This window comes from Ahaetulla prasina, chromosome 1 (assembly GCF_028640845.1).
Source record: "Ahaetulla prasina isolate Xishuangbanna chromosome 1, ASM2864084v1, whole genome shotgun sequence".
Classification (NCBI taxonomy): domain Eukaryota; kingdom Metazoa; phylum Chordata; class Lepidosauria; order Squamata; family Colubridae; genus Ahaetulla; species Ahaetulla prasina.
In genome coordinates, this window is record NC_080539.1 from 181,692,498 (window position 1) to 181,764,586 (window position 72,089).

Genomic DNA, 72,089 nt, shown 5'->3' on the forward strand with positions numbered 1-72,089 from the left:
ATTCAATATCTGTCCATGTGGGTGAGGCAGCAATTAAACAGTAAGTTTTCAGACTTGAGATTAATGGATGCTCAGTATTTCTTGCAAAATCCATGCCAACATGTTCTAACAGTGATAAGACAATTTTATGAGCTTTCCTTTGGAACTGAAAAATACTATTTCAGGATTTATTCCTCCATTAAGAGGTTTAAATGAAATGTTGCTGCTAAACATTACATTTCAGTCTAGAAGCATAGTTTGGGGTAGTCATTGTTTCAGTGTATGAGTGTTGATCAGTAGAAAGCCCATTGTCACTCTGGCTTTCTAATTAAAGTTATACATTAGCTATGTTGTATAGATAGCCGATTCAGATTAATATTTATTAATAAATTACTTTTTCCAGAAAAATCAAAATAAATGAGGCAGAATATTTTTAACTGGTCCTTCGAGTACATAGTCATGCTCTTAATGCTTTTATGTCATCGATTTAAGCAATAAAAATTTCACATCTATTAGTTCATCAAATTTTACATTACCAATAGATCTGGTGTTAATGACCAGATTCATATGCCATATTATAGGAACTAGATTTTTAAAAAAATATTATTTCAGGAAATAATGTATTTATTCATTTTACAGAACAAATGCACAACTCTGAGAAATATTTAACAAATTGAATATTACCTATGATTATGAATCAACCATGCATGTGGTTCCTTTTCATACAGTACAGTAAAAACTCAAGTTTAACAACGATTACTGCATGTCTGATCTAGAAAAATGCAATTGCCTACCGTATACAACTGCACTAAGTCTTCACTCACATAACAAATTTAAATTAAATAAATTTAAGATTGCAATTCAATAAACGCTTTCAGATTCTTCCTTCCTTCTCAGGTCCAGAGGTTAGTTGATAACATCACTAGTGAAAATAAAATCCACATGTCTTGCCAATTTGACAGATTTCCAGATTGGGAGGAGACATTCCATGATTATGTCCAGGAAAGATTGATAAAGGGCTTCAGTTTGGTTGGCTTCTCAATCCATGGGCATATTTCAGAGTTGGAGAAAACATATCCCACTCCCCCAAAGTTAAACATAGTTTAACTCCTGCTAAAATCTATGGTAGGAAAATGGTAAAAGAAACGAGGGAACAAAACCTGAAGCAAAAGTAGGAAGAATATTTCTTCTATTCTGTCAGTCATGAGCCATGTATTCAGTCTTAAATAGGATTATTAAATTAAAAATAGAGGAGATAAATACATATTTTGTTTTATTATTTTCCTAGCAATATCTGTTACTAGTTTGGGCCAATGTCATTTTGAGTCACCCAACATAGGTGAGTTTGTTCAGGAAAAAAGATGACCTGTTTGGATTCTTAAGAAAAACAATCTCCTAGAAAAAGATCGTTCTCTCATTGTAATGTTAAATTCAACATCTTGGTGCCAAGTTGGCATTTTTCTCCTCCCTATTAAAAGAGGTTCCAAATTTATTAGTATGAGTTTCTGGAGCATGGAATAGTGTTAACTCCCATTGATTAGGACAACACTTGAAAACATTGCTATGGCGAGAGTTTATGTTGCACTAACAGGCAACCCACAGACTTTTTTTTCCTTTCTAAATGTTTTTGAAAACAGAATCATTCCTTGACGATGTGAATGGTTTTTCTAGTACAGGGGTGTCAAACTCACGCAATGTCCATGCCCACGCCCGGTTTAGCGAAAGAGGGAAAAGTTGCAATATGTCACGTGATGACATTTGACACCCATTCTAGTAATTAAATATAAACAGGAAACTTAATAAGCCCATTTTTGTTCTAACAGTAGTGCTATCTGGCTAAAGGATATGCCTGTGCTGCTGTGATAACTACTGATGACATATGCATAACTAAACATTCAAAAATATTTAGAAATCAAATAGTCTGTCTCAGTCCAACCCATCCCACAAGGTGGGGAAAATAAGAAGAGGAAGCAGTACTATGTATGTTCACTGCCTTGAATGATTAATAAAAAGAGAGGGAGAGAAAATTCCTCAAGATATAAAAAGCAGAAATGTCTACAAAATCCATGTTCACCATCAGACTTACTTTATATCCATAATATACTTAATAAAGTATTAAATACAACAATAACAACTGCTAAAAAGTTAAGTTTAAAGCAGGGGTGAAATGCTCCCGGTTCGGACCGGCTTGCACGATCCGGTAGCAATGGTGGCTGCTGGTTCGGAGGACCAGTAGCAAAAATCCCTGGCCCCGCCCCACCTGCCTCTGCTGAGCCGCACCATCAGCAGAGGGTTTTTTAAACTTTTAAAAGCTGGTTTTTCTTCAGCAGAAACATGCATTTAAAAGTAAAAAAAAGCCTTTGAGGATCCCGCCCCTCAGCTGAAAAAATTAAAGTCTCCTCCTGCGTCTCACCTGTTCCTCATCAGCAGAACCTTACTTGTGCTCTTACTTGTAGAAAGCATGTTTTCTACAAGTAAGAGTAGAAATTCTAAGGCACTTACCTGATTACTGATGAACGCATGGCTTTTTTTCCAACCCAAAAGCCCCAGTTTCACTTTCAGCCAGACAGAATCAATTGCTTAGCTAATCTATTTCCTCGGTGATCAACTAATGCTGGCTGGCTTTGCTGGCTGAGGAACTCTGGGATTTGAAGTCCACAATAAAATAAAATAAAATAAAATAATAAAATAAAATATTTGTGCAGCTTTCTGAGATTTGGTGTGTTTCACTCTAACTACACAAACACACAAAATCTCAGAAAGCTGTATGTGGCATTTTGTGTGTGTGTGTGTGTGTGTGTGTGTGTGAGTTGTGTGTGTGTAAAGTGTGAAAGTTGGTTTTTGAGATTTTTGTGGCTGTGTGAAGTGTGAAGTGCAGCTGCTTTTACATTATGTGTGAGTCAGTTGTGTTGTGTGTGTGTGTAAAATGTGAAAGTTGGTTTTTGGTACCTCTTATTGTTTTTTATACTTTGTTTATTATTTTTATTATTTATTGTTATTGGCAACGCCCACCCAGTCATCTGACCACCAAGCCATGCCCACCAATTAAGCCATGCCCACAGAACCGATAGGGAAAATTTTTAGATTTCACCCCTGGTTTAAAGGATATGGGTTGACATCCTTTTGTAAGCAGCCAGTGTGGACAATTTCAGTTTCAGAAGAGAATTCATTTCACCACTTGGGAGAAATTCTGGAAAAGAATCTTTTCCACATACAGTATCTGATTAAAGCTGTATTTCTGTATATTCATGGTTCATGGGTTGTTTTTTACATTTCTCTTCCTCACCATCCTCAAGTATCAAATGGATGTATAATCCCCTCTCAGGATATTACTGTCCATTTCAACACTGTATGAGATAAAGAGGAAAAATGGGATCTTAATCTAAAGCCTGTGATGACTGCATTCAAAGATTTAGTAAAGATAAGGGCAAAAAGATAGCTTGTGAGTTACTACTTAATTGCCAAGTGTCAATAAAGTTCTCTGGAGCTGGCCCAGCCTTGAGTAGAATCATTTTAACTACCGAAGATTCTAGAACAGCGCTTCTCAAACTCAGCAACTTTAGTTATGTGGACTACAACTCCCGGAATTCCCAGCTAGCCATGCTGATTCAAGATTAATATACACAGATTGAAATGACCTCAGACCAGTGCTGCATTTCTCTCTTATTTGTTGATAAATAAACAGAACTAATAAAGTAGAAAGAATGAATGAATATTCACTATCATCAGTTCCTCTTCTTGCCAAGCAGTGGCCAGTGTTTGTCAGATGCAATGAAGCTAATGAGTTTAGCATCATTAGGCAAGTTAGACTATTTTGCATAGTTCAGGTTATTTTTCAACATTTAACAACCCAAATGTAAAAATTAGAAACATTTTAATTCTTGGAGATAGCTAATTAACTGCCCTGCCTTCCATGCTGTATTCATTTAGTTTGCAGTTCCACATTTCCTCCAATTTAGAAGCCAAATATTCTGTCGATTAAAGTACAACAGCTTTAGAAGAAGTTATTAACAATTTAGAAGTATACTGAACACCTGCAATGTAGAAAATAGCAATTTGTGTGATGCATTCTAGAATAATTATTCTGGGAATTCTCATCATTTAATACGAGAGCCACATCTTCAGCAAAAAGAGAATGACTAAATGGCAGCAGAGTGGGTTGAATATAATCTGTAGCATGTCCTGAGAATTCAACATAAAGTACACTCTTTGAAACCAAATTGAACAGAAACTCTAGAGAAGAAAATGAATAGAGCATACCAAATCACTTGATTTAGTCTCCTGACTTAATCCAGTAGAGTTCCAGCAAGTATGTGTTAATGCCAGTTCCCCCACCCAGTCTTCAGGACAGCAATAGAAGGGCTGGACTGGGGCTATTGATTCCCAGGAATTATTATCACTTTAAAAAGCTGATGCAGTTAAAACTGCCATATTTCAGTAATATACAATATGATCTGTGACCCCTGTGGTAATAGAGGACTTTCAACATCTGTTATGAATTTCATTCTCACCTGATTTTTAGTGAGGGATATAAAAGCAGTTCATAACAAGCCAATAAATATTTACAGATTAATTGTGCTTAATCATTTTGATTCAGGAACATTTTCTCTAAAGCATGCGTGAATGCTACACAAAGGACTGCGCGGTCCTTTGTGCAGGCACAAAAGCCTGTTAAGCTTACATCATGGAAGGAGAGAAAGTACAGTGTCCATTCATCCATTTTAATGATGGCAAACATTATGGTGCCCGAGTCTTAGATCTATATGGGCACCACCAGGGTGACAAAATAGTAACTTTCAAATCTAAGAGATACAGTACAGATGTTATTCAGTAGGACAAAGATTTTATCTACAGATATGGCCATTTCATTTATATTAATATCAGTGCTGGGGGGGAAAAACGGAGAAGCAGATGTCTTACAATCCTGAATTATCTAACCAAGGAGAAAATGTCAGTGTCTCCTATTCTTCTTTAAAATAATATGAAGTCACCAGTGTCTGGGTGGTGGTTGATGATGAAAAAAATGATAGTAGTCAAAACTTTGCATGGTAATTATGGTAATCATGGTAATGAATGCCACCACGTGTTTACTGGACCCGTGCCCCTCCTGGCTGGTGCTGGCCACTCAGGAGGTGACACGAGGCTGGCTCCAGGCGATTACGATCGCTTCTTTGGTGGAGGGTGTCTTTCCGGCCGCCTTGAAAGAGGCGGTGGTGAGACCCCTCCTTAAGAAGCCTTCCCTGGACCCGGCTGTTTTAGGTAATTATCGTCCAGTCTCCAACCCTACCCTCGCGGCGAAGGTTGTAGAGAGTATGGTGGCATATCAGTTTCCCCTGCACCTGGATGAAACCGTCTATCTAGACCCGTTCCAGTCCGGTTTCCGGCCCGGTTACAGCACAGAGACGGCTTTGGTCGCGTTGGTGGATGATCTCTGGAGGGCCAGGGATAGGGGTTGTTCCTCTGCCCTGGTCCTATTAGACCTCTCAGCGGCTTTCGATACCATCGACCATGGTATCCTGCTGCGCCGGCTGGAGGATTGGGAGTGGAGGCACCGCTTATCGGTGGTTCTCCTCCTATCTCTCCGACCGGTCGCAGTCGGTGTTGACAGGGGCAGAGGCCCACCCCGAGGCGCCTCACTTGTGGGGTGCCGCAGGGGTCGATCCTCTCGCCCCTTCTGTTTAACATCTACATGAAGCCGCTGGGTGAGATCATCAGTGGTTTCGGCGTGAGGTATCAGCTGTATGCGGATGACACCCAGCTGTACCTTTCCATGCCGGACCACCCCAACGGTTATCAAGTGCTGTCCCGGTGTCTGGAGGCTGTACGGGTCTGGATGGGGAGAAACAGGCTCAAGCTCAATCCCTCCAAGACAGAGTGGCTGTGGATGCCGGCATCCCGGTACAGTCAGCTAAATCCGCGGCTGACCATCGGTGGCGAGTCATTGGCCCCGATGGAGGGTGCGCAACTTAGCGTCCTCCTGGATGAACGGCTGTCTTTGGAAGATCATTTGACGGCCGTCTCCAGGAGAGCGTTTACCAGGTTCTCCTGGTGCGCCAGTTGCGCCTTTCTGGACCGGGATGCCCTGTGCACAGTCACCCACGCACTCGTGACGTCTCGCCTGGATTACTGCAATGCTCTCTACATGGGGCTCCCCTTGAAGGGCATCCGGAGGCTGCAGTTAGTCCAGAATGCGGCTGCGCGGGTGATAGAGGGAGCCCTCGTGGCTCCCGTATAACACCATCCTCGCAGACTGCACTGGCTGCCTGTGGCCTTCCGGGTGCGCTTCAAGGTTTTGGTGACCACCTTTAAAGCGCTCCATGGCATAGGGCCGGGTTATCTACGGGACCGCCTGCTGCTACCGAATACCTCTCACCGACCCGTGCGCTCTCACAGAGAGGGACTCCTCAGGGTGCCGTCAGCGAGGCAATGTCGTCTGGCGACGCCCAGGGGAAGGGCCTTCTCTGTGGGGGGTCCCACCCTCTGGGATGAACTGCCAGGACTTCGTCAGCTCTCGGACCTTCGGACCTTCCGCCGCGAGCTTAAAACATATCTATTTAATTGCGCAGGACTGAGTTAGATTTTAGTTTATGGGTTTTATCTTGGGTTTTAATTTTTATATTTTTAATTAAGGCTTTTGAATAAGTTTTTTAATTGTTTTTAGAATTGTATTTATTGTATTTCTTGCTTTTAAATGCCTGTAAACCGCCCTGAGTCCTTTGGGAGATAGGGCGGTATATAAATATAAACAATAAATAAATAAATAAATAAAATCAGCCTAAGATTACTAGAGAAAATTTATACAGTCATTTCTTTAAAAATACAAAAGATTTGATTTCGTTATCTCAGTGACTTGAGCGGCCATGTGCTTTTATCAGCATATATTAAATTATTAAATTATAGCTATTACACATTTTGCTGCTTTTGTGGTGGAGAAAAAAAACATTTTTGTTTCACTATGTTTTACCAAAAGCAGAAATGTAATTCCATGCTTTTCTAGAGTGGACAGACACCTCAAAGTTAGGTTGTGAAAACAAAGGGTGTTGCCACAAAGTTTAGCCATCAGATAACTCTAGGTAATCAAAATTTGAGAACCAAAGAAATTCCTGAATATCTATTCATTGAGTACCTATTTTACATAATTAAGTGATTATTTCTGCTACTATCTAAGAAAAAAAATACAAGGCGTCTCCAAATGCAACCACAAATGCAAGGCATGAAACAACTTCCATTTTATAAACTCAGCAGTTGATACTTGGTTTTATACTTCTGTATACTTCACATACGTGAAAATAATAATAATAATGTAATATATAATAATATACGTGAATACGTGAAAATAAGTTGATACTTGGTTTTATACTTCTGTATACTTCACATACGTGAAAATAATAATAATAATGTAATATATAATAATATACGTGAATACGTGAAAATAAGTTGATACTTGGTTTTATACTTCTGTATACTTCACATACGTGAAAATAATAATAATAATGTAATATATAATAATATACGTGAATACGTGAAAATAAGTTGATACTTGGTTTTATACTTCTGTATACTTCACATACGTGAAAATAATCCTCTAGAACAGAACAGTAGAGCCCCACCACCACCAAAGTCTGACAATCCAACCAGCAAAATGAGTTGAACCCAAATCCCTGCTAGAATGATAACATCTTTGAACACATCAAAGGGAAATGAATTGCAGGCACCCAAGATACTTTCTCTTGTGTCCTGCCATTTTTTCATTTCTCATTTGTGAATTTCTATGAGAATCTTCTTGGAAGAACAATTTCATAAGCATACTTTGAGACATGGCAGGTTTAGGATATTTTTAGCGCTTTTACTCTACATGTTTACTTTTAGATGTGATACTTTTATAGGGATATGATCCAGTGAAATAAATAGATTAATACATCATCTTAAAAAAAGAAACATATAATAATGTGTTATTCCTTAACCATTATATTTACTACCCCTAAATTCTGCTGAAGCTTTTTCTAAAAATCAGATTTGAGTAACATAGCCAGGTAATGGCAATCACACTGCAGCCATACAAGTAGTTGCATTTCTCCTTCCTTGCAGCTGTGCTGGATTACAGAATCAATCTGACAATTTTAATAATATTCTGAATGTTATGAAATCAGGCACCTTCAGCTTTTTACTTCTGCTTTTCCTTTTTTTACACCTATGTGTACCTTTAAATTACCAGGGAAATTTATTGCATATACTATGTTGGTAGGACCAGAATGACAAGATATGATTTTTTTATTTGGTTAGATAGAGGTCTGAATTGCAAACAGAAAGAATTGTTTAATATGCTGCCATAAAGTTAATTATGTGTCATAACTAATTCCTAAGATGGTGCCGACGAAGGCTGCCTCGGTGAAATGCTCTCTAATTGTTTCTTTATTTCTAATTGTTCTCTGTGACTCACTACGGATTTCCTACACACGAGACCATCTGCTAAAAATTAAGGAACATTTCTTTAAGGAGCAGCTTTCTTTAATCTCTCCCCCGCCTGTCTTTACAAACACGGAGGAGATTCTAACACAGGAGGAGGCAATTCCCACGGAGCCATGGATTACTAAAAAAACCAAACGACGGAAACGAAGGAAATGAGGTAAACGATCTGGGATCTTAATCAAGCTAAGAACTCGCACTAAAACTCCTCTGCCTTCAATTTTCCTAACAAATATATGCTCACTTGCAAATAAGATGGATGAAATACTCCTCTTAAACAAATACTATTCTGATTTTCGCAATTCAGCAGTCCTATGCTTCTCTGAAACCTGGTTAAATGAATCAATTGAAAATAGCAGCCTGAACATTCCAGGATTTCAAATTGAACGATCAGACAGGATTCCAGAAACATCTGGTAAAAAGAAAGGAGGAGGCTTATGCCTATATATTAATTCAACCTGGTGTCAAGATTTTAACATAATTTACAAATTCTGTGACAACAATTTAGAGACTCTAATTATCAACTGCAAACCTTACTATTCGCCTCGTGAATTTTCCTCATTTCTTCTAATTGCTGTTTATGTCCCACCACAAGCCTGTGTAAACGAGGCATTACGAACTCTAGCTGACCAAATCATGGAGGCTGAAGCCAAACACCCTGATTCACTGGCCATTGTTTTGGGAGATCTAAACAAGGCAAACTTAAGGAAAGAACTACCAAAATACTTTCAGCATGTCAATTGTCCCACCAGAGGCAAGAATACTCTAGACCACTGCTACACAACACTAAAAGATGCCTATCGGTCTTTACCACGTGCAGCTGTAGGACACTCTGATCATTGCATGATTCACCTTGTACCTGCTTACAGGCAAAGACTTAAAGCCATAAAACCAATAATTAAATCAGTGAAAACCTGGACGGAGGAATCAGAATTAAAGCTACAGGCATGTTTTGACTGCACTGATTGGAATATTTTAAAGATACCTCTGCAGACCTGGATGAACTCACAGATACTGTAACATCATATGTCAGCTTCTGTGAAGACCTATGTGTACCTACAAGGAACTTGCGAATACACAGTAATAACAAACCTTGGTTTACACCTAAACTTAAGCAGCTACGACATTCCAAAGAGGAAGCCTACAGAAAAGGTGATAAAATGCTGTACAATCAGGCCAGAAATGCACTAACAAGGGAGATAAGAGCAGCAAAAGAAGCTACTCTGAAAAGCTAAAGAATCAATTTTCAGCAAATGAACCAGCAAACATGTGGAAAACTCTTAAAAATATCACCGGCTATGGCAAACCTCCTTCCCAGGCTGAAGGTAATCAACAACTGGCAGATGACCTGAATGAGTTTTACTGCAGGTTTGAAAGGAAACTACAGCCACCTATCTCCCCATCTCAGACACACCAACAACAGCCAAGCCTCCTACAACTGACCCCATTTCATTGGGTTCACAACCCCTAGTGATCACAGAAAAGGAAGTGCAGGACCTATTTCACAGACAAAAGCCAGGAAAAGCTCCAGGCCCAGACAAGATAACTCCTTCTTGCTTAAAAGTCTGTGCTGACCAATTGGCCCCCATCTTCACCCATATTTTCAATAAATCACTAGAGATGTGCTATGTTCCTTCTTGCTTCAAACGCTCTACCATCATCCCAGTGCCGAAGAAGCCCACCATCAAGGAACTGAATGACTACAGACCAGTTGCTCTAACATCTGTAGTCATGAAAACCTTTGAAAGGCTAGTGCTTTCCTACCTGAAAACCATCACGAATCTGCTCTTAGACCCCTTGCAATTTGCATACCGAGCAAATAGATCAACAGATGATGCTGTTAATATGGCTCTGCACTACATCCTACAACATCTTGAGTCTCCAAAGACCTATGCAAGGGTCCTTTTTGTAGACTTTAGTTCAGCATTCAATACCATCATTCCAGACATTCTTCTAACTAAGCTAAACCAGCTACAGGTACCGGAACAGACTTGTAAGTGGATCACAAGCTTCCTAACAAACAGGAAGCAGCAGGTGAAGCTAAGCAAGATCACATCAAATACCTGTACAATTAGCACAGGGGCCCCCAAGGCTGTGTGCTCTCCCCACTTCTCTTCTCTCTGTATACCAATGACTGCATCTCCAATGATCCATTTGTTAAGCTACTGAAGTTCGCAGATGACACAACAGTGATTGGTCTCATTCGAGACAATGACGAATCCGCATATAGACGAGAGGTCGAACGACTAGCCTTGTGGTGCAACCAAAACAATCTGGAACTGAACACACTCAAAACCGTAGAAATGGTGGTAGACTTTAGGAAAAACCCTTCCATACTTCCACCTCTCACAATACTTGACAACACAGTATCAACAGTAGAAACCTTCAAATTTCTGGGTTCTATCATATCGCAAGATCTCAAATGGACAGCTAACATCAAAACATCATTAAAAAGGACAACAAAGAATGTTCTTTCTGCGCCAACTCAGTAAGCTCAAACTGCCCAAGGAGCTGCTGATCCAATTCTACAGAGGAATTATTGAGTCTGTCATTTGCACCTCTATAACTGTCTGGTTCGGTTCTGCAACCCAACAAGAAAAACACAGACTTCAGAGGATAATTAGAACTGCAGAAAAATAATTGCTACCAACTTGCCTTCCATTGAGGACCTGTATACTGCACGAATCAAGAAGAGGGCCGTGAAAATATTTGCAGATCCCTCGCATCCTGGACATAAACTGTTTCAACTCCTACCCTCAAAACGACGCTATAGAGCACTGCACACCAGAACAACTAGACACAAGAACAGTTTTTTCCCGAAGGCCATCACTCTGCTAAACAAATAATTCCCTCAACACTGTCAGACTATTTACTGAATCTGCACTACTATTAATCGTTTCATAGTTCCCATCACCAATCTCTTTCCACTTATGACTGTATGACTATAACTTGTTGCTGGCAATCCTTATGATTTATATTGATATATTGATCATCAATTGTGTTGTAAATGTTGTACCTTGATGAACGTATCTTTTCTTTTATGTACACTGAGAGCATATGCACCAAGACAAATTCCTTGTGTGTCCAATCACACTTGGCCAATAAAATTCTATTCTATTCTAAAGTAGATTATAGATCATAATGTGTGCTCATGACGTGAAATATTAACTCTAGTAGTTTTTCCCAGTTTGTTTACAAGTGCAAGTTTTAATTTTGTGTTTCTGAAGGAACAGTGTATGATGTGTCCATAAACATAATCCTTATCTTACTCCCTTTTTAAAAATTGTAAGGGAAAGATAGAGGAAGATGTTGAGCAGTACATGCAATAAAAAGCAACCCATTGACTAGATATTCAGGTTTCCTTATAAAATCTGTCTCTCTTCCTTTTTAAAAATATTTTTATCCAGATGCACTTCAGGCAAAATCTTCCTCCAGAGACAGTGTGAAATGCCAGGAAGCACCCATCCACTGGAATCTTCTGCTGGCTGTGGAGTTGCTGGAAATCATGCAATAACTATCATAATTGTTTCTATAGTAGCAGGAAGAAATGTTTCTCATAGAAACGTTTTGGGACTGTCGTCAGGTATCATCTCATATATCACCACTTCAATATACAGTGTGGGCCTGATGGATTTGTTTTATATTCCTTTTGATGGATGAGTAGTATCTGGTCTACCATTCCTATACTATCCTCCCCACCTCCATCCCCCATTTGTAGCCTGCAGTCCTATGGATGTGGAGAATAAAGGCCCTACTTCCTCTGTGTAGTTGCATTGTAGAGAGCAGGCTGCTGTGTTATTTCAGTGAGTATCCTTTCTACTTCATTGTTCTGCTGCTGTTCTTTGGAGGTGAAACACTCTCATCAACTAAGAGCAGGAAGATACATTATTAATAGCCAGCACATAGGCTTGCATGAAAATCAAGAGGCTGAGTTATATAATAATCAGTAGATTGTTTGCTGTGTAAGAAGCCACTAGATCTGCTGTGGTCTTTTCTGCCAAGGGGTTAGAATGTTAGGTACAAGAAATGTTTTTCTTTTAATCTCATCTCACAACACCTTAATTATTTAGAAGTGATGAAGGCATGGAGAAAAAATGTGTTACATAAATCCTTTCTTTTCTTAAATAAACAGATAAAGTATCACTGAGCTCAATTCCTGTGGACTTCATAGACATGCATCTCTACGTAGTTGACAGAAATGATCTGACATTGCCTTCTTCTGGGACATTTATTTTCAACTTTCCAGATTAGCCTACAGCCCTGCTGACAATTCATTCAAGGATTAACCTGGCCTGACTATGCTTAACTTTTTGAGATCAAACAAGGTTTACTAATTGCTGTTACAAAGTGGAACTTTTAAAAATATGCTCTTTAGTTTTTTTTATATTCTAAAAATGAATTTGTTTGCTTCTTTTCGGTAGCGAACCAGTATAGAGATGTTATTTTAAAATATGGATGCTCTTTTGTAATTTGGGAAATTTGCAAATCCTGGCCTCATCCCTGTTCCAAAAGGCAGTTGTCATAAATTCTCTAGAATGCTCGCCAGTGCTTCAAAACCAAGTTTCTGAAACTCACCTTAGAAAGATTCTGCTTGCATACAAAAAGTCCCAAATGGGACTGAGAAAGACACCAAGTCTATAACATGGAAACCTTTTTTTGACAAAACAGGTGAATTGTCAGATTTATGAAGACAGTGGACATAAAAAAAATGCCTAGCAGTCCCTAAACCGTCTGTACTGTGCAATAATAATGAATATCTGTAGCTCGGGTGTAGGATGAGGGTGAAGGTTCATTCTCTGAGCTTGTGGGTTAGTTTCAGAACGTTTCATTACCAGGATAGGTAACATCTTCAGCAGAGTTTAGGGAATTTCAGTGTTCTCTGTTCTCGGCTTCAGGTGTGGGTATGTCAAGTGTGGGTCTAATGATGGGTCAGCTGTGAGTCTTATGAAGGATTTTGTGATGGGTCTTGTGATAAGGAGATTACATCAAGTCAACTAGTCACTAATAAAGCGTGCCCAGAAGAAAAATGGGCTCCCACCCCCTATTATAATTGTATCCCATGTTGCAGTTTTCCTCCTCTTCCTCTCTCTACAAAATTCTTGCAGAAGCCCATAAAGATAATCATGGAAGAATAGTAAGACACTTAAAAAAATTCTGGACAAGCAGGTTTTATTAAGTCATATCCTCATAAATATATATTTACATAGAAAGGTCCCCTTTGTTTCCCCCCGAGTAAAACAAGTAGCAGAACTGGAAATGTTTCTATAATATAAAAATAAAGTGCTTCTCTTTCTGTAGAGGCTGATAGCACAAATATTCCAGTTTATTTACAAGGTGATCAGTGCAATTTCGTTGCTCTAACTCAGAAGCCAGTCTTGCTAAATTTAGTGGAGTTCTTCCCAGGTGAGTTTATACTGGATTTACCAAGGAGGTACCAGGGAATGAAGAGAACCACTGAAAATTATATTTACTTCTCTAGGATTGCACTAGCAATTTTTTCACTTTCAGGAAAATAACAAACAAATGCTCCTACAATTTATATGAGCACACATGACTTTTGGGAAGTATATTTGCTCTTGGCTGTGATATGTTTTTCCCACTGATCCATTTTTAACACTGGATTGGAACAAACATGACTACATTGAAAGATACTATAAAATAAATAATACTGTAAAATAGCATCAGAGCCTGTGTCACAGAACATCTAGCTTAAAAGATTCAATTATTTGTCTGTTTGTTATGTGGGGAAAAAAAGTTAATTAAAAAGCCACTTCCTTTCCACAATCTGTAAAGTCAACATTCTATTATTCACTATTTATTCTGTAGTTATTATTTGAAAAATACTTGAGCTCTTTCAAATATGCAGGTATTCTAGAACTCATGTCAGTATAGTATGTGCCTTCGAAGTGCTTTCAGTCAATACAGTTGATGATTCTGTAGAAGAGACTTGGTATTTTCCTGTAGAGTAGAGAAGTAAAATGGTAAAAGTCTTGCTTAGTTATTAGTTACGGTATAAAGCACAAAACAGTTCCTAAGCCTAGTTTCCTTTAAACTGTTCTTTGAGCATAAGTGGAAACCAAAGAAAACAAGAATAAGCCTGCATAAGACCATCATAATTAAAATATGTAGGTTTATAGTAAATTCTTAATAGTCCTCTTCAATTCTTAGCCTGTCAGTTGCAATCAGCAACCCTTTTCAAATTGCTTTCCTGTGTCATATCTTGAAAATGCCCAAAGACGATGAAAATACCCACACGGTTTGGCCTGATGGGCCTCATATCAGGACCAATAGAAGAGTTAGCATTGAAGAAGTTATCTAGTTGGGTAGCAAAACATCTACAAGCAAACAACCAAGTTCAGAGAGCACCGGAGAGCTCCTCATATCAAGGAGTCAAACCAGAGAATCATTTCATTATCTTTAGCTGTTTTTCAGACATGGTGACTGCAGTCATAAGACACTGAAGTCTCTGAGATCCTGAATGGATTGTTCATTTAAAAGGAACATTTATATTGAATGTATTTGCATACATAACCAAGAAGGCAAATTGTATGCACATTTCAATGTTACCAAGCCTAAAAGTTGGGCTAATTGGATCTTTAATGATTTAATGAAGTTTTTATGTTTCTGAAGGCAAATGTATAAAGAGTCTTAAGAATTCTTTAACAGTATAAGAGTTAGGAATTTGATATTTGGGGATTGAGATGATGAAAAAATTTGGGGATTGAGATGATGAAAAAATTTGGGGATTGAGATGATGAAAAAAAAACCAGAATAGCAACAATGGGAAATGAATTGATGTCATATTTTTTTCATCACATACCTGCTTTACCAAACAAATTATTTAAAGTTCTTGAAAAAGGTGAATTGATGGAAAGTACAGGAGCCGACATGCCTTGCGATATTGACTGCAAAAGGGAAACATACACTAATAAAAAAGATATCAAAACATGTGCTTGTATTTTTTCATTTTGCCAACAATGTATACAATTCGGAATAAATCTCTCTCAAAACAACTGCTTTTATTTTCAAATCAGAATGGATTAATTAGTTTTCTTCACCTCCCAACTGCAGAAATAAGGTGACAAATTCTTCTCATGATTCACTTCCAGAGGTGAAATGCTATCTTTGAATCTAAATCCATAATGCACTGCTCTAGCTACTATACAGATACTGTATAGAATGGCCCCTTTATTGACCCAAGTCATTTTCTCCATGTAGAAGGATATGTTTGAATCCAACCTTTTATTTAGAAAGAATATTACCTTCGAGTGTTGTGAACTCCACCTGGACCAAGAATATTTATTCCGTATAGCTTCTCGTACCTGTGTGTTTCAAAGAAAATGAATGTTAATATTTAATCATGTCTGTAATTGCATGTAATTGTATACATATAATTTTATTACACAACAAAACAATAAACACAAAACAGTAAATATCCTGAAATTGTGTTCTTACCTTCCTATCCCAGAGAGTTCCACCCAATAGAATGAATAATCCCTGAAAAATATTCAAAGTTTGAAATTACATATTTCAGTTCTTACACAGTATTTATACAAAGTATTCAATACGTCTGATTTCCCACTAGTATTATTACAGAGGAAAAAGTATGAAATATGAAGAGTATGAAGAAAAATAGCCCATTTCAGTGTACAGAAATTGCAAACAATCTAAAACAAAATTTAAAAGGGCTACCAAAAGACTGATCCATACTAGAAACGAATTTGCAAATTTTCAAAAAAAGAAATGGGTGTTCTGATCACTCCCTGGTCTAGAATATTCAGAAACAACGAACTGTCTCAGGACAGGTAGGTAGGAATAAGGAAAGAGAATATAATTCCCCACAGTTCTCAAGGTTCAGAGATCAGAAATGCTACTTTATTTGCTTATTTAATTTTACACACTCTGGATGCCATTTATGGTAGTTCCAATACTGATTTCTTCAGTTTGGTCTTAAACTAGCAAAGTATGTGCCAATTAAAATCCACAGAGATAATTATGATTATTTATTTTCCACAAGGTATTTTGGCTTATTTCTTTGTCAGACCAAAATTCTAGAAGCAGGTAACTGAACTCATTCATTCAATTTATTCATTTATTAAATTTATTAAAATTTCATGCCACCCATCTCACTGATACAGCAACCCCAGGTGGCAAAAACTATAATTAGCTTTGCCATTTTCAAGAATAATGTGATTTTCCAGAAACTCATGGTTCATCTATAGGATGCTGATATCAATGACATCATTAGATTGCATGTTATGGAAAGAGCTGCTTGAATCACCCCTCAGTTTAGATTAAGTATGTATTATAACACAGTGAGATACCCAAAGAAAATATCAATAGTGTTTTTGACATCTAACTATTCCAAACAGCTGATATTATCAATCCACTTACCTGAAAGGCATTGAAAATAGTAAATAACATATGGAATATTTTGGGACTTCCTGGAACAACTGTGGCGAGTCCAAATCCCCAAGTAAGACCTAACAGTGGTGTCAGTACACCAATGCTCTTGGCAATTCGATACAAAGAACTCTTTTCTTCATTGATCGATTTTTCCCCAATTGAACGTCTTGATATTTTTGCTATAACTACAACAGTAACAATGGCATTAATAGCAACAATGATCATGGCAGGAATCACTAAGGCCAAGAGGGCTTTGCTTTCCTCCCAGTTGAGAAAGCAGCTCTTTTTCCTTGTATAAGAGGAATATGGAAGGGTGCTGGCTATTGTGATGGCTGATATTATTAGAGGACAGATGTATCCCAAGCAGAAGCCAATGGTTTTCATGATGGTCTTGCTTGCATTGTGTAGAAGAAAGACCAAGTGATAGAAGAGCATCAGTCCCAAAGCGAGCATCCAAAAGAAAACACAGAGGTAGAAATAGTGAACGAAATAAGTTGCTACTATGCAAAGATTTCCCTCCACTGCATAATTTTGGTCATGTGTTGCAGCAACAACAATGAAGCAGATATCTGCACTCAAGAGAGAAACTGCAATGTTCAGAATGCAAACATGGCGCATGTAGGCAATTCTTGTTTTGGTGACTGATTTCCACACAAGCAGCTCTATTCCAAGGCAAATAATCAGGCTCACTATAGAAAGGCTCAGGCCAACGTAAGTGATATAAGTCAGTTCATCCAGTGAAATTTCCTGATCGGGAGACATGAGCATGGCAAAGGAAGTTGTGTGATTGCAAGAGCAAATGACACTGTCCCCATCATCCTTAGTTTCACAGCCTGTATTATCCCAGTCTCCTCCTTCTGCCAAACTGAAATTCCAAAAGACACATTGTGGATTGCTCAGGGCCTTTTCACGCTTTGCAAAAGCCATTTTGATCTGGAAATCCTCATTTATTTGGGGATTTATTACCGTTGTCATTACCAAACTATTTACCATTTCCTTTCTATACTGTGGAATGATATGGTCAATTGTTGAATAAGCCACACTGACGATCGTGATCAATTTCTCAATATCAAAATTTGCATCCTCAATAAGCACACTTCCCCTGAGGCCTGCAGACTGGAGAAAAGCAAAGCTGCTGTTATAAATGGAGGTACTGTTTTTGCCAAGAACTGTTCCTTTGATTTGAAGACTGTCTTGTATGATTGAAGGAACAGATTGATTAATTGGTTGGAGTGATCCTAAAAATTGTTCTACTGAACCAAGCAATTGAGAGCTCCCATTTTGTACGCGTTTCCAAGTTTCTGTTGGACTGGTGATAATAGTTTCTATAGTAGACCCAAAGTTCTGCAAAAAAAAAAAAAAAAAAAAGGGGGGGGGTGTAATAATAAATTTTAATTACCAGGTTGAATTAGAAAATCCTCTTCCTGTCAGTGTATCTCAAACCACTTACCAACTTCCAACACAAAGATCCTAGTGTCTAAAGTCTAAAATTCTTCTCACACTTGAAATATGTTATTAAGTTCAGATATGATAGTATATTATAACAGTAGGGAATTATACAAAGAATTAGTCATTAACCTCTATTAGCATCAGCTAGGGATCTATGAGTAAGGGTCTATATAGTGATATTTAATAATTTCTCCATCAAAATTGGAACTTTGCTCTGGTTTTCAGGTTATCACCAAACTTATCATGAATTTAACATGATCCTCCCCAAATTATCATCATGTCACAGCTATTGTAATTTCAAATGTCTTACAGTATTTCAAAAAAGAACATTAAATAGGAAGAATTATAAGCACAAAAATCTATACAGTGCTCTCACTTTGTCATCAGTCAGTCCCAGTCAGGGAACTTTGACCCACCCAAGAAAATGTGTTTGTGCAAGGCCCATTTGTGTATCTCTATGCACGTATATGCATCCATACGTAACCACCAGAAATAGGACTCCAAAATAGGGCATGGCCAGAAAAGAAAAGAAAAAAGAAATTATGTTAAATCAGTTTGGATTTCAGTAGTGTTGGCAGAGACCAACTGAGCAGTTAGGAAATTTTGGAGAAAATACTGAAAAGAAGTTCAGGAATCCTGGGTGGAAAAAGTTGGTTTAAAAGGTCATGAGGATTGACTCCTGTAGACAGCTTAAGACTTTTCAAGTTAAAAAAAAAAGTGCTATTGTGTTTCTTATTCTGCTTTTGATACTGATACTAACTCCCTTCAAGTATACAGCAAGTAAAGTACCCCCAAGCTCTTTGCCACTTACTGCCATATTCTCTTCATTCGCCTCTACTGGTATGGCTGATACCAAAGTCAGGGTTTCAAGAACAGCCTTTAGGTTTGCAGCAGACTTGTTTATTTCCTCTTGTGTCTTCTTGGTGGTTTCTTTCAGTTTTTTAAGGAATGTGGGCAACTTCTTCTGGGAGTCTGGACTGGAGGCCAAAGACTAGAATTAGAATGAAACATGTTAAAGACCAATTAGATGGCACGGCTGGATCATCAGCTAAACTGAACAGCTTTGGCTGCTTGAAAAAAAAGTACTGAATGTTGGGAACTCTGCTTGTGACATGGCAATGAAGGCACATCAGTTAAGTTTCTTCACAAGTTAATAATGCCCAATTGCCACTAAATGGAACAAAGAGACATTCCACTTTGAAGAAGACACCATAGTAATTTACTGTTTTTCCTTTTTGGGCTGAAGAAAAGATAGAATATTTAGCCTTGAATACTTGTAAGAAAACTAAACCTGAATATTAACCTGCATACTTAGAAATATGTCTTAATATGTGATTTCCTTTGTCTCTTAGCTGGAAAGTATGTCTTAAAGCATTGTTCCTGTTTACCTGCACCTTCTGTTCCTTGTTCTACTGAATAGGAGGAACTGAGGTTATGGGGAATAGGGAACTAGGCATTAACAGTACATAGGAAAGGGACACCATTGTAAGGCTGTGGTTGGCAAAAGAGCAATGGTGTAAGATTGAGGTTGGCAAGAAAACAATGTTGCATAATTATGATCGGAAAAAGGGGCAACTGATTCAGTTGCTATGACATTAGGGACAGATCCCGAAAGTCACATGATTTGTGGTTTTAAGGTATAAAAGACAAAAGCAAATAATAGGAAGTTGCCAATCGGCCTCAAGCTGACCCATTTGACTGCTTGTCTGATTGATCCTCATTGCAATGTGATTAATGTAAGTGTTTGGTGTTTGCTATGCTTTAAATTCTAATAAACCTCTGAATCCTAAAGTAAGACTTTTTGTGGTGTACTGTCTGTTCAATTGTTATTACCGGTAAGTGCAGCTATGCTCAATAATTAGATTTTTTCCTCCTGACAATACTGTTCAGATGCTGGCTCAGTGCCTGTATAAAAGCCTGAGAGGGGAGGGAGAAACTGGCTGCAACTCAATCCCAGAAAGATGACGTCGTTACGTAGTTTTGGCCCCTTAGAGTCAGGAAAATTGGTATCGCTGATTCTAGATGGAGGTAGGTTAGGAGATGGATACTAGGTTAGGTAGGAAGGGCATGCTTCAGGGCCTTAAATGTTGTCATCTGATACGGTATGCCTTCTCAGTGGTCACCCCAGTCCTAAAAGGTTAGTGGCAACATCTGAGGGATCCCTTCCTCCAACATTGAGTTAGGATGATGATTAACCTGGAAGGTTGTTTGGTCTGTCATCTGCAGAGATGGGTGTTTTTGTTTTTAATATATGTTTTCTTGTTTTGAAACATCTAGAATCATTTAATGAGATAGGCAGTTACAGTATATAAGCTATGTAAATAAATAAAAATGACATGTTAATTAACCCTTAGAGAGAGTGTGATAATGGAAATCTGCTTTTTAACTTTAATGATTCCACAGAGAATCAGAAGGAAAAAGCTGAGCTCACCTGATGAACCAGACTGTCAACCTGACACAAACAATAGTCTAATCTAGGACAGAATTCCCGCATATTCTTCAAGAGAGTGGTGATATTTCTTTTTTTTTTTTATTCAAAACGTTTTACAAAAAAAAAAATTTCCCCCCCTTTCCCCCAAACCCCCCTCCTTCACTAATCCCTCCCCCCTCCCCCCTGACTTCCTGGATGAAGCACAAGGTATAGTTAAAAATAAAACAAACATATGCTAAGAAGATTTTCCCCCAAAACTATTATACCAATTTCCCCTCTCTAGCTCTGACTTCCTCCTAACATAACCAAAATCCTTCAAGAAAAAAAATAAATAAAAAAATTAACAATTAAGAGTAAGTGGTGATATTTCTTGACATATGCAAATATATGTAAATTTATTACTGATATATATGTATGTATTTGTGTGTGTGTGTCTGTGTTTGTGTCTGTGTGTGTCTGTGTGTAAAGCCAAATTAATGAAATATGTATCTACATCTAATCTTTATTTATAGCTATAGCTACACACACAGGTAGTTTGTGTGTAGTTTGCTGAAGTATAGGTAGTCCTTGAATTACGACCATTCATTTAATGACCATTCAAAGTTACAACATTGTTGAACAAAGGAACCTTCAAATGTTGCAGCATATGCAATGTGACACTACGGCCATGTTGTTAGCGATGGCAATTTCAGTCCTATTCAGAAACCAAGGACCACCTATGCTGTCCAGCTGTTCAAAGACTGTGGAATGAGATTGAAAATGAATCTATGTTCTTGACCATTAATCAAAGCTACTGGGACCTCGTTCTTCCTAGGCAACACCAGTAAAAAAGAGAATCAGTCCTCCCTATGAGGCAGAAAACACTTGTTTGTTAGAACCAGGTTGAAGAACTAAAGGGAAGCTCACTCAGGCCTCATCCATTGACCTCAATTCTTTGTTTCAACAGACCTCAAATCCCCTGACTTGGCCTCGGTTCACTGTGGAGACTAGAGCATGATTACCTCAGCAGAATTCAAAAGCTCATTGATGGGACCAGCCAGGCAGTTGTTTCTATAAACAGTCCATTTTGTATGATCACATCTATAAGTGATGTTTCCTCTCACAGAGTTACTTGTCCCATGGAAATTTAAGCAAGGCTTTATGATCTGTGCTTCATTTGCTCCCACACCAATGTCTGAGGAATTACACACCACATTCTTTGCTGTGGGGAAAAAAAGGTTTTTAAAAATTACATCTTGCTTACTGAGTCAGATATCTACTTACATAACAACAACAACAACAATGCATTGGAAGATACCTTGGAGGTCTTCTAGTCCAACCCCCTGCCCAGGCAGGAAACCTTACACCATTTCAGACAAATGGTTATCCAACATTTTCTTAAAAAATTGCAGTGTTGGAGCATTCAACAACTTCTGCAGGCAAGTTGTTCCACTGATTAATTGTTCTAACTGTCAGGAAATTTCTCCTTAGTTCTAAGTTGCTTCGCTGCTTGATTAGTTTCCACCCATTGTTTCTTGTTTTACCCTCAGGTGCTTTGGAGAATAGTTTGACTCCCTCTTCTTTGTGGCAACCCCTGAGATATTGGAACACTGCTATCATGTCTCCCCTAGTCCTTCTTTTCATTAAACTAGACATACCCAGTTCCTGCAACCGTTCTTCATATGTTTTAGCCTGTAGTCCCCTAATCATCTTTGTTGCTCTTCTCTGCATTCTTTCTAGAGTCTCAGCATCTTTTTTACATCGTGGCGATCAAAATTGAATGCAATATTCCAAGTGTGGCCTTACAAAGGCATTATAAAGTGGTATTAACATTTCACGTGTTCTTGATTCTATCCCTCTGTTTATGCAGCCCAGAACTGTGTTGGAGAACTATATTTAAGAAGCTAGCTAGGAATAAGAAATCTTCCGTTGCACATATGAACATCTGCTTCTTACTACATTGCAAGGAAACTCTTTTTAACTGAAAAACCCTGGAGTTTATTCCAATGAAAGTGTGTGAGAGTTGATCATGGATAATTCCCCCTCCCCCAATAAGCCTACCTTTTAGATGTTAAAGGAGGATGGCTTTTTTAAGGGGACAATTATGTAGGACTTCAAATTTGGAAGGAAAAGGAAAGTATGACTTCATATTAAAATTGCTGATTTCCATTGAGGAAGTACAGAATAAGATATTTTTGGAACAGAAAAATATCTCCCCCATTTTTCTACAATGTAAAAGACAGAGTCTTCAGAGAAAAATGCAAAATGTAAAAGACCCAGCATGAAATAATTATCTGTTATCGTTCTCCAGTTATTTTTCAAGCAAACTTGTTAACACTAGAGACAAAGCAGATAATCCTATATTATAATAAGATTGACTTGCAGGCATTAGTGACTGTTTTATGCAATGACATTCTCTCTTACCTGGTACAAAATGTAGGACCATAGCTGGACTTGTCACATTTTGATTGATTTGATTCATAAACATACAATGCACCTGGAGAACATATCCTTTGGAATTGCAATATATGCCTGTGAAACTTTGTATGGAATAGTAGCAACTGAGATTATTTCTTCTTCTTCTTTCTGTAAAGGAACAAATTATTTAATGTGGGGTTAAGGTTTCAACATCTAGAGTAAGAAGCTAGTCTCCCACTCTTAACCTAGATATTAGTCAGGTTTATTAAAATAGGTGTATTCATATCTAGCTAGGTGAAGACATTTTGTGTTAAATCTCTGAGAAAACAACTTTTTAACTGTTTATAAAAGGCTTGACAGCTTAAGTTGAGACTCGGAGAGCTTAGGCCATTTTCATCCAGTCGCCTTCTATAACTTAGACTCCTGATAATGGAGAATATTTGTAGCTTAGGGATGAAATGAGGGGTCCTTGGTGCTCTCTGAGCTTGGTTGTTTTCTTGCAGACATTTCATTACCCAAAGTAGGTAACATTATCAGTGCGAGTAAAGAATGGGAATGCTTACTAGCACGGATGAAGTTACTTAGTTTGGATATGAAACATCTGCAAGAAACAACCAAGCTCAGAGACCACCAAGGAGCCCTTCACATAGACACCTGATACAGGTTTTTCCTTCAATACTAATCAACATTAGGGAATTAAGAATATGGGGATCACTAAGGGAACTGGTGCTGAATCTCAGATTATTCAAACCCTGCTACAAAGCTCTGGGACAGAATTTCTCACCCTTGCTAACTTTTAAGATGTGTGGGCATCAAACTCCCGGAATTTCTTGGCCAGCATGAATTGAGGTTCACACATCTGAAAGCTGCAAAGGTTGAGAAGCACTGATGTAGAAGCAAACTATGATTTTCATGGTTGCATTTGACCTTGCCAAATCCTCATTAAGTTTTCAAGAGAAATGGATATCTAGCTATTCATCAGCAGCTCTTCCTCTACCCAGCCTATGATTACTTACCTGCCCTAATGGGTAAAGGCATATTGTGATCATGAGAAAAAAAATAAACAGTGTAATTTTCCATCCGGCGTGTACAGCATTCCAGACTTCTTGTTGCTGGACAAGAAATGACAGTCTCTATGGGATCTCTTATGATCTCTCGAGGCCGGAGCAAAGGAATAACTTTAACTGTTAATTTTCCAAAGCTGCTCAAAAAACTTTGGGAAAAGTTGCACGTATAGATACCTAGAAAAATAAAACCAGCAGGTTTAACAAATGCAATTCTAAAGAAATTAACAACAGAAGGTTTAAAGCAGCAGCAACTACCATTCAAGTCCTCTAAAACAGGAGTCTCCAACCTCATCAACTTTAAGCCTGGCGGACTTCAACTCCCAGAATTCCCCAGCCAGCAAAGCTGGCTGGGGGATTCTGGGAGTTGAAATCCGCCAGGCTTAAAGTTGACGAGGTTGGAGAGCCCTGCTCTAAAATCAAAGAATAGAAATGATTGAAAAGACACTTTAGTTAACAAGTTATTTCATTGATAAAATTATTCTTCTCATGAATGGGATGTCTGAGTGAAATGATTCATGTTTTGACTCACCAGTCCAGTCCTGGTTTGCCCTAGGTACAGTCAGTACAGACGTGGCACCTGTGAGGCTCTTCGTGGTGGTGTACCATATACTATCTATTTCCTTCATAGTCCTGCCATTCTGAATTTTCCAAATGACTGTGTCATAATTTCTCACATCACTCTGACATTTTAAAAAGAAAGCATCTCCCTCAGAAACAATGTCCTTTGAACTAGACAGGGTTATTTTTGCTGGTGAAACACAAAATAAAGAGACATTATTTAGTATTTCATTATGAGACCAGCATTACAAAAAAGACTTATTGGAAAATTGTGTGACTTGCCTTCCTAATACGAAGATTAGTTCTCATATATTAAGACATTAGTTCTACCATACAATACATGTTCTAATTTTTTATTGACTATTCTAGATCTCAGTCTTAAAATGTTTTGCTGCCATCATTATGGTTTAATAAAGTATTTCTCCTTGTATTTTTAAAACAGATGGCACAAAAATATTTATTTACATCATCCCGTTAATGGCTGTGGGTGGTTTTTGATTAAAGTGACCAGATTTCAGCGATGGCAAAGCGGGACACCATTGATGGGGGGGAGGGGGGCTGCGCATGCGCGCTGAGTCTTGCCACCTGCCTGAAGGAGGAGGAGCGGCTGCTGCTTTTCCACTCTTCCAGGCAGGCTCGGCTCTCCTCTCAGCTCTTCCAGGCAGGCTTGGCTCTCCTCGGCTCTCCTCTCGGCTCTTTTCTTCCTCTCGGATGAAGTCAAGCGGCGTCTCTCCTCCCTCTCGCGCCCCCTTCTCTGCCACTCCCCCTTCTCCGCCTCCTCCTCTTGCGTTGCCGCCTCCCATTTTCAGAATGGGAGTGAAACAAAGAAAAAATTGGGACTTTTTGGAATTGCCGCGGGACGTGGGACAAATTATTCAAAAGCGGGACTGTCCCGCCAAAAGCGGGACGTCTGGTCACTATATTTTTTATGTCTGCGGTCCAGAATGTTTCACCATACCCTATGAAGATTGCCTATTAGTTGGCAGGCATGCTCTAACAAAGATTCAATAGCAGAAAAATTTGGAAATCATCCCACCCTTCATCTCTCTCTCAGTCTCTTAAAAAAAAAGCAGAAAAAAAACCTTCCACTCTATAATGTCAGAAGGACAAAAAGGATACAACCAGTGGTGGGATTCAAATAATTTAACAACTGATACTCTGCCCTAGTGACTGGCTGGGTGGACGCGGCCATGGTGGGCATGGCCAAGGGTTGTGACAGGCAGCACTCAGCCTCTTGCACCCCTCTGGAAGCAAAAATAGGCTGCGGAGGGGGGGAGGGGCATACTGCACCTCCATCCCCCATTTTGGGTCTAGTACAGGGGTCTCCAACTTTGGCCCCTTTAAGACTTCTGGACTTCAACTCCCAGAGTCCTGGGAGTTGAAGTCCACAAGTCTTAAAGGGACCAAGGTTGGAGACCCCTGGTCTAGTAGGCCTCCCTGCAGCCTTCTGGGAGCAAAAATGGGCCACGGGGGTGGGGGTGGGCATGCCACACACCCAACACCCCGTTTTGGGCCTAGTAGGCCTCCCTGCAATTATCTGGGAGCCAAAACGGGGCGCTTGGGGACTTCTAGAAGGGTCGGGACAGGAGGGGAGGGGCCAGCCAGTAACTTAACAACCGGTTCAGCCGAAGTGGTAGGAACTGGTTGAATCCCACCACTGGATACAACACATATTTACAAACAATATGTGGCCAGAAAAGCAATGTGAAATGAGATGAAAGGCTATATGGAAAAAGCCTATATAAAAAATTTAAGAGCAACGTCTAAAATGAGCAGTTAAAGTTTGAAGAACTTTTAGAATCCAGTGGAGGAACTGAACAAGCTTTCCATGGGTCAAAGTCTGGCACTACTGTGTCACAAAAGATCCCCTTCTTGCTTTCTCAGGATCTTGGTTTCTGGCCACAAACTTTGTGCAGTTTAATTTTGTCCACATTCATTGATAGTCCATCTCTTAAACTGCAGCCTAGCTAGAATTATTTATGCAAAAGTGCTAACTTCAATACTGTATTCTAAATCTAGTACTACAGATTTTCTCAGACGATTAATGAATCCATCCACAACAGTTAGAAAACAGATGCTGTATCCAAAATGATACTTACCCACACGAAAATATGTCACTTTGACTATTTTATTGGCACGAGCACCGTAAGTGGTATTTAGCTCACATGTGTAATCAGTGCTGGTCCCAGACTTGTCTACTGGACACTGAGATTCACTAGCCTGTAGCAAGTAGATGGTACAGTTGTTCACTGAAGTAGTGCTTCCTGCAAAGAAAAGCAATCAATCTGAAAAAGATTGAAGAAAGGCTGATGCCTGAAATAAAGCTATGTAGTATCTGAGTTTCTGCCTCCTATAGCACTTATACATTGCATGCATTGCAATTATGAAAAATGGAAGAGGAATTTGTATGTTGTTGTGATGGTTAAATTTATATCCCTCCTTTCTTATAGAAGCTCAAGGCAGTATACAAAGTGCTCACTCCTCCATTTTCCCCCTAACAAAAACCTGTGAGATGGGTTTGGGCTGAGAATTATGTTCCCTTTACTGAACATGCACACACAGGAAAAGGTTGAGTGCATGCAAAATAATAGTAACCCAACCTAAGTTACCCAAAATAATAGTAACAAATTTAGACATCCGATAACATTGTTGCTTTAGATAGTGGGATGAGCAGTTTATAAATATAATAATTAAATAAATAAGCTGTGGGCTCATGACTGCAGCAGCAAAGGCTGCTTGGTGTTGCCAAGCTGTAGGACAGTAGGCATATTGTATATACATGAGGAGCCTCCTTCCTCCAAAACAAAGTTAGTATGTGTGGCATTCTGAGCAGATAAAGTCCATGATCATTGTTAACTTTATAAGCATTTCAAATTTTAAATTAATAATAACTTTGTTTTTGCTATCAGAGGCACCATGGGTAGGTCTTTTGCTATTTCCAGGGTGGCCCTTTGGGCCAGATCTAAGCACCCTGCAGGTCGGATCTGGCCCCCAGGCCTTGAGTTTGACGCCCCTATCCTATACCATTTCAGACAAGTGACTAGCTTTCTGCCGCACATTTCCAACTGAGATCAAGAGATTGGAGCTCTCCGTGACCAAAGATTATTATCTTTTTGGTCTAAAAAGGGAGCAAACAGGGAGTTTGCTTAACACATAGGCTGGTGCAAGTTAGGCTATGGTGGTGCAAGGGAATGTATGAAAGTCAGATTCTGGGCCCATGTTTGTGTCCCGCTACTGTGACCCACAAAACAACCCAAATATTGAGAGACAGCTACACTTTCTATATAAAGAGCACAGAAAAGAGAAAAATGATCAGCTATAATCAGCATTTTGTATAGATGATATTGCTACATACCTGAAATATTTATTGCTCCATTGGGTCTCCAATAAGGAGAGAAAAGTTGTATGTCTCTATCTGTGCAACAGCTTAGTTCTCTTCTGTCTGTACCATCACAGACAATAGAAACATTTTCTGATGACACAAGTTTAATCTGAGAAACCACTACATTAACTTCAGCTCTGTATATTGAGGACAATTTTGTTGAGTCTTCTCTAAAATTGCAACTGAAATTATCTTCAAAAAAGACAAATACGTTATGGGTGAACATAGTTTCCTAAAATAACACACTTGTTAGGCACAAAAGTCACTTTTGAAATATAACAAGCTTGTCACAGTTCTCTAATAAAATAAATGTATGCTGCAATTCTAATACATGAAGATATATTAGAGAAATACAGAGAAATAATTGGTCCCAGACTGAGCATGAGCCAGAAGGGTGAGTTAAAAAAGTATACAACATAAAAAAAGTTTTACGTTGCTTTCATAGAATAATAACCAGTTCAGCTAACATCATACCAGCCAGCAGCCTTTAGTCATGCAACAGGAATTTGTTTTCCATCCTAAATCTGCTGTTGAGAGTTTCCCAACCATCTTTTTCAAATTTGAGAGTGCCGCAATAATATAGGCTGGCAGGATAATTTTTGGTAATTTTGGTAAAAAGTTATTCAATATGTAACAGTGAAAAAACATAGTTTGCCTTCATCATTTCAGGCACCACACCTTAAGAATGAGAAATGAAAATTAGCATTGGTTCACAGAAAGCCAACAAATGATCAATCAAATAAGTGCTGTGAGGAAAGCTGGTCAGAAACAGGATCCATAGGCAACTGCAGAGGGCAGACAAGTGTCAGAGCACACAAAGCCTCACTCCTGAGAAACAAATATGTAAGGGCAAATTTCACAGGTCTTCATCATGTGCCTGCTGTCATTATGTACACCGCTGTGGTGCTTATGACTGAGTCTATTGACACTGGACAAGGGAAAGTTGAGAGAGAATGTGTCAGCCATTTACAGGTCATCTGAAGAACTGCTCCATAAATCGAACCAATAATTCCGAAGAGCAGGGCTAGATCTAAATTAGGAAGCACCTTTTAATAATAAGTGTAGGTGGAGCCAATTAGCCAGAGGGGTGGTAGGCTTTCTCTCACTGGAAACCCAAGTAGTGATTCCCCAGCTATTTTTTGGGAATAGTCTAAATTCTAAATCTCCTGCCCCTGAGAAGGGAGTTATCCATGATGACCTGTAATACCTTTCTTTCTGGTTTTTGCTGGTTCCATAAACAAAAGGACTCATGTTAAAGTTAACTCTGTCTCCCAGCAAAACCTCCACAGTCTCCCACCACAACTTGGAGACATTTGCTGGAATGACTGACCAAGACCTTTGATATCTTGGAAAGGACATGCTGATACTATTGGGTAGCTGTCAGCTCATCCATACATGTTGCTTGCCCTGGCACAAGCATGGCCCATTCACTGTTTTTTTGAGGACAGAAACTCATAAAATAATCTTCAGTCACAACCCAAATCATTACCAAGGCCATCTCCACCCATCTTTCCTTTCTTTGGCTCCAGACTGCTGTTTTCTGACTTTTGCCAGCACAACAGAATCAATGCCGTGTGTCTGTCATACAATCAACATCTCAGTAGCCTTGAAAGTTTGCAGAAGAGCAAAATATATTTGGGAAGGGAAAAGGGGGATTCAAGGAGGAGTTGTTGAAGGCATGGAATCTGACTAATGATTGGTAGGAAAAATGGAGATCCTGATGAAATTTGAAATGACTAGAGGAGGATAGAAATGCCTAGAACAGTGACCAGAACACACTGCACTGAATTCCTGCTTGTTGATTTCAATTCAGCACACAGCTTGGGCTGATATTCTGACTCGAGACGAGCTGAAGCTCTGAGCACAAAAGACCTGCTGCTCATCTCATCACTGATGGAGGGAAATTTGCTGAAGCAGGAAGAAAGGTTATTATTGGGAACACATCAGAGCAGGTTCCATGGTGTTGCCAGCATTGAGCCAATCTTTTAGTATCGTCTGGCTGCAGTTGGGAGACCAGCAGTGTTCAAGTCACAGTAACATTTTATGCCATACTTCAGTAACTTTGCCTAGAGACAGTGATAGCATGTTGTTTCCCCAGTATAATAGAATGAGTGTAGTTGGTTATACTTGCCCAAATTTTAGATCTATGTGGAATATTATTTTCAAACAATCCCAGTTTAAAAAGGAACGCTGTTGGCTCCAACAATGGACTGCAAGAACCACAAATTTTTGGACCTATTTGTATCTTCTGTCTGATGCTGCTTTTGTACTGCACTGTTTATAAGAAGAGAATATCTTTAGCTTGGAGTGAACCGTGGAGTTCTTGGTGCTTTCTGAACTTGATTGCTTGCTTGCAGACATTTTGTTCCCTAATTAGGAAATATCACCAGTGCTAGGAAGTGTGGGGCTTGTTCCCTGTTTATATACAATGGCTTACCCTGCTAATGTTGGCAGGAGTGTTTATAAGAAATGTTTCAGATCCTTTGACTGCAACACAAACAGCAGCTCCAGCACTCTTCTATTCAGAATTCAGAATTACCTGCTTCATTCAGCTTGATGTCTGTTATTGTCAGGGTTGCTATCTTGCTGCCGTCTTTAACCTCTTCTGTCAAGGTAAGCCTGTCAGGCATGATGACATTATAACTCCAGGACACCCTTCTTGTATTGTATTCTGTCATGCAGGTTATTTTTACTGTATCTCCCTCGAAAACGTGTTCAGGAGAAACAGAGACGTTTACATTACCTAGCGTGGCATAAAGAGAAATCTTCAAAACTAGTGGAAAGTGAAATGTTTATTATCACCATATATAATTTAGTGAAATGTACAGTTTAATAATTGCTGTTCAATCTAAGGAAAGTTGCAGCTATTTTGAGGTATAACACACAGATTATACCACACAGATTATATATATAATCTGTGTGGTATAAAAAAACCCGAACAACCAAAGACCTACATACAAACACCCATGAAAACCTCAGAAAACATAAATAGATAGATAGATAGATAGATAGATAGATAGATAGATAGATAGATACACACACACACACACACACACACACACACACACACACACACTCCTGGACTCCGAAGTATCTTTTGGGGAGTGAAAATGAAACTCCATATGGTCCTATAATTCAATATATAGTTAATCTTTCATTCTAAATATCCAGCTAACCACATATATATATACATATATATATATTTGTTTTCTGAGGTTTTCACGGGTGTTTGTATGTAGGTCTTTGGTTATTCGGGTTTTCTCCCGCGTAAAATTGGAAGTGTCTTGGCGACGTTTCGACGAAATCCCATGCACCGCCTGCCCCACAACATACATCGGACAAACCAACAGAAGAATAAGTGCACGCATTGAAGAACACAAGAACTCAGTCAAAAAAGAGGAACCAACTTCTTCCCTGGTCCAACACTTTAAAGCCACAGGACACGATATTGACTTTAAAAAGACCAGAACTATCGCCAAAACTGAACACTTTAACAACAGAATAATCAGAGAAGCCATCGAGATAGAAAAAACGCCCACACAGCATGAACAAACGAGATGATACCTCCCGCCTACCAGCCATTTGGAAACCCGCCCTTATTGACAAACGAGTCCCTAACATGAGGAATGACACCAGACCCACACTCACGAGGTCCACACAGGATGTCACCACCACACATCCACCCAGAAAGCAGACCCAAACCCACACTGATCAGGAAGCACGACCAAGGACCAGAAGCCAGACCGCAGCTGCAACATTAGCCATTTCAAACCCCTCCAATCCATACATGCAGCAGACTGACACCCACTACGAAGATGTAGCACGACCACGAACACGAAGCCAAACAGCAGCAGTGCAGCTCACCAGCTCAAATCCCCCTGCAACTCGGACTAATCTGAGCACAACCAAGCCCCCACCCAAATTGCTTGACATAGTGTAAGCCGCCCTGAGTCTTCGGAGAAGGGCGGGATATAAATGCAAAAAAACCCAAAAAAAAACAGGACACACCCCCAGCCAATCAGAGCACAAAAAATAACCCCATCCAATCAGAGCACAGCCAAGCTCCCACCCAATCAGTTCAAACCCCCACTAGCAGTTAAAAAGGAAGAAACAGCTGCAATCACACATTGCTCCCAGAAGCACGAAGCTGAAGCCTGACGATGACGAATGAGACTTTGTCGAAACGTCGCCAAGACACTTCCAATTTTACGTGGGAGAAAACCCGAATAACCAAAGACATATATATATATATATATATATATATATATATATATATATATATATATATATATATATATATATATATACACACACACACACACATACATATATATATCACACACACATAGACACACTGTTTCAGCATGAAAAAAAAATAATTTTCCAAAATATGAATTCTAAAATTCATATTCATATGTGAACTAACATATAATATAGAGTATTGCTTGTATAATGATCAGCTACTTCATAGTATTATTTTGTACTCTTCTGAAAATGCTTTGGAAATCTACTGAAACTACCTAGCAAAATTAAGTCATTGCCATGGATATCTTAATTGTCTTAAATATTGATGTCTTCAGTTCAAAGGAGCTCTGGTTCAGGAGGTGAGATAATTTTGCATGTGGGAGTTTCCAAGGTGATTAACAATAATTTAGCTTAATGAGTACAAACATTATTTCCAAACAAAGCAGTGCCAATCAATGGCCACCTTTTCACAAATCCATGGTAAAGACTGAATCTCCAAGTTTGATTCTTCACTACCGTAGCGTGGCCTGTGGTTGTAAAATTATATCAAAACTCTAGAGATATTTTCTCACCACCAAGGACAGCAACTGTATTCACCAAAACAGAAATAACACATTTTAATAAAAGTCATTAAAAAACATTACCAATGATTTCTGTTGCAAATGTGGTAGATACTGCATGGTAGGGGTAACGTAAAAGAGCAGCTATCTTGGGATGTGCATTTTCAAGCGGCATCTGCCTTGCTGAGGTTATTTCATAGCTAACCATGACGCTTCCAGGCCTATGTAAAAAGAATATTGTCCAGTAAGTTCAAGCTCATTATGTAATAAATGATACGCAATACCATTTTCCTGCCAACCTAGCAGTGTGAAAGCATGCAAATGCAAGTAGATAAATAGGTACCACTTCTGTGAGAAGGTAATAGCATTTTGTGCACCTTCAGCATATAGTCATGTTGACCACATGACCATGAAAGCATTTTCAGGCAATGCTAGTTCCCTCAGCTAGGAATCAGAGATGAGCACTTTCTCCCTAGGGTCGGGCATGACTGGACAGGGGAAACTTTTACCTTTACCTTTTTAAGTGGCTTTTAAAGCTATATTTTCAAGGTAGCTGGCGGAAAAGAAAACCAGATGTAGATTGCCCCCTCATTCTCTTCTACAATCTGCCTTATCTATTCAAAAAGCAGTATAGTCCAATGAGATAGTTTATGGCTAACAGGACAAAGCGATATTCTGCAGTGAATTCCTGCTTCTGCAGTATATTTTCCATCTTCCTGGATCTCCAGAATCTACTTCAGAAGGCTCACCAATCTTCCTGACAATTGTTTGTTTGTTTGTTTGTTTCTTCTAGTAAATGCTGTTCTTCAACCTCTCCCCACCAAAAAACCACTACTGAGTGTAACCCAAAGTATCTTAACTGCTAGAATTGTATAATGGACTGTAAAGATGAATTAAAATATTCACTGCTTTGTTTTAAGTGCTTACGTTGCGTTTGCATGTTTATCTCTGCATTTCTATTATGAAGAGAAATATAATATTCCTATCAAACTCAACTACTGTACCTATATTGTAGCATCTATGTGTCTATATTTTATTTCTTAATTATACAATCAGAACAATGAAAATTTCAGACTGGAAGAAAGTTTTTTTTCTGTTTGGACACTCCAGAATATAATGAAAATGCCCTTAGAGATCCCTTGCTAATTGGAGATTTGGCATTAGAATTGAGGAAAACAAATTGATCATGATGGGAACAGGCTCTTCAACTTAGAATAGGTATTACAACATAGACTACAAAGATATAGCTCTAGAATGGATTTGAGGATATTTATCATGGCCAATATAATTTATTTTGCTTTCTTCAAATATCTATGCAGTTATTACGATTATTCGAGTGAGTTTTGACTCTCCAGGTGACTACATGAACAGAGCTATACAGTTTTCTTGGAAACATTTTTTAAAAAAGTAATTGGTTAGTACCTTGTTCATGGATGTTTTTCAACTTTCTAATTCAGGGTGACACAGTGATTAGCCCAAAATCACCCATTTGGTTTCCATGCAAAGGGGCTTCCTGTTCCCAGTACAATATCTTTAACTATGACAAACTTGTCTTTCAATTATCTGTAGGTTATATTAATAGAGGTTGTATTATCTATACAGTGGGTATTTTTTTTTGCTAATTTTACTGCAGAAAAGCTTTTCTCTGCATTATAAGTTTGCACTACTTGAAGCTAATTTTCGTTTTTTGCTTAGCATTTAACAGTTGGATCATTATGCAAAGTCGAAACAAATCATTTCTTTCCTATAATCTTTTTAAGTGAAACAAAAAGATTTTCATACCTGAATCCTGTAACTGTTGCATTTATGAAACCCGGTAAAGTTGAATAGCCCTCAGTAAACTGAAAGAAAGCAATACATTTTGCAGAGTATTTATTATTAATTAAACCATATTATTTCACTTACTATTACAGGCATCCTACATACTTTCATAAAACATCAAACAAATATTATAATTTGCACAGTCCTGGTCTCATGGGCTAAAGATTCTTTGCGGAATCTAATATATAAATAATCTACTAAAAGTGGATGAGGAGATACATTGGATTACAATACCCATAACACCCAATCAGCATGCTTATCAATTAAGAATACCGTTATCTAAAACAGGGCTCCCCAGCTGTTTGGAACCAGGCTGTGGAAGTGGTGGGTGAGCGCGAAGCTTCATTTGTGAAAGCGGCAAACATATGCATGCAAAATCATCCTTTCCCCCCCCCCACCTCCCCCCCCCCGCCACCTCCACCTTCACTGTCTGCCAAGCTGAAAAGACTGGGGAATGCTGTTCTAAAACATCTGAAAGGTATTAGATAAGGGAAGGTTAGTTTAACCTGAATCTTAATTCAAAGCCAGAGTTTAATCAAAGTAAGTTCATTCGTTCTTGTCATAACAAGATGAATTAAATACTTTCCCAGGCTTTGGCAGTTCTTTGCCAAACAATCTAACAGCAAACAGCTCAGCCAAAGAACCTCCAAGACCCAGCAACCCTGACATGGCAAGTCACTAGAATATAAACTGAGAGCAAACTCCACTCTCTACTAGCACTGATGCTATTACCTAGTTTGGGTAATGAAACATCTGCAAGAAAATAACCAATCACAAAGAGCATCAAGGACCCCTCATTTCAACTCTGAGCTACAAATATTTTCCTTTATTAGATTAAAGGCTGTATGTTGCATATGGAATGCTTCTTCTACTCTTTCACTATCCAGATAATCCCTAGTTGAATATATGTATGTATTATCTTCCTTATTAGGAACTTGGGATCCACATATATCAGCAAGCATTTATTACTTTCTATTATATAGGTGTTTCAATTAAAAATATGCCTCTGTTTTTGTAAGTTTGATACTATCAGTCCCATAAAAATACAACATCCTTCATAGACCACTTAAAGTATCAGCTCCATTCCCAACTACACACAAAAAGCAAGTAGACTTACTTAATTCTTTTCCTTGAAAACATTTCACTTCAAGATGCTTCTTGGATGAGAAGCGAAACATTTTCAAGGAAAAAAACTGAGAAAGTCCAGTTGCCTTTTGAAAAGCAGTTTTGGGACAACTATGACTCTCCATAGACAACTAGAGACCATTTTAACACTTGGAGTGTAGTTATATTATACACTTACAATAACAAAAACCCAACAACCAACAGTGTTGTGGGAGAAAGCCAATGTTTGTTGCTCCAGGAGCTGTGGCAGTTCAGGGGATATTTCAATAACAAATTTTAATCCTCCTATTGGTCATCTGGAAAGAGAACGCATTGGCTTATTGCATGCTCTGAGCCACCAGAAATGAAGATTACCTAAGGTCAGTTTCAAATTCTTTGGTAACAGATTATAAATAGACATGGAGTGAAAACTGTACAATATGAAAGGCCTACGGAGAGCTTATTTGGGTGGCTTCAGTTAAGAGTTTAGCTGAGGCACTAAAAAGATTACAAAATTGGACTTGTATTTGTTTTAATCACCTAAAATATCTAGACACCTTCAAAAGAAATCCTCTTTGGCTAAGCAATAAGAGTTTTAAAATATCTTGGCCACATTTTAGCTGAAGAACCAGCTCAGACTTACTGCCTTCTCAAGATCATGTTTGTATTGTTTGAACAATTCAGAGGACGGATCCCATAGAGCATTCCTAAAGGGTATATCAAGTCGGACAGACATTTTTGTTATGAGCACTGAAGGAATATCTGTGGTAAAAAAAAAAGAGAGAGAAATAATCTTATTAGCTGAAATACAGATTTGAAAATAAAGCATCATTTAATCATAAAATTCAGTCTTGGCTAAATGCTTAATAGTCCATTCATTTAAAATTCACATAAATTTAGTTATGTATTCTTTTACTGGAGCTTGCATGAGGATATGGAGAAGAGAAGATGGAAATAATAATCTAAAATCTGGCAATGTGAGCAAATGGAACCACACTTACAATAGAGGGATTAAAATATTGGGACAGGAGGAGGAGCAGTAATATAACAAAAGTTGTAAACAAGTAATTAAATGGAAAATAACTAATAAATATGGAGGATGGGAACAGAGCACAAACAATATGAAATGACCGAGAAGGGGCTCTTTTGTGAAAAGATAGGTAGTGCCAATTATGTATACTTCTGTGCAAGAGAGACCAAGCTAAGATTGCCATGCTTGGGGATCAGTGAACATATTTGGAATGTTGATCGAATGTCATAGGCACTTTCCCACAATGGTTGTGTTGGTGGATACAGCTATTCATAAAGGACCCATTTACCAGAAGGTTGCAGCCACCCATCTTCTTATTTTCTAAGAATACCTCCAGTTTCCTTCCATCCTTTATAAGGTAGGTAAAATGAGGACCCAGATTGTTGGGGGCAATAAGTTGACTTTGTATATAAATATATAAATAGAATGAAGACTATTGCTAACATAGTGTAAGCTGCCCTGAGTCTTCGGAGAAGGGCAGGATATAAATGCAAATAAATTTTTTTTAAAAGTTTCTGTGTTGGGAGCATAGCCATGAAAAATGCAAGTGATGCTTGAAATCCATGCTTTGATTTGCTACGTGCTAGCTTCCCACTCAATTTTCAAAATCAAACTATTCTAAACCAATACAATTAGATATAGCAGAGAACTCAGCAAGCACCAACAGTGCATGGTCACCCCACATTGGGGATTTAGTCTAAGTGGAATAAAAATACAATGAATGCAGTTGCAAAATGCAGGAGGCTTTTCAAATTTTGCAAATCATAGGATGAAGTTAAAGATCTGAATCAGATTTCTGATCTGAAATTCCAGTATTTTGTTTGATTTCATAGATTATAGAAGTTAAACATTATTTAGATGACATTTGACAGATTCCAGAAAGTGAAGAATTGGCAAATAGCAATGGTGTAAAATATAGGCTGAAAAGGCTTTGAGCTGCTATCCTAGAGCATGTAAAACTCAATCAGAACTTTCTGATTTGAAAATAATTTAAGCTTCCATTTTGGTAGATTACCCATGAAAAGTTATTTTTTCATGAATGAATTGCTGTTGCCCAAAAACCACCATTCATCATCATTTGCCACCTTCTCTTACCTTCTGCTTGAAGTTGACAAAAGGTCCCTTGAGGAGGAAGCTGCGCAATACAATTGCAGTTCTCTCCCTCTGCAGTTGTAGTATTATGGCAGACAGGATATGTTTTACAGATCTTGGCAGACCATCTATAATCAGGTTCACAGAAACAATAAGAATGACTCGTGCCAGCTGAGTTGCACACTAATGTGAGAAAAGAGAAAACAAAACAGAAAAAGACTTAACTCATTGTATCTTACTGATGTTATTCATCTCATTGATTATATTTACTCTGTGTGCATTGTTCAAACCTTATACAAACTTGGAGGGTTGAATATCCAAGATCCTAACCCAGCGTTTCTCAACTTTGACCACTTGAAGTTGTATGGACTTCAGCTCCCAGAATTCCCCAGCTAGCCAGGCTGGGTTTAAGCTATTTTTTTTTTAGTATTGGCTTTTCAAAAGTGTTTTAGGCTAAACCGTAAACACACTTTGAATATTGGTTAAGTATAAATGAATAATATATATGAAACCACATTTTTAGCATGACAGGTTGATTCATGCAGTAATAAAAAATATTGGAAAAGCAAAGGGAACGTGTTGGGCCTCTTAGTCTCAATTTCTCTAGCAAATATTAAATATGGTTAATCTGTTCATGTATGGATAGATTAATAAATTAAATCATTAGATTAGATATTATTGATTTCAGGGTGTGACATTCAAGCCCTACAGACTACTTTGCAGAACATCAAATGTCAAGAAGAACTTAAACCTTATAACCTTGGTTAGACCAAGGGCTTCCAGTTGTCTCATTTTTCAATTATAAAGCGATTCTTACCAAAACAGTCTAAATAGGAGGAGGAAAGTGTGTTGGACAAGTTTGCTGCTTTGAGTTAATTGTAAAAATAATAAAGGTGGGATACAAATAAATAAATATCTGCAAATAAAGAGTCTAACAGAGGCCAACGACCTAACCAAATAACAAAATAACAGAGGTTGGAGGTCTTCTAGTCCAACCCCTTGCTCGGGCAGGAAACTTAATTCCAGCATCCATTCTTTAGATGTTTTAGCCTCCAGTCCCATAATCATCTTTGTTGTCCTTCGCTGCAGTCTTTCTAGGGTCTCAAAATCTTTTTACATCATGGCGACCAAAACTGGATGCAGTATTCCAAGTGTGATCTTATCAAGGTATTATAGTACACTGCTGGCTCATATTTAAGTGATTGTCCACTAGGACTAAGCTGAGCTGAACTCTCCCTACAGTCCCCTTTCCCAAGTAGAGATTCCATTGTAAATGTCATTCTTACAACAAGGAAGGGTGTGTAAATCTTTTCTGAACAATTTACACTAGGGGTGTCAAACTTGATTTCATTGAGGGCCACTTCAGGGTTGTGTTTGACCTCAGGGGGCTGGTGTGTGTGGCCAGGAGGAAGGGCGTGACCAGCTCAACGTCACTCATTGAGGCTCCATTTTCAGCTGTGATGGCCTCCGACAGCCCTCGGCCACCAAAAACGGAGCTCAGGGAGGCACACAGTTTTCCCAGCTCCATTTTTGCTGGCAGGGGGACCATGGACCAGTCCTTCACTGTTTCCAGGATGGTTCCACAGGCCAGATCTAAGCACCCCATGGGCCAGATTCGGCCTGTGGGCCTTGAATTTGACTCCCCTGATCTACACCATTTTAAACCAATAACAGAACTATCCAATCTGAACTGCAAAACTCCAGATTTTACAACCCAGATGTGATAGGTCCAATCCCCACATTTCTCCATTGGATTGAAACAACATGTTGAGAAACAGGGAGGACAAACGTTTAAGTACATTAAACAAATTAATGTACTGTTTTGATAAATCAGATTGTTTTACAGAATTTTATCTGTTGCAGGAAGCATTGCTAATCTTTGATAAATATTTCCTGCCTATTTTAATTCTCTCAAATACATTTTAGTTCTGAGTCCTTTTATGACTTCCAAAAGAAATTTACCCTCCAATGTCTGATCAGGACATTAAAGGAGAAAGGAACTAAGTGAACGAAATGTGCTTACCACTTCCTGGAACATGAGAACATTTAATTCCATTAGGTTGAACTATAAAGAGCCACTCTTTACTGCAAAGAGGCTCTTGTGTTTCCAGCAGACTTTTCCTTTTTATTTCATATTAGAAGAGCTGTCGGGCATTAGCAAATGTTTATAGAAAGTGTTTTGTTTCATTTTGAAAGAATAGCTAAATCTCTTGATAGCTATTCCTGAACATACAGTCTTTCCCTTGGCTCCTTGACATGGGCTGCCAAAATTGTGAGGTGCCAGCAAAGGTAAAATGCTCTAACATTTAGTGATTGTTTAAAGAAATGGTTCTCGGTGGACTCTGGGTCTCTGGGACCTTTTCAAGGGGGGATGTCTGAAAATTCGATAAAACTATTTTTATAATGATACTAAAATGTTATTTAAGTTTTCCATTCCTGTTCTCATAAAGGTCGACTGAAGTTTTTTAGGGGCTACATGGCAAGTGATGAAGTCATCATCACTCTGATAGGTAATAACATATGTACTTGTGTTTCCTCATATTTGTTAGGGTTTTTTTAAGGTAGCAAGTTTAGGATATAAATATGTGTGTTTTCAGAATAACTCAGTTTTAGGGTTAAAGTTAGTTAACATGTAATGGGCTTATTATTGTTATTTTTAAATGAATAAATAAACCCAACAAACCAAAACTGTTTGGTGTCCTCAGTAACTTTTAAGAATGTAAAGGAGTACTGAGATTAAACAATTAAGAACTGCTGGTTTAGTTATGTACCACAGAATTAGCAACCCCGATTAATCATGATGTATCTTAAGCCACACAACACACACACACACACACACACACGTGTGTGTGTGTGTGTGTGTGTGTTAAAAATAAGTAGCTGGCTCAAAGATAAATACTTTAGAAGTACTTCAACCCCAAATGAGCCAGCTACTTATTTTTTATACACACACACCCAAAATACCCCAAAATTAAATTAAACATAGAAAAAGCAAATGTTGATAGTAAATGGTCAAAGACTACTTACCGGTAGTAATATTAATTTGTGAAATGCTTATATCTGAATCAGGAACATTTGCTGAAACTGGGAGACTAAGGTTTTTGAAAAACTTCCTGAGGTCCTCCTGGAGTGAGGTGTCTACAAAGTTTATCTCAACAGCAATTGTGTATTCAGGTGACATGCCTAACAAGGGAGAAAAATGATCTGTCATAATTAATTGTGACTCAGAATGACTCAGCCATGTCCTGCTATCTTCTTCTCAATGACTGTCCATGTCAGAAAATCTCAGGCCCAGGAGTCAGAAAATCTCTCACAATGAGCATATCTTGTTAACTACCTTGCAAGTTTCATCTAGTACAGAATGCACAATGTAAGCAAATACATGCATTTTTCAATCAGTGCTTGTTGTACCTCTGTTCCAGCAGCTGCATTGGTTGCCAATTGCTTCCGGGTTGAATTCAAGGTGAATTCAAGAAGTGGTAATAAATTCATGGCATGAGGCTGGGTTATTTGAGGGACCATCCCTCACTGGTTACATCTACTCATCCCATCAAGATTGACATGTTATAGGTCTCGTCCAAGACCCAAGAAGAGAGACTTTTCTATCACTGTTCCTATCTTTTGGAACATCATTCCCCCACACTGACCCAAAAGATTAGATTGGCTGCAAATTCTGCTTGTGCCCTCTTTTCTTGGTCTTCCTGTGATTTTGCAAGCACGCACACACGCATGCGCACATATTTTCACCCTGCACCGTGGTCTCCCTGCAATTGCACAAATGCATTCACCCAGCACCTTTTCCATGGCCTCCCTGCAATCACAAGCACTCTAGGTCCTCTTTCAACAGCTGCCCTACAATTGCACCCACGCACACACACACATCAGCTCCCAGGACCTCTCTACCCCCCACATTCCTTACCTGGGACTCCCTCCACTCCCCACTTAATGACTCACACATCTTGGGTTTCAACAACTGCCTGAATTTCTATTGCTAAGGAGTGTGGTCATGTGACATTGCACTTTATTGGCCCCCTTACTTAGTGATGGCAGTCCTGGTCCCAATTGCAATTGTAACTTGAGGACTACCTTTATCTCCATTTAACATGTTACACTGTATGTTTACCACAACAAGCATTGGTGCTTTTGAGCTGCCCTGTATCCTATATTTGCATCCTCCAGTGTAATGCCCAATGAACCCAATGACATTTTCCTTGATGACTTTGGGATGCTCTTCCGAATTTGCTTGAGACTGACCATGCTTTATTGCCATCCTTTTGTGAATGGGCAAGCTCTCATACCAATGTGCTTTAACATTGCAAATGTTGATTTGCCCATCAAAGTTGACATCTCACATCTACCTATTAATAAAACCAGGGCCTCTGGTGGCTCAGACTGCTAAGACAGTCTGTTATTAACACAGCTGCTTGCAATTACTGCAGGTTCAAGTCCCACCAGGCCCAAGGTTGACTCAGCCTTCCATCCTTTATAAGGTAGGTAAAATGAGGACCCAGATTGTTGGGGGGGGCAATAAGTTGACTTTGTATATAATATACAAATGGATGAAGACTATTGCTTAACATAGTGTAAGCCGCCCTCAGTCTTCGGAGAAGGGCAGGATATAAATGCAAATTAAAAAAAAAACATCTGCAAGAAAACAAGCAAGCTCAGAGAGCACCAAGAACCCCTCATTTTAAGCCTGAGCTACAAATATTCTCCTCTATCAGTATATAACATTGTGCTTAACAATTGCACCTTATTTGCTTCACAACTGCAGTTTGAACTGATGTCATAAGTCAGGCATGGTCAAGTGACATTATACTATATTTTATGATCACACTGGACAATGGAGTTGTCAGGCCCATCCAGTTGCAATTGGCAAGCAGGGCAGAAATAAGATCATTTACCAAAGCAGAGCGATTGTACAAATTGATGTATATCAGAAGATGAAGCTACTATTTGTAAGTAAAAGACATTAAAAGATATCCACCTACCCTGACGCTTTTGTCTGTGTAACTCTAGTTGTGTGGTGTTCTCCTCTATTTCCCCCCACTTGCTGTGAATCTGAAAGACAGGAATTTTCCTCTATAAGAAAAGAATTATACATTGGGGAAGGGTTTTCAAGAAGAACCATAAATATTCATTCCTGGTGAATAAACCACCAGGAATTTCAACCACCTGATGACTCAACTCTCTGGAGATAACATTTACATAACAGTTCACAAATGAAAGTGAATATATGTGTCCCAGGATAAAGTTGCAGGACCCAATCTGGGCTGGTCCTCAGGACCAAAGGTTCCGTCTTCTGAACCCAGCCTCAGGGAACTTCTCTCTCTCTCTCTCTAGGCTAGAGATGAGTTCCCTGAAGATGGGCACAAGCATGAGTCCAAAACGGTGGTGGGATTCAAATTTTTTAACAACTGGTTCTGTGGGCGTGGCTTATTTTGGGGTGTGGCTTGGTGGTCATATGACTGGGTGGGCATGGCTAGCTGCTCATGTGACTGGGTGGGCGAGCCTAGCTGCTCATATGACCGGGTGGCCATGGCTATGGGCATAGAAACTACTCAGAGGGCTAAAAAAAGTCATTTCTGACCAGTCCTCGCATTTATGACCACCCTCACATTTATGCCCATTGCAGCATTTTTAACAACCATGTCACTCATTTCACAACTGCTTCTCTTCACTACAGTTACAAGATAGGATGCAAAATGTAAAATGTGAGGTAGGTGTGAGGATCAGTCAAAAGTGTGAGGACAGGTCAAAAATAACTTTTTCAACCCTCTGAGTAGTCCCTATGCACAAAATGCTGCAACAGGCATAAATGATGACCAGTCATAAGTGTGAGGACTAGTCAAAAGTGTGAGAACCTATCAGAAATCACTTGTCGTGTCCCACTCCTCCGCTGACAGCTGGGTCAGGGAAATCCGAATCAGGCTTGCCTCTGCAGCTCTGCCCAAAGTCCTAGCAAAGTCCTCAGAGCAGGCAGGAGACCAGTGACTTCAGCAAGATAAGTTCGACTTTTGCCTGACTCAGAGACTGCCAGAAAGTAGATCCTTTATATAGGCCATGGGGTGTGGCTCCATGACTCAGCACTCATTAAGGCCTGCCCCTCCCTTCCCTCTGTTGCCTCCGCCTATCCAATCTTCTGATGCGAGGGTCACACCAATCAGCTGTTGGTAATAAACCCTCCTCAGGCTCACATGCTGTGGAGGAGGGGGAGGGGTCTAGCTGCTCCGTTTGCCTGGGCATGGAGTCAGGGCTGGGGCAGGGAGATTCTCCTTCTTCTGCAGTTTGTGTGGGCATGGAGCCAGGACTGGGACCGGGAGGCATACATTCCTCAGTGTTCGGGAGCAGGTAAGAAGGCCCCGGCTGCTCTGAGGGCGGGCAAGACACAACATCACTTTTTTCAGCCATCTGGGTACTCCCTATGCACATAGGGACTACCCAGAGGACTGAAAAAAGTGAATTCTGAAAGGTTCTCGCACTTTTGATCAGTCCTCACACTTATGACCGGTAATCATTTATCCCTGTTGCAGCACTTTTAATAACCATGTCACTCATGTCACAACTGCGGTGCTTCATGTGACTGGGTGGGCATGTCCAGGTGGTCATGTGACATAGCTTCTTTGCCCTAATGACTGTTTGCTGCAATGTTCGTAAGTGTGAAAAACAATCGTAAGTCACTTTTTCAGTGCCATGCTTGTTAAACCAATTACCAGAACAAATCCATTCTCCCTCCCTCTTTCTCTCCATCTTTTTCTGCCCCTTTCTCTCTTTGTCTCCTTAATCGCTTTCTCCCTCCCTCTTTCTCTCCTTCATCTTTCTCCCCCCTCTTTCTCTCAATCTTTCTCTCCTTAATCTCTCTTTCTCCCTCCTTCTTTCTCCCCCCTTTCTCTTCTTCATCTTTCTCCCCCTTCTATCCTTCATCTCTCTTTCTTTCCTTCATCTTTCTCTCCATCTTTCTCTCCTTAATCTCTCTTTCTCCCTCCCTCTCTTTCTCTCCATCTTTCTCCCCCCTTTTCTCTTCTTCATCTTTCTCCCCCTTCTATCTTTCATCTCTCTTTCTCTCCTTCATCATTTTCTGCCCCCCTCTTTCTCTCCATTACTCTTTCTCCAGATGGGGTAGGCTGGTGCTGCGTGGGTGGGAGGTGGCCGTAGGACAGTCCTGCTGGGTGGGCGGCAGGCCGAGGCAATTGACACACACTTTGCTGCCTACCTGATCCAAGCTCCTCGCTGCCCGTGTGGCCAGGGAGGCGCTTTAATCGCTGGCTAGAGAGACACTTGGATGCAGGCAGGCTTTGGTCAGTGGCCGCGTGGCGCTTGGATCGGGTGGGCAGCAAGGTGCATGGATCGGGTGGGCAGCAACTTGTGGCCACCGATCCATTCACCTCGCTGCCCACCCGAGACGAGCGCCATGCGCGACGCCTGCCTGCATCCAGCGCCTCTAGCCAGCGATTAAAGCTCCTCGCTGGCCACATGGCCAGTGAGGAGCTTGGATCGTCTGACTAGCAAGAGGCTTGGATGCAGGCAGGCTTTGGTTGGTGGCCATGTGGTGCTTGGATCGGGTGGGCAGCGAGACACTTGGATGGAGGCAGGCTTCGGTCGGCGGCTGCAGCAAGGTGCTTGGATGGGTGTAGGTCATGCCTGGCAGCCGGGCGGGCACAGGTCAACCACCTTTCCCAGTCCCGTTTCCACAGGGCAGCACTCGGCTGTACTTGCCTTCTGCTGCTGGAGCGGTCAGGGCAGTCCGAGGTGGGCAGTCCGAGATGGGGAACAGAGTGGTAGGCAGCTGAGCCAGACATTTAACAAGCGGTTCGGGTGTGCTCCCGGGGGGAGGAGAGTGTGAGCCAGCAATTTTACAAATGGTGCCGCAACACCGGTAAGTAATGGTGGGGAGGGGAGGGGCAAGGGGAGGGGCGAACCGTCAATTTAACAAACGGTTCGGCCGAACTGCCTAGAACTGGCTGAATCCCACCACTGGTCCAAAAGCTCGGAAGACAAAACCACTGGTCCCAGTGACTAACCCAGATTGGATCCTGCAAAACTATACTTGCTGAATGTGGCAGATTCTTAAAAGAATGTTCCATTTTTGAGAATTTGCTACCTCCAGCAATTAGAGCTTCTAGCATTCCCTATTATGCGGGAGAAGCTATTGACAGTGTGATCTCCACACAGTTTGGAAAGACATAAAATCAAGGTGTTGCTGAACTGTGATATCCAGGACTGCTCCTTGGTGTCGTGTCCCACTCCTCCACTGACGGCCAGGTCAGGGAAATCCGAATCAGGCGTGCCTCTGCAGCTCTGCCAACGTCCTAGCAAAGTCCTCAGGGCAGGCAGGAGACCAGAAAGTGACTTCAGCAAGATATGTTTAGACTTTGCCTGACTCAGAGACTGCCAGAAAGCAGATCCTTTATATAGGCCATGGGGTGTGGCTCCATGACTCAGCACTTATCCAGGCCTGCCCCTCCCTTCCTTCTGGCGCCGCCGCCTATCAATTCTTCTGAAGCGAGGGTCACTCCAATCGGCAGCTGTTGGTAATAAACCTTCCTCAGGCTCACATGCTGTGGAGGAGGGGGAGGGGTCTAGTTGCTCCGTTTGCCTGGGCATGGAGCCAGAGCTGGGGACTGGAGATACTTGCTCTTCTTCAGCCTGTCTGGGCATGGAGCCAGGGCTGGGGCTGGGAGATGCCCCCTCCTCAGCCTGTCTGGGCATGGAGCCAGGGCTGGGGCCGGGAGGCATGCTAGGACATTCTTCAGCGTTCGAAAGCAGATAAGCAGACCCCAGCTGTGGTGGTGAGATCGGAGGAGACACAACACTTGGAGACTCAGTGACGTATACCACCTTCTCTTATTGTAGCCTCTAGATATTCAGAACTATAAAGTAAAGGTAAAGGTTCCCCTTGCACATATGTGCTAGTCGTTCCCGACTCTAGGGGACGGTGCTCATCTCCATTTCAAAGCCAAAAAGCCAGCGCTGTCCGAAGACGACTCCGTGGCCATGTGGCCGGCATGACTCAATGCCAAAGGCGCACAGAATGCTGTTACCTTCCCACCAAAGGTGGTCCTTATTTTTCTACTTGCATTTTTTATGTGCTTTGGAACTGCTAGATTGGCAGAAGCTGAGACAAGTAATGGGAGCTCACCCCGTTACACGGCAGCACTAGGGATTCGAACTGCTGAGCTGCCGACCTTTCAATCGAAAAGCTCAGCATCTTAGCCACTGAGCCACCGTGTCCCTTCATTCAGAACTATAGTCTCAGAATTCCAAGTTACTATGTCATGTGTAAGATCTGATCCTCATCCAGAGCTAGTAGGAACATTATAGGTACTCACAGATGAATAGATGAAGGTGTCCAAGTTGAAGTCCCGTGAAATCTGGGAAGAGGTGTGCACCCTCATGAGAGCGCTGAACATGGCTATCCTCCAAAAGAACATTATTTCCTGTGTTTTGTTGCTGCACCAAAGGAAAACAAGTTTTATTTATATTCATAAAAAAAGAAACACTTTGTTCTTTACTCAATTTAAACCCAAAGAAATTAAGCTTACTTTTTAAAAGTAAGTCACATGATCAAAATTTGAATGCTTGGCAACTGGCCTGTATTTATGATGGTTGCGGTGTCCTGAGGACATGTGATCACTTTTTGTGATCTTCTGACAAGAAATGTCAATGAAGAAGCCAGATTACTAACTTAAAAACTGCAGTGATTCACTTAACGATTGTTGAAAAAAAAGTCATAAAATGGAGGAAAACTCACTTAACAACTGTTGCTTAGCAACAGAAATGTTGGACATAATTGTGGTTGTAAATTAAGGACCACTTGTACAAGTTGTTCAGTTACAATGCATAGCAATTGTTGGTCTGCGAATAAATTCCCACTGATCCCAGAGAGCGCCAGCAATACCTTTTGTCCTCTGTGTTTCTTTCAGCATATCTATTAAATCCTCTTCTGCCTCTTGTATCCAATCTAGCACTTTTCTAATTGAAGGTGGCCTGGGAAATGACTAGATCAGAAATCAATCCTCAGATAAACTTATCTTGTTCAGCTGATGCCAGCTTCCCTTTGGTATCTGAGTGCCTTTTTCTTAAAGTTTTTTCTGCTTAAAATTTAGTGCCTTCTGTTAGATTAGTAACCTTGTACCCAAATATCTTTTAATAAACTCATGCTAACTGCCAAGTATATAGATTAGGTCTGCTTTGCTGGTCAGTAACCAAAATAAATAAACTAACTGATTGACTGCTTAGGTATCAGAAAACATACTCTTCCTGAGCAGTAAATCAGTAAAGATAGACTGGGTCCTAGCAAGGACTTATTAGAAGACAGACCACCAACATGGAACAATAGAACACCACTGGTTATCATCTACCACTCAAGTCTTCAAATGCATTATCTATATATATATAAAAGCAAAATACCACTCATGCATCATCACGAAATCTCCAGAACTGTAAAGCCTACAAACTTGAAATTTGGCACGTATGTTCCTCTTGGCTTCTAGGTGCTTGCTAAGAAAGGATTTTTTGAAATGACCATCAGATCATTAGTATTTCTTATATTATTAACACGTTCTGATGCTAAGGAGTTAGACATTCTACTCCCCCTCCCCACCTGAAAAGAACTCTGTTCCAACTGCCACTTGGGTGTGAGCATGGCCAATGTGTGACTTATCTGGCCTGTGGGCTGGGAGTTTAGACATTCTACTCCCCCTCCCCACCTGAAAAAATGCTCTGATGCTAGACTGATGTTAGACTGAGGGAGAGAAGGGGCTAAGATAGGAGAGGCCTCTGTGGGGCAAGCCTGAGGGAGAGAAGGGGGATAGGAGAGGAGAGGTTTCTGTGGGCCAAGCCTGAGAGACAGAAGGGGAGAGGAGAGGCCGATTGTAATTACTCATTAATTTTCAAGCTGTAAGTGTCGATTTATTAAGCCCAATCACATAGTTTCATAGTGGAGCACGGGTATCCAGCTAGTTTATATATATATATATATATATATTTAAGCTCTACTGGACAATGTTATTTCATTTTCTCAGGCACTGGCTGACAGGTCCATATTTGCATACAGTCAATATCCCAATTTGAAGCAGATTATCACATGCAACAAGAAACAACAGGACAACTATACCAACATGGGAACCAGACTCTGCCAAAAACCCAAATGTCTATTCTGCCTCCCCAGCTACTTACTATACATCAGCAACAACATCATGGGTCCAACAAATACAAATATAAGATTTATAGCACATTATATTTGTTAATTGGTAAGGAACATGAGGTCTGTCATCCGCATTCTCTCTTCCCCCATCGTTTCATCGCAATATATTTAAATCCTACATCACTTAAGTCACTCCATGCATGTGATGAACTGAGCTGTAGCTCTTGAAAGGTTGTGCCTTACAATAAAATGTATTAGTCTTGAAAAGTACTACCAGATTACTTCTGAAGCTTCATGACAAGTTTTTCATTCACATTCACAGAAAAAGAATGCTCACTTGTCTTTCATACCATCTCTTCTATATGCATGATTCAGATTTATTCAATAGTCAAACATTTTCTGTAATTATTAAAATGCAAGAATCTCTTTATTTCAACTATTCATATCTTGCATGCAATACAATAAGGCAAAACCAAATAAAGCAAATCCTGGCTTAGGTAACAACATGAATACAATCACTTATTAACTTGTTGTTTTACCCAAACCTTTCAACTTTAGGGCAACTAAATAATACAGTACACACAATTGTCCAATTTATCCTCAGAACAACCCTGTCGGGAAGGTTAATTAATAAACTACTGGCCCAAGTCCCTAAGTAAGTTCCTAAGAATCAGCACCATTACCTATTTTCCCTATTCTCTATAAGATAGGAAATGCCTTGCATTTATTCTATATTATTGTTTACTATTGCCTGCTTTTGCCATGGAGTTCAATGCACAATATTTTGACCCTCTTTTTTTCTCCATCAAACAATTATTTGAAAAGAATATGGTAGCAAAAGTCAACTAGTGACTTTTATGGTTAAGAATATGCTGGGCATTTGTTGGACAAAATCACTCAGATCTGCTCCCAGTTAGATTCCCGTCTTGGAGTAGGTTCTGTGGCAATACTTCTTGCTTAGTTAGTTACAGTCTTGCTTAGTTATCCAGGAGGAATTGGGTCCTTTTGGAGCTGAGGAAGCAGATGGGATCCTCATGCCTGAGAGATATATATTAGATGCCCAACCTGCCTTGATGAGGCCACTTGGGATGTGACATGTGGTTGAATTCTTCCATGAGTGAGGGGGCTGATTCCTCCTCCTTTTAAACAGCCAATGGTTCAGCCCTTAAGAAGCCAATGCTAGACAGTTCTGTACATTTTTGTCCTCCTTCTTTTCTTTTTTAGGAAAGGTTGTTGAGAAGTTGGTTGCACAGCAACTTCGGAGGATTCTGAATGAAGAAATTGTCTGGATCTTTTCAATCTGGATCCAGGCCTGAATATGGAAAGGAACAGCATTGGTCAAAATTTTGGATGGTTGTTGTGTCTTGTCCGCTCTCACCACAGCCGGGGTCTGCTTATCTGCTCCCGAACACGGAGGAATGTATGCCTCCCGGCCCCAGTCCTGGCTCCATGCCCAGACAAGCTGCAGAGGAGGGGGCACCTCCCGGTCCCAGCCCTGGCTCCATGCCCAGGCAAACGGAGCAACTAGACCCCTCCCCCTCCTCCACAGCATGTGAGCCTGAGGAAAGTTTACTTCCAACAGCTGATTGGAGTGACCCTCGCATCAGAAGATTGGATAGGCGGAGGCAACAGAAGGAAGGGAGGGGCAGGCCTTAATGAGTGCTGAGTCATGGAGCCACACCCCATGGCCTATATAAAGGATCTGCTTTCTGGCAGTCTCTGAGTCAGGCAAAGTCGAACTTATCTTGCTGAAGTCACTTACTGGTCTCCTGCCTGCTCTGAGGACTTTGCTAGGACTTTGGGCAGAGCTGCAGAGGCAAGCCTGATTCGGATTTCCCTGACCCGGCCGTCAGCGGAGGAGTGGGACACGACAATGGTAGACAGAATTGAAAGTAGTGTACACATCCTTGATATCCCAGTGGCTTTCAATACCATCAACCATGGTATTCTTCTGGATCAGTTCTTGTCATAGCCCAGGACTCAGGCTCTGAAGAAGCTATTCCAGCTGAACCAGTGGAAACTGGATACACTAAGCCAGGAATCACTTGAGGCTGATCATACTCGGGCACCATCAGAACAGCTGGAGCAATCAGTTGATGATGTATGGTCTCCAAACTTTCAGAGTTGGCAAGTAGAGCAGACAGCAGAGCAAAGAAGCTCAATGAGGCTCCTTGCCAAGCAAGGAAGTAATTCTCTTAATCAAAGATAGCTGGCTGCAGCCTGATTTCAGGTACAACACTAACACATTTCTCCATTGGAAACATCTGTCTGATTTCCCGCTCTGGTGTGTCATTCTCTGACCTTGGCCTGGTTGACAAATCTGACTTGGCTCTCTGAACTTTGGACTGGATTTGACTACTGAACAATATGCTTATTTTGAAAGCAAAACCACTCAGGAAAGCTTTCTTACCAAGAGACTTTGTTGATTACATTTTCTTCTTTGTCTGCTCTTATTTGCTCAGACTTAAGTAAGTTGCTTTCTTCACCTAACAACTATGAGACCTGAAACAGGACAGCTTCAGGCATAGGGTGTTGGTGACACTTTATTGTGCTAATTCTCTTCCTTCAGCTGGGGCAGTTCCAGGCACTGTTGATTGGCTGGGGAAGGTCCTACACTGAGCCTTTATTTTGTAGAATACCTTACAGTTTGTTATTTTTTCCTCTCTGGTTTAACATCCAGATAAAGCTGCTGGGTGAGCTAATGGGTGAGTATGCTGATGATACCTAGCTTTATATCTCCACCCTTGGCCTACTAAGTGAAGCTGTGGAGGTCCTGCCTCGATGCTTGGAGGCTGAAGGGGAACCCACATTCAGACTTGCATGATTGGTATCAACCCTTCAAGGTAGATCAGACTAGTATGCCAGAATTATGAATGCCAGTACTGCTTCTAGTACTACTTCTATTTTCGTGTTTCCCCAGAAATAGGACATGTCCCGAAAATAAGGCCAAGACGATTTTTGGGGTGGGCCTAAATATATGTGCTCCTTGAAAATAAGCCCCCCCTCTCTCATACACACATACAGTATGCACACACAGGTCCCTCACCCCTCCCAACCCTCCCAAGGCAGCATCCCTGCAAACTCCTGCATCCTCCGCCCCTTTCACTGCCTGTGGCAGTGACCTTAGACTTCGAGCACCTGCTCCTGTGGCACGGTGGCAGCCCACCTACTCTCATCCCCATGCCCAGGCATTGCATCTGCATAGCCCGCGCTACCAAGCGGCCACCACAGCAACCCCAGCACAAGCATCGCTGCCCTGGGGTTTTCTTGACAGGGTGGCCACTGGTGACAGAGAGGCCACCATGCATGGTGGGCAGTCATGGAGGACTATAATGGCAGGGCTGCCATGTCCCAAAGCTGGATGCGGATCTCAGCAGGGATGGCTGAGGCACGGCAGGTGTTGCTGCTGCCGCCACCACCTGTGGAGGTCTGGCGGCCCACTGTGGCCAAGCTCAGCCATGTGCTGGCCATGGCTGGGCCGGCCGAGCTGTGTCTGCCAGTGCTGCCCTCGGTGCAGCTGTACGGCATCTTGCTGCCGGGCTCCTGGAGGAAGTAAACCAGATCTGTGGGAGGGAGGGAGGGAGGGCAAGGGTCCCATGGGGCTCTTGGAAGAGTCTGGCCTGATCGCTGTCCAGTCTGATGACTCCCAAGGTGGAGGGGCTTCCCAGGCTTGCCGGTGGGTGCTCTGGTCAATTAACGGGGGGGGGGGACTGTGGAGCAATTGGAGTAGAGAGGAACAGGGGGGAAGGGGAGGCCTCCGGCGACCATCACCATAGAGTGGGAAGCACACTTCCAGAGCAGCCGCTGACCTGGCTAGGGTTTGGAAGCCGCAGAGGTAGAGTTCGGGGGAGAGAAAGAAAGACTTCTGTTTTTGGCTGCATGCAAGGAAAGCAGAAGCAGCAGCAGAACTCTTTCTTTCTGTCTCCCAAACTCTACCTCTGCAGCTTCCAAACCCCAGCCATGGCAGCGGCCGCTTTGTGTGTGTGCTTCCCACTCTTTGGTGATGGCTGGAGCTGAACCCTGCAGGAAGAGCTGGTCCAGGCCGTGGCTTCCGCACGGGTGCTAGTAGTGGCCACCGGTGGCATTGGCTATGAGCTTCTCAAGGACCTGGTGCTCACCGGCTTCGCCCACATTGATGTGGTGAGGCCTGGGAGGCATGCGAGCAAGTGGGTGGGGACAGTCACTTGTGTGGCTTGGTGCTTTCAAGCTGTTTACATTCTACACACACACCCTGCAGGAGGGGAGGGGCTTGATGGTGGTGCACGAAGGGATCCTCTCTCTGCCAGACTCCTGGCTGTGAGTGCGCAGGCCGCCCAGGGCCTCCTGCACCCCCGAAATAATAAGACCCCCGATAATAAGGCCAAGTTTTTATTTTGGTGTTCAAAAGAAAATAAGACCCTTTCTTATTTTTGGGGAAACATGGTATCAGGTAACTGAACAAGGGAGAGGCACTTACTCAAATTATAGGTAGTCCTCAACTTATGACCACAATTATGTCCAAAATTTCTGTTGCTAAGCAACAGTTGTTAAGTGAGTTTTCTCCCATTTTATACGTTTTCTTGTCACAGTCATTAAGTGAATCATTGCAGTTGTGAAATTAGTAACACAATTATTAAGTGAATCTGGTTTCCCCATTGATTTTGCTTGCAGAAAGTCACCAAAAGTGATCACATGACCTCAGGACATTGCACCGTGATAAATACATGTCAGTTGCCAAGTATCTGAATTTTGATCATGTGACTATGGGAATTCTGCAATGGTTGTAAGTATGAAACATTTACAATCACGTCATTTTTTTCAGTTCCGTTATAGCTTGGAATATTACTAAATGAATGTTTGCAAGACTACCTGTACATTTCTGTCTGAGACTGAGATTTTATTATTTGACTATTCCCATTTCTTGTTTTTTTAAAAATAGTATTCATATAAAAAAAGAAAAAAGAGAAAGAAGAAAGATATGTTGAAATTATAAACACAAATATTAGATAGAAAATTTGTAGAGTAATATAAGATATATTAGAAAATGTATCATATTGCCATATGTTACCAAATCTTTCTTATTGTTATCTTTCTTATTTTTATTTCTTTGAAATAAAAAGGATTTGGTAGTGATGCTAATGGTGAAATGGTAGCATGTATCCCACCAAATTTTAACAGACCTTCTTTTACATACATACATATATCCATACATGCATACATATGGTGTATACATACATACTGTACATACACAAAACCTGCTCCTTTTATCATTGATAGTCTGCTTTTAGGAAAATTTATCCATTCTGTTTTTAATTAAAGACAGCTTATACTATTATATAATCTGAGATTGGAAAAAACTATGCCATCTCTCTTTTAAGTTTTGCAAAATTTTGAAATATACTTTTGGCTTCTCCCCCCCCCCCCATTTCATGTAAATATATTAATTGTTCTTTGCTAATGTTGCAATTTTTTAATCTGTGACTCGAATTGATGATATTTGAATTGAAAAGTTTATATTGGGTAATACAGTCATTTTTAGCCAGTAAAATTCTAAGCTTTTAACCAATAAAATTCTAAGCTTTTCTACCTTTCAAGATCTTTGTTTATTTCCTTCCATAATTTGTTGTTATTGTTTTGAAATACATCTTTACTGCATCCTGCCATGTAAAGTTCTATACATTTTGCCATTGATTGATGGCACATGAGCCATCACTCCAGTTCAGCTCCACTGCACATGCACATGCATCTCCCACCGGACCAGCTGCAGGGCGGGGTGCATGCGCTGGGGTACAGAGTATGTGCAGGGGCCACGCATGCATGTGCAGGGGTCAGGGTGCATGTAGGGCCCACATGCGCACGTGCACAGGGGTGGGGCACATGTGTAGGGCCCATGCATGCATTGCACTTTGTGGGTTTGAGCACGCGCACATCAGTGGTGGGTCACTCCCAGTTCTCTCCAGTTCTAAAGAACCGGTAGTAAAAGCGGCGGGCGGCTCCGCCCACCCACCCAGACGTCATAATTGACGATCTGTGCATGCATACTACTGGAACTGGTAGTAAAGGTAAGTAGAACCCACCCTGGCACACATGTATTTGCACATGCACACACACTCTTTGGGCACTCGGTCCGGAAAAGGTTAGCTATCACTTGTATAGAGCTTTGTGGTTTTACAGTTGTTAATACCACATTATCTGTATAACATTTCATCCTGTATTCCTCTCCTTGAATTTTGATCCAAATTCTATATTTATCTTTCCAGATCTTGTTCACCAAGACTCCCAGAACAATTACAAATGCAAATTCAAATGGACACTTTTGCTTTGTGACTCTGCTAATTGAAAAGTTTTCAGAGAGGGTTCTTATTTAAACCTTTGTGGTTTATTGTTGGCATGTACTCTCCTTCCAAGTTCTGAATTCTTTGCTGGGATATATTTTGTTTAAGACCTCCAATTAAAAAAAAAAAGACCATTCCAATTTGTCAAAAGTTTTTTTCTGCAGAAATAGTACTGTAGTCTTTCTCTCTCCCAATGTTGATAAATTCTAGTGTGTTTATGAAGAAGGTGCTGTTTTTCTTTTTATAAAACCATCTGATCCCTGTGTATAATTTTGGGAATGTATTTCCTCATACATTCAGCTAATATAACAGTGCATATCTTGAAATCAATATTCAAAAAGAATTTGGTTTATATGTTTGAGGTTTCTTCAGGCCATTCCTTTTTTGTATTATTATACCTGCCTCCTCCCATATATTTGGCATTGTTTTCGTTGTTTTAATTTCTTTCATCATCAGTCATGGTACTACTAGTTTCTTTTATATGTATTTTTTTAGTGCTGACAGCCTACCTGTGCCAGTCACCCTACCAATTATAATTTTCTTCTTTAATCTCTTTCTTAATTGCTTCTTTAATCTCTTAAATTGGTATAAATTTCTGCCCTTCAGAGTTCTCATGCTCAGACATCAGACAAGTCACCTCATGGCTTGACTACACGTATTGTGGCTTATAAATCACCGAGAATTAATATGTAGTTTTGTCTGGATAAGCCTTAGAAGGATGTTTTCCATGATTTGCCTTCTTCCTGGAAGGAAGTGGTGCTTAAGGACTTGAAACAGAAAGTTGCCTTGTGGCCATGCTGGATGCCTAAGCATTCCATCTTATTCCCAACGCTTGTTAAGACAGACTTGTAGAAAAAGCCATCCAGAGCTTTAAACTAAAATGCAGTTGATGTCTGCTCCTCTTTTCATTTCCATCTTCAAGGGGAAAATGATATGTAACATATTCCCAGCAGATTTTTCTTTGTTAGCTTCTTTGTTTATAGATTTGTATGGCTGCTCACCTTAGATCATAACTCTGGGCAGTTTACAACAATAATCTCAAGGGTGCTATAGAAACACTGAATAGGTGTTTAGTTAATTTACAAAACAGTGATGACTTAACGTGAGAAATCATAGTGTTATAAGAAGATGTATTTGTGATGAAGTGGATGACAGAAATAGTTTTCTTTTCAACAGCTTCTGCTCCAAATGAACAGTTAGTCAGATAAAGGAAGGTAAGGAGCAAGCAATGAAAGGGCAAGACACAAGAAACAGAAGGCTTGTTTTGACTTATTTGGGACTGGGAAATATTTTGATATAAAATGTGTTCTCTCCGAGAGTAATATTCAACCTTTTCAATTATCCTACTTTTTTTCCCCAATTACAACGAGGAAAAAAGCAGGGTGACAAATCCACATGGAGCATTGGAGCAAATCAGGAAGCAATGGCATTCTACTTCATTTTGAGTAGGCTGCCTTTGTCCATGCAGGAACAGATGGGAGCCATGCACAGAGGCACTGATAATGCAAATGTTTGACATTTATAGAAATCAGAGCATCACCCCATAGACCCCTACCCTCTTACATCATCTTAGGTAAGTTAGGAGCAAACTGATCTTTGGCTATGTCCTGATCTGTGTTCTGCTGGAAACAGCATTATGAAACCAAACACATTGAAAAACAGGAGAACCATAGTGTTCAAAGCATGGAAGCTTTTGAGGATGGGGTGAGATTTGTGTACTTACAAACACAATAAAAATTGAGTGTAATGTTCAGGAGTAAAATAGTTAGTACAATTCAAACATAAAGATTTTTCAAAGGGACAGTCAACAAATGCTCAACTAGAAAACCAAGTATTCAGCTGGGACTGCTGAACAACAGTGTGGGGCCAATCTGGTACTGGGGGGAAGGGCTTTCTCAAACCATTGTATTTCGGAAGGAAAAGCTTTGTTCCCCTTTCCAGATAATCCATTTTGCCCAGTCACGAGACCTTGAAGTAAATTTCCTGCCCACATCATAGATCTTAATATTGGGGCAGAAAAAGTGTTATCTAAGTATGAAAGTCCAAAACCATCTAAAGGATCCTTCAAACATCAGTTTAGCCTTTATATCATCTTCAGGAAAAGATCTAGATAAAGTCCTTGCAGAAATATAAACAACAGGGTCCCCAACCTCCAATTGGTGGACCGGCACTGGTCCATGGCATGCCAGGAGCTAGGCTGTGCAAACAAATGAAGTCCCATCCATGTGATGCAGGCAGCATACGAAATCACACACCCCTCCAGTCTCCAAAAAGCCTCTCTCCATGGAACCAGTCCCTATTGCCCAAAAGGTTGTGGGGCCTTGGTATACTAAATGTTGACAGAGCATAACCACCACAGCCAGGCCACCCTGTTCAGGAAAAATATGCAGTTGGAACAGGCTGCATGGTGCCCAGTGGGCCACCAAGGTTCCTTGTGCCTCAGATGAATGAGGTGAAGTCAGGAAAAGAGTACAGTCACATACCTGTTCTTTCATAAGTGTTTACAGAATCTGGGACTTTATTTAAAGTAGCTTTCAAATGCAAATTCATGAACTTTTCAGCTATGAACCCTAGTACTCAAATTAGTAAACTTCCGGTTTCCATTAGTTCAGGGAAAATGTGATTGGTCTTGTAGCCTTCACATAGGCATCTGATTTGCCATTTTGGAAGGAGAAAGCTCATTCCCAGAAATGCTTAATACTGTTCTGTCTCTGGTATTGTCAAAAGTTACCACCTCAGAGTCTTATATGTATTTCTATTTCCATGATTTTTCACATCTTGTATTGAGAGGCACCTCAGTTTAGTATTCAGAGTAGCAAAAAGCTATTGCCCTCAAACCCTCAGGAAAGAGGCTGGGAGCTGCAAAGCTATTACATTTAGGCTTTACGCATCTAAAATGAAAGGCATGTTTCTCAAAAGGAAATAGGAAATTTTTGTGATAAGTCACAATTCCTCTGGTTTCACCTGGCTAACTTCCCAGTGTCTCACACAATTAATCCAAATAGTCATATGTTTTACCCAGTTGTTAAACCATCATGCAAGTGAATGGATGGTCAGTAAACTATGAAAGTAATAATTGGGTTTCCCGTCCCATTCATCATTTTCATTTTTTTTCCTGCAATAAAAAAAACTGATAATTTTCATCTAGAATCCAGGCCTGTGAAACTGAATTATTTTACAGGGGTGGAGAAAGGGCAACATATGGCCATCAAAATATGATTAGAAATGATGGTCATTGAATATCAACAAAAGTCTATCTTTGACTCACAGAAACAAGAAGAAACATGCTGTCTGTTTATCTGTCTGTCAATCAACATACTCAGTGCAAAGCATCTGAATTTCTATAACAATATCTAAATCCTTAGATATATTTTACTGCTTAGGATGAACTTTTTTTTAGACACCAAGTATATTTTAGTTATTTAATCTACAGTTGTATGCATTACTCCAGCTCATTTTGAAGCATAGTTAATCATTGTGAGTAAGGCCCATTAAAACCAAAGAAGATTATATCCGAGTAAAATTCCATAAAACTGCACTACTAATTGGGAGGAAATTCCACTATTACTTATGAGCAAATTAGGTTGCAACATTCTACAAGAACTACTCATAAGAATATTTTTTTAGAAATCAACGCAATCAAAGCAATAATTTCAAAGGCAGTACCAAATATAGTAAAACTTGCAAATATTTTGGAGTTTTAAAACACATGCGCGCACAGAGAATAACAAAGTCCCTTTAGGAAAAAAATCAAAAGTTGCAATCAAGTTTCAGATTCAAAGAAAGGGTCAAAAATTTTACTTTGTTCATAATCTAGCTCTTTTTCTAAAGTATATATATCAGATGACTGATTTTCAATGTAACTTTGGTTTTTGGATTTCTTTGAAGAGGATATGCTCTACTGATTTGTCCTCAAATGTCAGCCACTTAGTTACCTACAAACTTGATTTCCTGAGTTAAGACTCTTAATGTGCATACCTGCTACAAATCCCTAATCCATTCTTTATTTCCTGCTCAGATTTGTCACATTCTTGTCTGTATTAACCTGAACAAAGGTACAACAAGAACAGTCTATTTTAAATTTCATTTCTTCACAAATTAAATTAAGTACATACACAAATTCTATACTTAACGTTCTTACCTGCCAGCTTGTCCTGGACAGTTCTTCTAAACAGAGCTGGGGTGATTGTATATTCCTTCTCCTGTTCGCTGCTGTGATTCTTGTTTTGCTGCTGATTGAAAGGAAGTTACATCAAATATAGCCTGTTCGTGAAACTGAATGGGGCGTTGCTGCTTAGACAACAAGTCTAAACAATGGAAGAAACTGAATGTCACTGTCCCTAAAGCAAGAACACTGAGTTTCCTGATGCCATTTGCACAAGCAAGAATCTGCCTTTCCCAGCAGCGGATCGAAATGTTTCAGTTCATCTGAAGTGATAATGGATCCCTCCCACTGGCATTACCTCTAGAATGTATAAATGAGATAAAGACAATTATCATTTTCATATTGTTCTTACTTCAGAAATAGAACAGAAGCCATAAACTAGCAGAGGATATAAAATTAATTGCTCTGCTTTTGATTTTTGTTTAGGCATTTCAACTCTGTTGAAAGGCTTGTTTCATATTAAAAGGAGATTACAGACATTAATTGGAAATTGTCACTATACTGATAATGTTTGGATTGTCAATATCCCTGGCAACAATCTTAAAATTATACACATTTCTTCTATCAACATCCCGCCTAGAAGGAGATGTATAATCTGTGTGGTGTTTTTATACAAGAAATAATCCTTATTGGGACTTAAAGGAGGATGCCAAATGTTATTCAATAGGGTTGAAATCCCCTACCAGGAATTGAACACACAGAACTTTGCACTTTAGTCTAGAATGACTACTCTATTATATACAGCACATTAGCTTTATCCAGGTCTTTCCAATTGCTGTAGGAAGAAATATATAGAATTTATTAGAATGTTACATGCAGCCCACCTTCTCCTAAGCTCTCAGACCATAGAAATACAGATGTTGTGCTATGTCTACAGCAGTGTTTCCTAATCTAACAGACTTGAACACTGGGGGCCCTATCTAAAAAAATGAAATTCAATGTAGAGAAAAGTAAAGTCTTACACTTAGGTAAAAAAAACCAAAAGCAGACATATAAACTGGGAGAAACCAGGCTTAGTAACAGTGACTGTGAGAGGGATCTTGGAGTCTTAGTGGACAATCAGGTAAATATGAGCCAGCAGTGTGCAGCGGCAGCTAAAAAAAACAACGCAATCCTAAATTGCATTAAGAGAGGGCTACAATCAAGATCAAGTGAGGTACTAATACCACTCTATTAGTCTGAAGGCCAGACAAGGAATAATGGATGGAAACTGACCAAGGAGAGATTCAACCTAGAAATGAGAAGGAACTTTCTGGCAGTGAGAACAATCAACCAATGGAACAGCTTGCCTTCAGAAGTTGTGGGTGCTTCACCACTTCAGACTTTCAAGAAAAGATTGGACTGCCATTTGTTAGAAATGGTGTAGGGTCTCCTGCTTGAGAAGGGGGTTAGACTAGATGACCTATAAGGTCCCTTCCAACTCCGTTAATCTGTGTGTGACCTTGACAACTTGAATTTTCTACATAGCTACTGGCTTGAGAATTATGGGAATTGAAGTTCACATATTTTCAAGTTGCCATGTTTGAGAAACATTGGTCCATAGTGACTATGCCTCCTTTATTATAAAGGACAGTCCTTCCCACCCCCACCCCCAAGAAAGCTGTCCTTTAGATTTCTTTATTCTTTAATTTTTTTTTCATTTTTTCTTTTAGTCATTTAACATGTATTATACAAATGGTACCATTTAATGCATAATTTTTCATATTCATGCAAAAAATATGTTGATTGAATTATCTTTTTAAAATATATTAATATACAATGCTTGATTTAGGTATTTTTATTAGAACATAAATTTTTGTAAAGATTTTCTTGGGTTTTTTTCTTGAATTTTGCTTTATAAAGCCAAGTTATAAACATAAACAATTGAGATTTTTTTCCCATATGAACCTCTTTCAGATTTGTTCCTTTTTCAGGTTTGTCCTTTATTTTTCCTGAGGAAGCATGGTTACCCTAAATATATCATACCCCAAGGATAAAACTGGTCGTATAGTGCCTGCCTTCTTATGGTTAATATACAACTGGCTTCGGTTGATAAAGATTCCAGTCAGGGTCATTCCAACAAGACAAATGCTAGGTTACGACTGAAGTAGAGGAAGAATGACAAGTATCTTTATTATAGATTTGTAATATTGTAATTAGTAATATTAGTGATCATTGTTTTTCTGTGAAAAAATAGACAGGCTCATGTACAACAACTGAGCCTATAAGTCTTTTCAGGCTCTGCAAGAGTGCTGCGCATCAGTTTCTGGGAGGGAATAGCCTATTAATTTATTTTTATCTTGCCTTTATTATTTTTTTATAAATAACTCAAGGTGGCAAATATACACAATACTCCTTCCTTCTTTGGTGTTCCCCCGACAACAACCTGTATTCCATGGAAGCAAATCTCAATTGACACACAGGTGATTGCACTCTTATTGCAATGATAAGCCTCATTTCATTTCACAGAGAACAAATTATTTGCCTTTTATTAATCAAATGTTTAAAAATGAGATACTTTTTTTTTTTACTAAAGGAAGCATTTTAATTGAGAAAGAAGGACCATGAAGGAGGGAAGAAAACCCACCTCAAATGTATTTCATTTTAATTAGGGATGAGAAAGGAAAATGGATCTCTGATGAGAGGTCATGGGCCTGGGGGGGAGGGGCTCTTTTGGTCAGGGTCTGTAAGATCTTAGATATTTTTATGGACCCTGCCAGTTTTGACCAATAGGTTAACATGAAAAGTCTATTTTGAAGACTGAGTATGGATAGAAAAGATAGAATATTTATAAGAAAACTAAACTTGAATATTAACCTGCATACTTAGAAATATGTCTTAATGTGTGATTTCCTTTGTCTCTTAGCTGGAAAGTATGTCTTAAGGCATGGTTCCTGTTTACCTGCACCTTCTGATGCTTGATCTACTGAATAGGAGAAACTGAGGTTGTGGGGAATAGGGAACTAGGTATTTATAGTACAGAGAAAATGGACAACATTGCAAGAATGGGGTTGGCAAAAGAACAATGGTGAAAGCAGGTTTTTGGTGAAGTTTGGTGCTTGGAGACCTTTAATCCTGTGTTTATTGATGGGATAATTTTCCCTATTCAGCATCGTTTGGAAGGAAAAAGGTTAATCTCTGTTCCTGAAAACCAATGCGTTGGTTCCGTCCCAGGTGCCTGATGTACCCAGAGAGGTTCCTGACGGAGCTTGGGCCATTTCCCGAGAACCTGGCCCGCGGCACGACTGAAGAACTAGTCGCGGCTGGGAACAGGCCGCAGCTGGAGCTTTGGACTGTGTCGTGCCTTTGCGGCCTCTGACTTGGCGCAGGTCTCAACCAGCTCCTTGGTTCTCCGAGGAGCTGAGGGAGATGAAGCACCGGAGAAGACGCCTAGAGAGTGCCTGGAGATCCAGCCGTTCTGAGGCTGACCGGACAATAGTTAGGTCCTATAGTAGGACCTACCTAGTGTCATTGAGGGATGCGAAGCGTTCTTACATTTCCTCCTTCATTGCGTCGGCAGATAACCGCCCGGCCTCCCTGTTTTGGGTTACCCGCTCTCTCCTTCTACAGGAGGGGCGGGAGGACCCATTACAAGGGCGTGCCAAGGAGTTTAACGGTTATCTATACGATAAAATCGTTCAGCTTCGGGATGGATTGGATCAAAATTGGGTAGATCCAGGCGAGAGTTTTGAGACTCATCTTGTTGAGACTGTTTGGGATAGTTTTGACCCTGTGACTCCCGAGGACATGGACAGGTTGCTGGGAAGGTTGAATGCCACCACATGTTTACTGGACCCGTGCCCCTCCTGGTTGGTGCTGGCCACGCAGGAGGTAACACGAAGCTGGCTCCGGGGGATTACAAATGCTTCTTTGCGGGAGGGGGTCTTTCCCGCTGCCTTGAAAGAGGCGGTGGTGAGACCTCTCCTCAAGAAGCCTTCCCTGGACCCAGCTGTTTTAGGAAATTACCGTCCAGTCTCCAACCTTCGTTTTATGGCGAAGGTTGTAGAGAGTGCGGTGGTACGTCAATTACCTCAGTACCTGGATGAAACCGTCTATCTAGACCCGTTCCAGTCCAGCTTCTGACCCGGATACAATACGGAGACGGCTTTGGTCGCATTGGCTGATGATCTCTGGAGGGCCAGGGATAAGGGTTACTTCTCTGCCCTGGTCCTATTAGACCTCTCAGCGGCTTTCAATACCATCGACCATGGTATCCTGCTGCGCCGGTTGGAGGGTTTGGGAGTGGGAGGCACCATTTATCGGTGGTTCTCCTCCTACCTCTCTGACCAGACGCAGACGGTGTTGACAGGGGGGCAGAGATCGACCCCGAGGTGCCTCATGTGTGGGGTGCCACAGGGATCAATTCTCTCGCCTCTCCTGTTCAACATCTATATGAAGCCGCTGGGCGAGATCATCAGTGGTTTTGGGGTGAGATACCAACTGTACGCTGATGATACTCAGCTGTACTTTTCCACCCCAGGCCACCCCAAGGAAGCTATTGAAGTACTGTCCCGGTGTCTGGAAGCCGTACGGGTCTGGATGGGGAGGAACAGGCTCAAGCTTAATCCCTCCAAGACGGAGTGGCTGTGGATGCCGGCACCCCGGTACAATCAGCTGCAGCTGCGGCTGACTGTTGGGGGCAAGTCATTGGCCCCGATGGAAAGGGTGTGCAACTTGGGCGTTCTCCTGGATGGGCGGTTGTCTTTCGAAGACCATTTGACGACCGTCTCCAGGAGAGCTTTTTATCAGGTTCGCCTGATCTGCCAGTTGCGTCCCTTCCTGGACCGGGATGCCCTATGCACGGTCACTCATACTTTCGTTACCTCTCGCTTGGACTATTGCAATGCTCTCTACATGGGGCTCCCCTTGAAGAGCACCTGGAGACTCCAGTTAGTCCAGAATGCAGCTGTGCGGGTGATAGAGGGAGCAGTTCGGAGCTCTCATGTAACCATCCTGCGCAGACTGTACTGGCTGCCTGTTGTCTTCTGGGTGCGCTTCAAGGTATTGGTGACTACCTTCAAAGCGCTCCATGGCTTAGGACCAGGATATTTACGGGACCGTCTACTGCCATCTTCTATCTCCCAGCGACCGGTGCGTTCTCACAGAGAGGGACTCCTTAGGGTGCTGTCAGCCAAGCAATGTCAACTGGCGGCCCCCAGGGGGAGGGCCTTCTCTGTGGGGGCTCCTACCCTGTGGAACGAACTTCCCCCTGGACTTTGACAATTACCTGACCTCCGAACCTTTCACCACGAACTTAAAACTTATTTATTTCTTCTTGCTGGACTGGCTTGAATTTTTAAAATTTTTAATTGATTTTATGGGTTTTAAATTTATTAGTTTTACAGGGTTGATATTGTATTTTAACTGGGGCCAATTGAATAAGTTTTTTAATGTTTGTTTTTAGCATTGTATGTGTTGTTTTTGTATTTTACTGTGGCTGTAAACCGCCCTGAGTCCTTTGGGAGAAGGGCGGTATACAAATTAAAATATTATTATTATTATTATTACTATTACTATTACTATTATTATTGTTGTTGTTGTTGTTGTTGTTGTTGTTGTTGTTGTTGTTATTATTATTATTATTATTATTATTATTATTATTATTATTATTATTATTATTAGAAGCAGGGCTCAGAAATCTGGATAGCTAGTTTCTGTGACTATTTGTTCTGGTAATTGGTAATTGGTAATTGATAATTGGTAATTGGTTTAACAAGCAACAGCTACAGTTCGCTTTTTTGCAAAATTCTAGCACTAAATGCTTTCTTTGTAATTAGGCTTATCTCAAGTGTTTACACTTGAATTTGCCTCGGGAGTGAGCTTTGGCAATGAGCAGACAAGGTTTGTGTTATTTATTTATTTATTTATTTGTCACAACAGTATATATAAGCATAAGCATGAAAAACTATACTATAAAGTATATATATAATCATAAGTATGTAGTAACTATATGAAATTGGATACTATCAACGGGAACATTAGGACAGGAACGGTAGGCACGCTGGTGCTCTTATGCATGCCCCTTACAGACCTCTTAGGAATGGAGTGAGGTCAATAGTAGATAGTTTTTGGTTAAAGCTTTGGGGATTTTGGGAAGAGACCACAGAGTCTGGTAGTGCATTCCAGGCATTAACAACTCTATTGCTGAAGTCATATTTTCTGCAATCGAGATTGGAGCGGTTCACATTAAGCTTAAATCTATTGTGTGCTTGTGTATTGTTTTGATTGAAGCTGAAGTAGTCGTCAACTGGAAGGATGTTGTAACAGATGATTCTATGAGTTAAGCTCAGGTCATGTCGAAGGCGGCGGAGTTCTAAATTTTCTAAATCCAGGATTTCAAGTCTGGTGGTATAAGGTATTTTGTTGTAATCAGAGGAGTGGAGAACTCTTCTTGTAAAATATTTCTGGACATGTTCAATTGTGTTAATGTCCGAAATGAGGTATGGGTTCCAGACAGGCGAGCTGTATTCAAGAATTGGTCTAGCAAATGTTTTATATGCTCTGGTTAGTAGTGTAGTGTTTCTGGAGAAGAAGCTACGCAATATTAAGTTTACAACTCTTAAAGCCTTTTTTGTGATGTAGTTGCAGTGGGCTTTGTTACTTAGATCATTTGATATGAAAACTCCAAGTTCTTTAAGGGGGTGGGGGGTCATCTACAAGGTAATGATCATCAAGCTTGTATTTAGTGTTCAGATTCTTTTTTCCAATGTGTAAGACAAAGCATTTGCTGGTTGAGCTTTGGAGTTGCCAAGTTTTTGACCATTCCGACACAAAGTCAAGGTCTTTTTGAAGGGTAGCTGTATTGTTGGTAGTGTTGAATAGTTTAACATCGTCAGCGAAGAGAACACAATTACTTGTAATATGGTCACAGAGATCGTTAATGTATAATATGAAGAGTGTTGGTCCAAGAACACTGCCTTGGGGAATGCCGCTATTGACAGGAACAGGATTTGATAGATTTAGTTTTAAAAGTATTTAAACTGTTGTGATTTAATAATTCGTATTGTTTTTGAATTTTTTCCTTCCTTATGGTTTCTTTTTCTATCTGGGGAGGGGGTCTTCCTTCACTGCTTTAATGGTTCTTGGCACTGTCCTTTTGAGGTGTACTTCCAAGAGGCAGGATGCAAGCTTGGCACTGATTTTTTTACTGCCTTTCTGGGGGGGCATGTGATCTTTCCTTAAATCTTGATGATTTCCTTAGGATATCTTGTGAGGTGAGTGAGACCAGCCATGCTTGACAAACTTGGGAGGGCAGAGACTTGAACCTGGGTTCCCTATATAATTCGTTAATTTGTTTCTTTAGCCCAGCATTTTGTAGCCCAAATATGCCCACCCACTTTCTGGAGAGCTTAAATGACCTTTCCGCTAAATGATTTCACTTTATGAGCAAGAGTTGGCAGCTGATAGTTTTCATTGCATTTTAACTATTTTAATTCCACAAGGTGCTTTGGCACCCTGCCTGATTTGTAACTCTGGGTTGCAGGTATTTCTAATCAGTTTTTTTGCAAGCAATTTGTATTTTTGTACAGGTAATCCTTGATTTACAACAGTTACAATGGTACTGAAAAAAGTGACTTATGACTGTTTTTCACACTTACAACATTCCGGCATCCCCATGGTCATGAGAGGCCAGGCGAGGAGAAGCGCCCCTCAATGTGAGTGACGTAGAGTTGGCTACGGCCACCCAGTCCCATGATCACCCAGGCACACCTACCTAGTTGGTCATTAGGGCAGAGAACCGGTTATTAAATTATTTGAATCCCAACACTGGGTGTAAGATTGATGTTGGCAAGAGAAGGTGGGCAAGGTTTGCAAGTTGCATGATTATGATTATGATTGGAAAAAGGGGCAACTGACTCGGTTGCTATGACTTTGGGGACAGATCCTGAAAGTCACATAATTTGTGGTTTTAAGGTATGAAATACAAAAGCGAATAATAGGAAGCTGCCAATCGGCCTCAAGCCATCCCATTTGACTGCTTGCCTGATTGACCCTCATTGCAATGTGATTCATGTAAGTGTTTGTTGTTTGCTATGTTTTAAATTCTAATAAACCTCTTTATTCCAAAGTGAGATGTTTTATGGTGTGCTGCCTGTTCAATTTTTATTAAGTGCAGCAACGCTCAGTAATTAGGTTTTTTTCCCCTGACAGAGGTAAGGTTTAAAAATCTTCCATCTTCATTTTTATAAGCATTTTTTCCCAAAATTGCATGTTTTACATTAACTATAGGCAGAGCAAAGGCATTCTGATGTATGAGAACCAAAGGATTCAAAAATAAAATCACATTTACCTCCACCTGTACTATCCATCCCTATATGATAGCTCTAGGTATATAAGATTGGGCTGATAATGCTGATAAGAAATATCTAATATCAACTGCCCAGGCTGCAAGATTCATAGAAGAACAGCAGCACAATTTTGTAGACTGTGATTCCATAATTCTGTAGAATTGTGAATACCATCCAGATTCCAATAAGAGTGAGAGCCCAGTTTTATAAACAACTAAATTATTTTAGTTTAGCATAGTGGTGTTGGAAGAAATATCCATCTTGTTCAGTTCCAAGCTGGGAGAAAGACACTGGAAACATGGAGGCTGATTGGAAAGATGGTTTATTGATGAACAGGACCACGTGGGTTTGAGGTCCTGGATAGCTGACCACATGGAGTTGAGAATGAGGTTTATTTATACTTTCTCTTGGGCCTTGCCCTTGAACTTCCTGTTCCTGTGCAAGAGCATGTATTCTATTGGCTGTTGTAGGGGTCATAGCTAACCTTGTAGGTTGTCTGAGAAATTTGATTGAAGCCTGGAGGGTGATGCAATGTCCTCAGGTGCCATGTGGTGAGCTCTGCTCCTAGATAATCCTATTATGTCCGGGAAGGTCATGTCTTAATCCCATTACCCTGGAGCTGAAGGTCTTTTGTTTTGTAGATAGGCTGGCCCAGTCCTTCTTAATGGGCACCAAATATCTGCTGGGATTAGGGAGCTGGTTTCTGTCTTTAGAAATATGTTTCTCCTTTAGGGAAAATATTTTATCCTGCTTTTTTTTAATATTTACCAAAATATTTCATTCTTCTAGGAGAGGTGGCTTCTCTCAGTGGTTAAGGTGCTGAACTAAAACTACTGTATGTTTTAATCCTCTCTTAGGAATGAAAGCCAGCTGGGTGACTTTGGGCAAGTCACTGTTTTTGAGCCCAACCTATCCTGCAGGACTGATGTTGTAGCAAAAGAAGGAGGCAGGAACATTATATATGCAGTTTGGAGCTGCAAAAGATAATGGTGGAATATAAATATAAGAATAATAATACTAACAAGGCAGCAATGCTAGGATTTCACATTCAGTTTCCTTTCTCTTTTTCTCATTCAGTAAATGTACAAAAGAGGAGGGAAGAAATGGCCAGGGACATCCACACTGTGTGGTATGTGAGAGTATCTGCAGACACACGTGTGATCTGGATCAGAAACAAAGCTTATGCAGTGGAACTTAATTTGCACTTCAAGAAAACCGGAAACAGATTTTGAGGCTTTCTGTGCAGTAGTTTCTTGAGGTCACAAAACAAGATTCACAAATATGAGTGTTTCTTTGAGGTAAAAAAACAACAACTCAGGAAAGAGTTATGTCCTTTCCTGCTGGCCTTCTATATGTGCCTTGGGACTGTCAAGAACGTATTAGGCAAGTTGAAGCAAAGGAAATAAGCCCTTTCACATTTAATGGATGGATTTCTATGAGGGCCATTAAACACAATGACTAAAATCTGTGATTAGAGTGTCCTCTTGCTGTTTAGATCAATAGCAACCAATAATGATTGTGGGAAGGTGGGTGACATTAAGCATGTGGGTAAGAACTGTGACTCAGGAGTAGCTATTTTTCCATGAACCATTTTCTCTAGTTAAAACAATCCAAGCACAATCCAAAAATATAATAATATAATAGCATTATAACTGTTTAATAGATGGGATGTCTTTATGGATAAATCTGGATGCAATGTAGCCATAGGCCTAAGGCAAAAAGCTCAGCAATTAAAACGGTGGTTTTCAGATATTGTCAGAAAATATCTAGGTATTATGATAATCAGGCAGTCTTGTCATTAGAAAGCAAATTCACTGACAGCACAGCTCTGCATAGAATTTACACCCTAGGAAACATGTTGTAGGACTTCAAATTCATCACAGACATAAGAGCATTGCCTAAGTGCCACAAGTATTCCTTTATATCTGCCATCCAAAATGCTCATTTCTGCTTAGAATATTCAACAACATAATTTTCCGAACTGTGCATTCAGTTTGTCATAAAGTGTCTTTCTAGGCTTTTCAGATCTGCTTTGTGGTGATTGAAAAAGAAAATAGATTTTAATCTGTAACTGCAGAATTCATAACATCATAATAAAGTTATTCATAATCTTAGAAATTCATGTTAGACTTTTGTAAATAAATACTTATCTATTGTTCTTCCGTCTTTTTTATTTTATTTATTAGTCAAACGTGTAATGCTGCCATGCCATAAAGACTATGGGCAGTAGGCAACATTAATTAACAGCAGAAAACAATATACCAGGGAAAGCAACAATTACTATCCAGTGGTTTCTCCATTTGTTAAATAAAGCTTTGCTTTTCCAGTCTGTCAAGGATGCTGTAGTTGTTGATTTGCAAGGCACATCAATTCCAGAGCAATTCCAGCCAAAGCCAAAATAAACATGTGTGACAACCTTCATTGCCCAAGAGAAATCCTTCTTATCCCTGCTATTTCCTTGATCTTATCTAACACTTTTCTTTCCTCAACAAATTCCAAATAACTTGACACTGCCTAAATAAACAAAGAAAGTTTTTCATGTTCAGCTCCTGCTGTAGCTGACATTGATAAGAACTTGTATTATAAACCTTTTATAATATATTAATGAGATGATATTTTGTATTTTTCTTTATTGCCATATGTTTAACTATTTCCCCCAAAGTAATACTCATTCTTGTTCAATTGTAACATATTTTCCATTTCTGTCTTATTTCAAAATTTTGAAATAGTGCAGAAATATATCTCCTATCTTTTTATCATTTCCTGATTATTGCCAGAAATTATTTATTTGCATTAACAGAAACTTGTACCAATGTGAAATACTTCTTAATATTTTTGTTCATTTGTATTTCTGATAATAGTCCTGGATGCCATATGCTTAAATAGTCTATTAAGAGATATGACTTAGAACATAGAATTGAGTTTGAGACATCTAACTGTGAAACTATTATAACTCTTTCTTTGGAAACTTCCTTTCCTTCTTATGTGTTTCCAGATGAGGTTTTTTTTTTCTGTATGATTTGAGAGAGGAGCCCTAGACAATGTCATCTTCCAATTGTATTCTTTCCAATTTTCTTGCTTTGTCTTTGATTCTTTTTTTTTTACTGGGGAAAATCTGCTAAGGAGAAAAACAAGAAATGATCCCGGTGAATGTTGCAATGAAACCTGATCAATTTGAAAACCTACTGCAAAAATAATTGGTGTTACCAATTAGTGAAATCATACACAGGGCCTGTATTTGTTTCCTGTATTGTGATGTTGGAACAAAGGTGGGGCTGAAAATTGGTTGGCAGGTTTGAATAGGCGCAAGCGCTTGGTCAGAAGACAAACTAAAGAACCGATACATGGCTATTTTGGAAGACTTGAAGAATACCGTCAGTCATTACAGCTGACCCATAGATTCAATTCATTTTTCCTGATGAGTAATAAAGTTCAGTATTGGCATTCTAAATATGAGGTAGTTGTTCACAGAAAAATTCTTTTTTTAAAAAAAATCTTTATTCAACCTTTTTTAAAAACACATTTCCATTTTTACAGCTTTCAATTATCGGCATCAATTCAAATTTCATAAGTCCAATTTATGGCCTACTATTCTATATATTATGTACACCTCTAAATACATAATATCTTTTACTATATTCTACATTTGTTCTTCTTTAACATCAATTTAGTATATTCTTCCTATATGTCATATGTGTGTGTGTGTGTGTGTGTGTTTACATATTCCTTTTACCCTTTAACATGTTGTATCATATTCATAAATATATACAATTTTCAATTTAACATACTTTCTATATAGTCTTTATGTATTAATTTTACATCTAGGTTCTAGCCAATAATACCACATATTCCAACTCTGTTTCCTCTCTATCTTTTAACTCCATGGTTAATTTATCCACTTCTGCACAATTGAGCACCTTTTTTATTCTCATTGCATTTTATGGCATGTTTTCCTGTTTTCAATTCTGGGCAAATGTAAATCTTGCTGCTGTTGTAATGTGAAATATAATCTATTGAGTCTTTTTACTTTTATTTCCTTTTATAATACACAATAAAAACAACTCTGGCTTCATCTCAATTTTTTGTTCTGTAATTTCTTCTAACCATTTTTTAATTTTCATCCAATGTTCAGGGCTTTCGGACAAGTCCACCACATATGATAGAATGTCCCTTGCTCATGGTTGCATCACCAACAATTTGGCAATCTATT

At 39.9% G+C, this 72,089-nt stretch overlaps 1 protein-coding gene and 1 long non-coding RNA gene across 2 annotated transcripts; one reads left to right on the forward strand and one right to left on the reverse strand.

Annotated features, from left to right (window-relative positions):
• Nucleotides 1-13,603: 13,603 nt before the first annotated feature.
• Nucleotides 13,604-59,738, reverse strand: ADGRF5 (adhesion G protein-coupled receptor F5). The gene is made up of 21 exons (XM_058183737.1): nucleotides 59,589-59,738; nucleotides 47,317-47,437; nucleotides 42,979-43,048; nucleotides 41,015-41,170; nucleotides 37,991-38,170; nucleotides 36,509-36,627; nucleotides 34,723-34,781; nucleotides 33,025-33,161; nucleotides 30,675-30,878; nucleotides 28,109-28,327; nucleotides 26,853-27,017; nucleotides 24,725-24,943; nucleotides 24,145-24,369; nucleotides 23,135-23,296; nucleotides 21,733-21,932; nucleotides 19,112-19,291; nucleotides 16,840-18,195; nucleotides 15,901-15,942; nucleotides 15,708-15,767; nucleotides 15,266-15,350; nucleotides 13,604-14,403 (listed from the first exon to the last, which is right to left on the reverse strand). Exons 2-21 carry the CDS (start codon nucleotides 47,416-47,418, stop codon nucleotides 14,324-14,326), a joined length of 4,020 nt encoding a protein of 1,339 aa, XP_058039720.1. The 5' UTR covers nucleotides 47,419-47,437; nucleotides 59,589-59,738; the 3' UTR covers nucleotides 13,604-14,323.
• On the forward strand, nucleotides 19,367-21,784 carry LOC131198742 (uncharacterized). Its single transcript, XR_009155149.1, has 3 exons — nucleotides 19,367-20,036; nucleotides 20,704-20,810; nucleotides 21,678-21,784. It is a non-coding gene; the product is annotated as an uncharacterized LOC131198742 (long non-coding RNA).
• Nucleotides 59,739-72,089: the final 12,351 nt, after the last annotated feature.

Excerpts from the sequence above, each read along its gene's own strand:
- ADGRF5 (XM_058183737.1), bottom strand. The coding sequence starts at position 47,418 with ATGTTCTTTTGGAGGATAGCCATGTTCAGCGCTCTCATGAGGGTGCAC. Across the intron at positions 15,943-16,839 it reads CTATTTTCAATGCCTTTCAG|GGATTATTCATTCTATTGGG; the intron begins GTAAGTGGATTG and ends AATATTTTTCAG. Across the intron at positions 15,351-15,707 it reads GGAGTTCACAACACTCGAAG|TCAATATCGCAAGGCATGTC; the intron begins GTAATATTCTTT and ends TCCCTTTTGCAG.